At 38.9% G+C, this 72,089-nt stretch overlaps 5 protein-coding genes and 1 non-coding gene across 6 annotated transcripts; 5 read left to right on the forward strand and 1 right to left on the reverse strand.

Moving 5' to 3' along the window:
* The first annotated feature begins 35,895 nt into the window (after positions 1 to 35,895).
* Positions 35,896 to 39,010, forward strand: LOC133791629 (homocysteine S-methyltransferase 2). The gene is made up of 7 exons (XM_062229549.1): positions 35,896 to 36,188; positions 36,800 to 36,856; positions 36,940 to 37,166; positions 37,282 to 37,411; positions 37,635 to 37,838; positions 38,312 to 38,383; positions 38,546 to 39,010. The coding sequence occupies exons 1-7, from the start codon at positions 36,030 to 36,032 to the stop codon at positions 38,717 to 38,719; spliced, it is 1,023 nt and encodes a 340-aa protein (XP_062085533.1). The 5' UTR covers positions 35,896 to 36,029; the 3' UTR covers positions 38,720 to 39,010.
* A 469-nt stretch (positions 39,011 to 39,479) lies between these two features.
* Positions 39,480 to 40,840, forward strand: LOC133791634 (CST complex subunit STN1). The gene has a single exon (XM_062229556.1). It carries the CDS (start codon positions 40,349 to 40,351, stop codon positions 40,826 to 40,828), a length of 480 nt encoding a protein of 159 aa, XP_062085540.1. The 5' UTR covers positions 39,480 to 40,348; the 3' UTR covers positions 40,829 to 40,840.
* LOC133813756 (uncharacterized) lies at positions 39,586 to 39,897 on the forward strand. Its single transcript, XM_062246879.1, has one exon. It carries the CDS (start codon positions 39,586 to 39,588, stop codon positions 39,895 to 39,897), a length of 312 nt encoding a protein of 103 aa, XP_062102863.1.
* A 4,072-nt stretch (positions 40,841 to 44,912) lies between the features above and the next one.
* On the forward strand, positions 44,913 to 45,561 carry LOC133813773 (uncharacterized). The gene is made up of 2 exons (XM_062246880.1): positions 44,913 to 44,924; positions 45,103 to 45,561. The coding sequence occupies exons 1-2, from the start codon at positions 44,913 to 44,915 to the stop codon at positions 45,559 to 45,561; spliced, it is 471 nt and encodes a 156-aa protein (XP_062102864.1).
* Positions 45,562 to 63,535: 17,974 nt separating this feature from the next.
* Positions 63,536 to 65,122, reverse strand: LOC133813804 (uncharacterized). The gene is made up of 3 exons (XM_062246881.1): positions 64,373 to 65,122; positions 63,855 to 64,249; positions 63,536 to 63,749 (listed from the first exon to the last, which is right to left on the reverse strand). The coding sequence occupies exons 1-3, from the start codon at positions 65,120 to 65,122 to the stop codon at positions 63,536 to 63,538; spliced, it is 1,359 nt and encodes a 452-aa protein (XP_062102865.1).
* Positions 64,482 to 64,588, forward strand: LOC133813317 (small nucleolar RNA R71). Its single transcript, XR_009884341.1, has one exon. It is a non-coding gene; the product is annotated as a small nucleolar RNA R71 (small nucleolar RNA).
* Positions 65,123 to 72,089: the final 6,967 nt, after the last annotated feature.

A 72,089-nucleotide genomic window follows, 5' to 3' on the forward strand; every position in this document is an offset into this window, starting at 1 on the left:
TCAGATCCATATAGCCATCTAAGCACGTTCAACACTATTATGCGAGCCATCAATGTGGGTTATAAGCTCAGATGTATGATGTTCCCAGCCACACTTACAGGACCAGCAAAAAACTGGTTTGAGATGTGTCTTGGGATCAATTGTCTAGGGACTTTAATAAACAATTTAAGGCTATGGTTGGCGTTAGGCCCGAGGCCTCAACCTTAACCAATGTCTGACAACAACAAAACGAGTCACTAAAAAGTTACCTCACGAGGTTTAACTTAGAAGTGGCCTGAGCTCAAGATGTCGACGACAGTGGTCACCTGATGGTGGTTAGAGCAGGCGTAATGCCAGGAAGTCCCCTTTGGGAAGACTTACAAAGGAAACCTGTCAGGTCTTTAACCGAGTTCAATCGAAGGGCCTAGAGGTTTGTCAATGTAGAAGAGGCGAGGTCAGCTCTGAACATGACCTCTCAGCCCGTAACTGCAACAACAAACGTGAACTCTGCTTCGACCTCGGCAGACCCCTCAACTTCGAAACCCCATGGGGATAACCCTTCTAAAAGGAAGGAAAACAAAGGGAATAACCCCGAGGTAGATGGGGGAAAGAAGAAGAAAGGGGAAAGATACTTCCGTATACAAAGTGTATACCGAGCTCAACGAGTCTCGGGAGAATATCTACCTTGCTAATGAAAACCAGGTTCCATTTAGATGATTTGGCCCCATGAGGAACCAAAAAGCAAAGACAGATTATAATAAATACTGTATATTTCACCGAGATATCGGACATACAACCGATGAGTGTCGGTAGTTGAAAGACGAGATCGAAGGTTTGATCTCAGGGGTTATTTCGGACAATACGTTAGAAACCGAAACCCCAATCAAGCTTCCACCAGCCAAAGGGCAGCAGCTGTAGCACCTACCTAAAATAATAACTCTCGAGCTCGGGAGGATTTGCAATCCCCTCAAATTGATGGAGAAGATGTAATAACCATCTCGAGGGACCTCATCTCGCATGATCGGGCAGGAATGCCCAAAAGAGATATGTAAACGAGCTTAAGATAGGTGCCGGTTCTCCCTACGAACCTGAACCACGAGCTCCAATATAACAAAGGGTTGAAACTCAACCCATAACCTTTACTGAAGAGGACACATCACACGTCCAATTTCCCCATAATGACCCCCTGGTCATAACCCTCCAGCTTGCGAACAAGAGGGTACGCCGAGTCCTGATTGATAATGGGAGCTTGGTGAATACCTTCTATAAATCCACCCTAGAAAAGATTGGACTCGCGCTTCGCGACCTAAAAGCATGTGAAACCACACTGTACGGTTTTTTAGGAGAAAGGATTGCATGTATGGGATCCATTGAACTCCCTATGACCTTGGGAGACTATCCAATTTCTATAACCAAGATGATGGAGTTTGTCATAGTGGATCTCCCATCAGCCTACAATGTACTAATCGGGAGACCCTCCCTAATTGGGCTTGGGGCAGTATCATCTATTAGGCACTTGGCCATCAAGTTCCCGACTTCTAGTGGCATCGGGACGCTGAAAGGGGACCAGCTTGCGGGGAGGGAATGCTATAGCATCTCCGTTAGAGGAAATAAGCAAATAAGAGCACAGTCACTTGGAATAATACAGAACAAGGATGGGACGATCTTTGAGATAGATGAAGAGATCGACCTCAGAATAGAAGAAAGGGCTGACCTAGAACCTCTAGAAGAACTCGAGGAGGTCAAGCTCGAAGAACCCACAAAGATGGTAAAGGTGGGTAAGAATCTTTCTGAAGAAGCGAAATAACAATTAATTCACTTCTTAAAAGAAAACCAGGATGTATTCGCATGGTCGTATTCAAACATGGTGGGAATCAGTCCAAATGTCATGAGTCATGCACTTAACATCGATAAAAGCTTCCCCCTGAAGCAGCAAAAGCGAAGACTCCTGAACGACGATAGAAAGAAGGCCAGAAAGGAGGAATTTGACAGGTTAAAGGCAAATCGATTCATACAAGATGCCTTCTATCCAGATTGGATTGCCAATCCAGTGTTGGTTCCGAAGCCCAACGGCACGTGGTGAACCTGCATCGACTATTCCGATCTTAAAAAGGCATGCCCTAAAGTTTGTTTTCCCTTACCTTGGATTGATCAGCTCGTAGATGCCACAGTAGGTCATGGCCTCATGTCGTTCATGGATGCTTATTTTGAATATAACTAGATCGCCGTGCACGCACCGGACCAAGAGCATACGACCTTTGTAACCGATAAAGGGCTATACCGCTACAATGTCATGCCTTTTGGGCTCAAAAACGCTGGAGCAACGAACCAAAGACTGGTGAATAGAATGTTCTCTGAGCAGATAGGTAATAACATGGAAGTTAATGTTGACGACATGCTAGTCAAGTCTAAACATAATGATAACCATGTGGATGATCTCCCAGAATGTTTCACCATATTACGGAAATATAACATGAAAATCAACCCACAAAAATGCTATTTCGGAGTATCTTCAGGAAAGTTTCTAGGGTTCATAGTGAATGCGCGAAGGATAGAGGTTAATCCTGACAAGATCAAGGCATTGATTGATATGCCCTCACCTCGAAAGCATAAGGATGTCTAGAGTTTAAATAGACGAATGATGACACTAAGCAAGTTTGTTTCAAAGTCTACAAGCCATTGTCTTCCTTTTTTCAACCTTTTGAGAAGGGGTAAAAAGTTCGAGTGGTCAGAGGAATGCGAGCTTGCAATCAAGTATTTAAAGAAACATTTCGCTGAACCTCCGATCTTGTCAAAGCCTATCACATGAGAAGTCTTATACTTGTATCTTGCCACCACCGAGCACGCCATTAGTGCTGTGCTTGTCCGAGAAGACAAGAAGGTACAAAAACCAGTGTACTATGTCGGCAAAAGGTTATTGGGGGTAGAATCGAGATACCCTTTAATGGAAAAACTTGTTCTCAGCTTGATCCACTCATCTCGAAAGCTCCGGCCTTATTTCCAAGCACATCCTATTCATGTGTTAACTGATCAACCACAGTGACAAGTTTTATCTAAACCAGAAGCCTGTGGAAGATTTTAAAAGTGGGCGATCGAAGTCGAACAGTTCGAGATCACATATCACCCGAGAACGACTATAAAGGGACAAGCCCTGGCGGATTTCATCGTAGAATGTACTGGAGTGTCTAGTGATGAGGTTATAACCCCAGCCCGCGAGCTGTGGAACTTTATGTTGATGGATCTTGGGAACGAAAATGAATCGAGGGCAGGAATCATACTGATCATTCCAGCAGGAAGTCGTTTCCATTCCGCTTTAAGGTTCAACTTCGAAGTGTCAAATAACGAAGCTGAATACGAAGCATTATTGGTAGGACTTCGAATAGCTAAGGAACTCAAAGCAAAGGCTATACACTGCTATAGTGATTCACAGTTAGTGGTCAACCAAATTTTAGGGGAATATCAAGCTCGTGGCGTAAAGATGGTTGTGTATTTAGAGAAAGCCAAGGCTGCGCTCGGACATTTCGAGTTCCACACTATAGAGAAAGTTCCCCGAGAACAAAATTCTAATGCGGACGCCTTGGCTAGGCTCGCTGCGACCAGCGAGGCCGACACATTGAATGTGTTCCCAATAGATTTTTTATCGATCCCGAGTATCAACGAGCTTGACGAAGAAGATGTATGCATGATTGACTCCCAACCGACCTGGATGACCCTAATAGTCGATTACCTCGATACCGACATTCTCCCAGCAGAATGGAACAAGGCTCAAAAAATGATGTATCAGATCCCGAGATACACTATTGTGGATTCTATGCCACTACTCCGATGTGTAACTCCACCCGAGGCAAAGAAAATTTTGGAAGAAATTCATGAAGGATTTTGTGGAGATCATACTGGGGGGCATAGTCTATCTAAAAAGGTGATAATACAAGGATATTTCTAGCCAACTATAAAGGCAGATGCGTTCGAGTATGTCAAGAGATGTGATAAGTGGCAGTGTTTTGCTTCGATTCCACAAGCTCCACCTACCGAGCTAACCATGCTGACCCCCACCCCCCACCCCCCATGGCCATTTGCGGTGTGGGGAATCGATCTTATAGGTTCACTACCAACAGGTAAAGGTGGAGTAAAGTATGATGTGGTCGCGGTCGATTATTTCACAAAATGGACCGAGGTCGAACCCCTGGCAAAAATTACCTCAAAAAAAGTTTTAGAATTTGTGGTAAAAACATCATCTTCCGATACGAAATGCCCAGAAAGATAGTGTTAGACAATGGTACCCAGTTCGACAGTGATTTATTTACCCATTTTTACAAAAATGGGATAATAAAAAGCTTTTCCTTTGTCGCCCATCCCTAATCAAACGGCCAGGTCGAAGCAGTCAACAAAACCCTTAAAAGCTCCATGAAGAAAAAGTTGGAGGAGGCTAAAGGAAGATGGCCCGAGGAGTTACCCCAAGTTTTGTGGGCTTATAGAACCACAGCTCAAACTTCAACAGGACATACTCCCTTCTCCCTAACATATGGATGCGAGACCATGTTGCCAATTGAGGTCGAAATACCCACAATTCGGACCCATGCCTATGATCAGGTCTCAAACGAATCCCAGCTCAAAGAAAGTCTAGACCTTTTTGAAGAAAGACGGGATGAAGCTCAACTGAGAAATGTCGTATATCAGCAACGAGCTACCCGATATTTCAACCAAAAGGTTCAAAATAGAGAATTCGGATTGGGAGACTTGGTATTAAGACGTGTGTTCCTGGCCACAAGGGACTCGTCTGCTGGAGTACTCGGACCTAACTGGGAAGGACCTAACCAGATCAAGTTTATTATTCGACCTGGAGTATATAAATTGGCAAGATTGAATGGAGAATTAGTACTGCGAGCTTGGAATGGCGAACATCTACGACCTTACTATTAGTAGTGAAGGAATGATGTGTTATTGTAACCAGGCTTGTTTATTTTTCAGACTTTTTGTTAATAAAGTGTTCAACTTTGTTCAAAACTTATTTTCTTTACTGAATGTTGTATTTTTTGCAAACTCTCTTAATTTAACAACCTATGGTCACACTCATAGGATATTGAGGGAGCATCAGTGGTATACAATAATACCATAAGTTTGAAAAAAAACAAATAACATAGAACAAAAATGTCTGGATTATTAACCCAGACATAGAAATTAAAAGTGTCTGGATTTAACCAAATGCGTGAGCTAGAATGATCTGGACATAACCAGATCACCAAAATTACAAGTGTCTGGATATAACTAGATGCGCGAACTAGAATGATCTGGACATAACCAGATCATCAAAATTATAAGTCTGGACAACTACATTACAAACCAGACATGAGCTAAATAAGTTTGGAACAAACAAGCTAAAACTAATCGAAAGAAAGTTGGAATATAAATAAACCTACTTCGAGCTAAGTTGAGATTGAGGCTGGAATATTTTGCAAAAAAAATAGTTTCGACCTCACAACCTTGGGGAGCTACTCGAGGAAGATGAAAAGTGACTAGAAAAGCAAGATATAACTAACCTACCTGTCTTACATGCCATATAAGTACTTTTAAGTGCATGGTATAAGTAAGGTCCGACCTTGATAAATAACGAGATCGGACATGGATACATCGAGTGAACTGTGCACGAATGCATTGAAAATCGAGCTTAAATCCAACAGATGTGTTTGTACGAATAAACAAACATAAAATCAAACCTTTAATATCAGATGCTCAAAATATTTTGACCAAGAAATGTAAAGAAAAAATGTCAAAGTAAAAGCTAAATGTAACATTAAGTGTGCAAAGGTTTTCGAGCAAAGAAAATCATACATTAAAGTGAGTTTAAACAAATACAAAAAAAAAAAAACATATAACAGCCCTTAAAGTCAGCTATCAATTGTCTTTGACCCAAGGGCATGAATAAAAAAAACAATAATCAATATTATTACAAAAATATTAATGGGATGCAGCCCATGACCTCGCTTCTATGAAGCAGGTGCACCCCCTTCGGCAGCATCGGGCTTCTTCGCCAACTTTTCTGCCTCCTCCTCGGCGTCCTCTGCTTCAAGTCGAGCTTGTCACCTTGCCAGGAACTCATCTTCGAGAGTGTCCAAGAAGCTAGTTTCGAGGTCAGTGTTGTTGGCCCAAATTCGGTACATGGCCATATCAACCGCATGATCCTTCTTTTTCTTGAACTCCTCGAGAAGACGAGCTTTTTCACCATCAATTATGTCAAAGGTGGCTTTCTTCTCCTCCTCGAGCTTAGCATTCAGATCTTCAAGCTCCTTGATTCTTGATTCCCTCTCCATGATCTCGGAATCTTTAGCTTCCAGCTTGGACTCGAACTTAGACTTGGTGGCCTTAAGTTCATCTGCAAGCTTGATCTGGAGATTCTTCGACTCCTAAGCATAGGACATGCTCGAGTGCGCTTCGTTGTTCAGCTTGTAATTAAGCTGAGCAAACGCAGCAAGGCCCTGTACATAAAAAAAATGGGTTAGAGCATATACAAAATAAACTCAAACAGACAACATGACAGAATAAAGAGAATTGTTGAGGAGATGAGCTCGCTACCCTTGTCATAAAGGGTGTTGGTGTCTCGGTAGGAGGTTAGGAATTGCAATTGAGGGGCCCCGAGATTACTGAAAATCTGGCCAACTCGAGACAGTGCATCCGAGCCAAGGGAGGCTCCATGTTTCTTGCGGCGTTGTCAATCACGTACTCAGTGGAATGAGTCAAAATCGGCAACAGGCGTTCTCGAGCGGGAACCAGCTTCTTTAGGGCCGACGCTGTCTTCTAAGAGGCTCTAATGGTAGGAGGTGGGGGGAGTGTGACTTCGGCAGATACCCTGACCTCGGGTTCTGCAGCAGCAGCTTGGCTCAGGCCCTAGGAGTCCGAGGGAGGAGTCTCCTCGGTTCTTTTTGGGACCTTAGTGTTAGGAAAAAATGTTTTGCCTCAATGGAAATTGATAATAATATTACAACTCTATGCAATATATTACAAATAATAATTGATTAAAAGGAGTTACAACTCTATAACTGAAAATTACAAAGAAACAAAGGAAATGAAGAAGATGATGAAGAAGAAGAGAATAGTTAAATACAACTCTAAGCAAAAGGTTACAAATAAAGTAAAGTGTTTGAAACAAAAGAAAAGAAAAGATTACAACTCTTGAACAAGAAATACAAGTAAAAAGAACAAGAGAATAAGAAGAAAACAACACAATAAAAAGAAGAACAGAAATACAAGAAACTCTCACTTACACAACCTAAGTGAAGAGGGTTGGGGATCACCAACTTGAACAAGGTTTAAAACCTTTGTCCAAAAGCTTATTTCCCCCTAACTCAAGCACTAAGGGATCTCTCTCAGATATTGGAAAAGCTTTTTGGAATTATCAAGCCTCAAGGTGTTTCTAGCCAAGTGCTCTAATGGATAGAAATGTTGTCTTACAAGTGAGCTATAGGCTCCTATTTATAGAGTTTAGAGACACCCTTTGAATTTCAAATTCCACTAACCCCCATGGTTGTTACCAATGTTTAATTGGATTAATATGGAATTAAAAATGAGATTTGGGAGTTATTTGAGTTTTTTGAGCCGTTCAACAATGATTGAAAAAACTAAAAAATTGGTCAGTTTTGGCCTGTGCCGCGGCCAGAGACATTAGTGGCCGCGGCCTCCAAACGGTTCCAAACCCTCCCAAATTATTTTGTAACTCCCAAAACACATTATTGGGGTTAAAATCATATCTCTAACAGCTATATCACATATGGCTTTATGAAATTCATCTTTATATTGTGTAACAACAATTTTACACAATAAAGGGTAATATTTGGAAGTTACAAATTTGTAACACCAAATATGTTACATTATTTGGATATATCTCATATATCTAAATATTGTAACTCTCTATTATATGTTACAATATGTGACACACTTTGTCACATTTATTTAATCTAAAACATTATATTATAATATAATATAATATTATATTATATTATAAAATAATATAACACTTAGAAGGGCGACCCGCCCTTTACAAAGCCCTCGGACATTTGCTTTGTTTTTCTCCTGAGCGGCGGTTGAGCACGTTGTTAAGATCAGACTCCATGTCACCTGCATACACAAGTCACACATTAGCTAACAAGCTTAAAATACAACAAGAAACAAAGGTTAAAGTAAAAAGAAACCTTACTGGAACTCTCCCCGGAGCTTGTGCTCAGTGACCATGTAATCCCCCTATCTTCAGAGGAGGCTGGGGGAGTCCCTTCCCTATATGAGGGTGATAGCCTCGAAAGGTCCCTATAGTCATTGGTACTGTACTGAACGACGATCCCATCCCAAACTTCATTTGAACTATACATAGTCTGGAATTTTCCTAACCAACTATTGAACCTATGAACCCTCTCATCTACCCAAGACCATACATGGAAATTATCCCTGGAATCCAAGAATAGGATCAGGGTATCGGGCTTATGCTTTAGCAAAGAGGGGGACCACATAGCCGAGCTGAGAATGACTTTACCTCCACTGCTCGAGCTCAACGCCTCGTCATTTGCTTTGTTTCCTGAGCACGGGCGTTCATGATGGCGAGCCACTGGGGAGTGGGCCCATGAGCTCGTTGACCTCTTCCTTGGAGGAAGCTTATCAGTGGGAAGGGGTACATGCTCCCACTCAATATATTTACAGTGAGTGAAATCATCTATCGACTAGTCCTGCTCTAGGAGGCTGCTGGCTCGAAGTTTATATTCATGTAGAAGATAAGACAGGGAGCGCCTACCGTAAGGAAACTGGAGCAGTGCCTTCTTGTCCCCCCCATTGAGCCCGAGGGTGTGGGACGGTGATAATTGGCTGAAGAAATGGATACGTGTCATTAGTTCGAGCCTAATCATTAATCGATCAAAAAAGACATAAGTATGCGTACTTAAGAATTCGTTGGAATGAATAGAATTTTGAGGGAGCAAGGTCGTCCATCCAGAAGAAGGCTAGTAGAAGCCATCTCCTCCTCAAGCTCGAGAGGGGTTGCTTTTCAAGCAAAAGAGATAGAGAATCTTTTGTGGATGTCAAAAATCCACCAAGAAAAAAATCCCTAGTACATGGTGAAAATACAAGGCTAAAGGTCACTTAGTCGCATTATCAGGCTCAGACCTATAAGTCTTGTTGTGGACGCTCAATGTTCCGCGCCCATATAAGATCCCGTGAAGGCCCATCATCCTTTGATGGCAACTTCGGAACAACTCGCGATGTGTGAGGTCCCAGCCCCGACACCATAGCCACGCTCGGCCATGCCCCAGGCGCGAGGCCCTCCTCGCGCGCGCACCCCCTGGCGTCGCTCGGCCACAGCGAGCGCGTCTCCCTGGCGTCGCTCAGCCACCGCGCGCGCATCTCCATGTCGTCGCTCGGCCACCGCGCGCGTATCTTCCTAGCGTTGTTTGGCCACCTCGCGCGCATCTCCAAGGGCCCGAGTGGCCTCGCCCGTGGCCCCAAAGTGGCCTCGCCACATAGGTCCGAATGGCCTCGCCCATGGCCCCAAGGTGGCCTCACCGATGGCCCCAATGTGGCCTCGCCACATAGACCCGAATGGCCTCGCCCATGGCCCCAAGGTGGCCTCGCCACTTAGGCCCAAAGTGGCCTCGCCCGTGGCCCCAATGTGGCCTCGCCACATAGGCCCAAATGGCCTCGCCCATGGCCCCAAGGTGGCCTTACCGAATAGGCCCAAAGTGGCCTCGCTCGTGGCCCCAATGTGGCCTCGCCACATAGGACCGAATGGCCTCGCCCATGGCCCCAAGGTGGCCTCGCCGAATAGGCCCCATGGTGGCGGCCTCGCACATAGTCTCATGGGGGTCACATCCACAACACATTCGGCCCCGTGAACAGCCAAGAGAGCCGCGCCACCAATAAACCTTCCGAGGGGGACTCGTGAAGGAATGAAAGCTACGTCACCTAGTGGCCTCATGAGTAGAGCCATGCACCAAGGGTCCCATTCCTTACACCTAGAGACCCCTATGCTCAGAGGCTCCAGTACGAGTCGAATGGGACATACTTGTACGACCTAGTATTGAGTACGGATACCCGTACCAGTGGAACTGCTGGGATAAGAGTTATGGCCCGTACGTCTACGACCAAGGGTCAGAGTCGACACCACTACCACCTGCGCCACTACGCCTGCCGCCACTCATCAGACATGGGTACAGACAAGTAGTGGAGACATCCTCCTGACACCAGCTCCTGTACTGACGTACGACCACAACCTATGAAGCCACTCCCTTGACATAGTACTTATGTACCCCTTGGTCTCCTAGACCACTATGTACCTAAGGCCATTAGAGCCTACTATAAAATGAACTCTAACACCACCTGAAAGGGGGTTGGAAAATTCATTGTATGCAGAGGCTATTGAGAAATATACTAAGGCTTGCTCCATTGTTTATCTATGTTTACTTTTCCTTAAAGTTTATTCTCAGTTCTTATATAAACTTCGCCTGACTTTCCTTTGAGTTTTCCGATCTAATTTCGTTGACGAGATTTCACCATCAACATCTTTCTTGGTGAAGGTCCTTCCCACTTTAGCTCGTGGTATAGCGATCTGAGGGCAGAAAAAACCCTATAGGAGTTGGTCTGAAGTTGGAATGGCGCGAGCCTGACAAAGTCCAAGAAATCCTTAAAAAAGGATTTCAGGGGCAGTAAAGCTCCTGCCTTCATATGCTTGTGACTCCAGGTCGCAAGCTTAATCTTATTATCGGGTCGACCATCACCTGAGGCATAGCAGCTCTACTCGTTTGAAGTTACAGCTCGACACATCAATGTGCTGAATAGTCTGAAGCCGTGGTGAGCTAGGATGTCATAAATCTGTCCTGTCGAAGCCACCGAGCTCGAATAATGCTCGGCTTTGAAGAATTCCTCCCTGGAGGTAGGAATGGCAGCAGCTTGCTAGGTTGAGGGACGACTTGAAGAGTCCTCCATCAGAGAAAAGGAAAGTACACTAAGCTCGAAAGCAACGGTGACTTTGAGCTTGGGATCGAGGGGGATAAGTCTGAGCTCGGGGTCAGGATCTAGGTAAATCGCGATCCAAAGTTTCTTCCTTTTTCTTTCTTCGACCTTGTCGATCTGACGTTGGAAGTGGGCTCAAATATCTTCTTCCTCGCACCTCACTTTGTGCTCGTATATTAGTCGTTGGTTCTGAGTGAATGGAGATTCTGGACTGGGAGTTGATGGAGAATAAGGGATTGCGAGTACTGACCCCCACCGATTCTCAAAATTCTGCAACATCTAGCAAGAAAGAAAAGGGTGAGGGCCAGGCATACAAGAAATCAGAGTATGATTTTTAGTGATTCGAGCTCAAAGGCTCGAAATCACAAGTAGGCTCAATCGAGACTGAGGTCTCGAAAGGACAAGACGAGTTTAAGGAAGAACCTCGTACTATTATAAAGTATGAGCTTCGAGTGTGTATCTGACACGAGAGTGGGAAAGTGTGGGTTCATTTTAAGAATCTCAGATTGTTAGGGGAAAAGTTGACAGTTACTCAAAAAGGTGATAATTTTGGGATTCGTGCAATTTAAAACCCTAATTCAAAATCCCATTTCTTGGTCTACACGATATGTTACCCATAGTTTAAAAATTAAAAAACCTACATTTGCATTTTTTGCACTAAATTTGGGTTTGAAACCCATGATTTCAAAAGAAATTTTTTTTGAATCCAAAGTTTATATAGTATCAACTAAACTATATTGCCAAGGCTACAAACTAGTGAATACATTCATAAGGAAAGGAAGTCCGTAAAAATGCATGAAAAAAAAAAGTAAAGAATGAAAAATCAAGAAATGGAACTTACACACAAAAGTAGCTTGTGGGTACAGTGAGATCGACGACTGAAGAAGTGGTGTTAAAGAAGCTCTCACAGAATCGAAAATGCCAAGAATGTTTCACCTCTTCGGTTTGGAAAACATGCAAAGATGAAACCAACTTTTTAAGCTCTAATTTTTCTTTCTTTCTCTCTGAAAACTCAAGACACAAAAGTAAAACAAAGAAGACAATATAGGCATATTTATAAGCCCCATGGAATGTCAAGGGTAGAATTGATCTGGACCATTGGCCAAATTCGGCATCTGATCGAATGGTTGGGTGCAAAAATGGCAATGGCGGCAAAAGGTTGGTAGGCGAATATACATGGGTATGGTGAATAAGCACTCAAGTACTCTGATTGAGCAACCCGTGGTTGACGCGTGTCCAAACTCGAGTATATTAAGTGGCTCAGCTATTCAAAAATTTCCTTATCATAGGATTCGAACTGATACTTTTGAGGGGGCAAAATGTTACACCCAGATTTTGAGAATGGGAATTTTTGACTTCAAAATTCAGGCTCGTAAGGCGTATGCTCAAAATTAGCACAGTCGTCATGTGACCCACAAGTCAGAGACAGTCTCGCTAAAGCAGTAAGGACAACCTCGGATTGGTGAGCTCAAAAACTACATTGTCTCGGAGGTGCTTCGAGGTTATAAGTTAGGCTCGTAACTCACAATAGCAATGGTTCAATAATTGTATAAAGTTATTGATTTATTTCCTGCCCTCAAACAAGACAGTTCGAGCTCGAGAGGTGTAAGCTCAAAGAGGATGGTTTCGTCAATAATTACTTGTTGGGAGCATAGGCAAACCAAGATGACAAGCTCGCAATAGGCAAACGATCTCGAAGGCACGTGAATCTAGCGTCCAAGCTCGTCAGTTGGGTGTGAATGTGTTTATTGTTGTAAAATCCCTATGTTTAAGGGATCTGATGTAATTTGTTATTAAATCCCAAATATCATGGGATATTACCGCGTACATGATAACAGTATGCATTTAATGTAATTGTTTTATTTGATTTGTAGAATAACTTCCCGAAATCTGTGGGAAGAGATTCAGAAAACCCCTCTATAAATTGAGTGGGATAATTCATTTGTAGAGACCAAGAGATTGCTATTGGAAAAACTCTGTAGAATTGCTTCTGGAAAGCTATCAGAGAATCCCAAGAAGTTAATAACACAGACGCATGGACTAGGCAGATTTTAACTGCTGAACCACGTAAAAGATCCTGTCTACACTTTTGATTTCCTCTCGTATATTTTTGTTTAATTTCTCTTCTTCTTTAAGTTGACAAAAAACGGCGTCAACAGTCGTTAATGAATTTTTGTCGCTTGAATTTTTAGTACTAATTGTCGTTAATGAATAAAACTCGATGCATGCTCGATGTCGTTAATGATTTGGATGCTTGAATCTTGGATTTTTACTGCTAATTGTCGTTAATGATTTGCATGCTCGATACACAATTGTATTTTAATAACTTAATTTTAAGCAAAGAAATATAACAAGAAGAGAATGTTCAATGCCTAACATTCTGATACAATAAGTCAACTGTCCATTTATTTCTGAACAACTCCATGTTGTCATCGCAGATCGTGTGAAGTGGTAGCCTACCTGTTGACGCCCTTTTTCGTCAACTTAAAACGTAGAGAAATTAAACAATATGAGCTATGGTGCGAATGAATAATATGGTGGAACAACAAGGTTTTTACGTGGTTCAGCAGTTAAATCTGCCTTGTCCACGAGTCTATGTTATTAAGGCTTGGAGTTTTCTGGAAATCCTTCAAAGATGAATTACCCAGAGTTTTCTCTCAAGATATCAAAAGACCCCCCCCCCCCCTTTTACAAGTGTTCATGACCTCTCTATTTATAGAGAGTTTTCAGAGTTCATTCCCACATATTTCGGGAAGATACTTCTGCACATTAATTGATGCAATTATATTAAATGCAGTAACTCCTATTTACAAGGAAACGTCCCCTGAAGACCCAGAAACGGATAACAGACTTGTTAATATCCCTTCAATGTTGGGATGTTACAACAATAAATATCTTTAGACGTACAGAATGTGTTACATCAAATGACTCATCAAATCTCCAAAGTCAGCAACCAGCATCGTGTCAGTCAAGGTTTACGGACAGGTTACGAACTGGCCGTCTTATTCCAAGACCTGCTCGAAGCAGATAAATTCTATCGAGGCTGTCATGATTCGAGCATGCACTCTTTAAGCTCGGACTATTCGATCTGAAGGCACTCGGTAACTGATGTATCCCGATGCTATGCCTTTCGATCCTGGAAAGAATCTCGACGTTACATGTCTTCGAGATTGCCATCTTGCCTCAGAGGTTTAACAACTGGACCTTAAACATGTGTTTTATATATCTCGAGCTCATACTTGATGAGTCCAGCTTTCGAGGTCATAATTTCTGGTCTCAAAAACTAGGTGTAACATTTTGCCCCCTCAAAAGTATTTGTTCGAATCCTATGAGAAGGAAACTTTTGAACTACTTCCATTGGGAACCATACCATCAAATATACACGAGTGTGGACACGTGTCAGCTAGGTATTGATCACTCAAAGTACTTGAGTACCTTGGAAACCTGCCCACGCCTATTCGTCTGCCATCCTTTGTGGTACCATCGAATTAATTGTCCCTGACCGTTGGATCAGATACGAAATATGGCCAACGACTCAGATCAATTTGGCCTTTGATATTTTCAGGGACCTATATATACGTCCCCATCGTCTTCCCCACTCTTCTTTCATTTGTGTTTTTAGAGAAAAAAGAAGAAAAAACCAGAGTTCGATTTGTCCTGGTTCTTGCATGTTCTCCAAACCAAGAAAACAAAATAACGTTGGCTTGTTCGACTCCGTGAGATCGTTCTTGCAACCACTCCTTCGGTCTTCGATTTCTCAGTACCCGCCAGCTTCATTGTGTAAGTATCTGTTCTTAACTTCTTATATCCGCATTCATACTATATCTTTGCATGCACGTTTATGCTTCTGTTGCACTTTAGCACTAGGATATTGTTGGTCCATTCATTAGTTTAATAGACTAGAATGTTTTGGCTGATAACCCATAGATTCAAGTTCTAGCATTATCGATCCCAAACCCAGTTTATGGGCAAAAGACCAAAATATGGATCTTTCTTTGGGTTTTTGAATTTCGAAGGACATATCTTGCATAACAAGATATTGGGTACAAAATCAGAGTTTTTTTTAAAGAATGCACGATTCCCAAAAATATCACTTTTTGAATAACCACCACCTTTTTTCCTGATATATCGGGATTTCCAATAACATGTCCACCTTTTCTTTCGGTGGACTACACGCTCTGAGATTGGCCTCATCCTTTGGATCGAGCTTGCCTTGTAGCCTCGATCATTCGAGCTTAGGTCTTCTATTTATCTCATTATTTCCTGTTTGCTTGGCCCTCACCCTTTTGCTTTCTTGTTAGATGCCGCAGAACTCGGGAAAGTGGTGGGGGTCTAAGCTTGAGATTCCTTATTCATCCGCAACTCTGAGCCCAGAATCTCCTTTCACTCAGAACCAGCGCTTGATCCAGGAGCACAAATTGAGGTGTGAGCAAGAGGACATCAGGGATCATTTTTGACGTCAGATAGACGAGGTCGAGGAAGGAAAAAGGAAAAAACTAAGGGTCGCCCTCTACCCAGATTCAGACACCGAGCCTAGACCGATTCCTCTCGACCCCACGCTTAAAGTGACAGTCGCATTCAAGCCGGGAGATCTTCGATTCTCATTGATGGGAGAACCTTCTACCTCACAGTCGAGGAGGGAATTTTTCGAGGCCGAACACTATTGGAGCTCGATCACATTGCTGGGACAAATAACTGACATTCTGGCCTTTCATGGCATAAGACTGTTGGGCTCGCTGAGGTGCCGAGCTCCGACCTCCCAGGAGCGAAGTTGCCACGCTCCGGGAGATGGGAATCTTGACAGTAAGCTGAGGTATGCAGCTTGGAGCCAAGAGCACATGAAGGTGGGAGCTCTTATACCTTTGAAGTCCTTTTTGAAAGGATTCTTGAATTTTGTTGGACTGGCTCTCTTCCAGCTCAACACCAAATCTTACAGGGTTCTGTCCGCCCTGAGGTCGCTATACCACAAGATGAAGTGGGAAGGACCTTCACCTGAAGAGATCTTATATCTATTTTGTCTGAAAAGCAATCCCTCCCGAGCTCGGGGAGGGGACAACTTCTATTACCTTTCGAGCTATCCCAAGGAGCCGAAGATCTTCGGGGATTTACCCAATCATCCACCAGACTTCAAGAATGCCTTCTTCTAGATGGATGGCCTAGCTCCATCCCGGTACTATTCGTTCAGGAGAATTCATAAGCATCCTAAACTTCTTTCTTTTTTGTGCTCAAATTTTGTTTAGGCTCGTGCTTAGTTAAGATGTGTTTATTCCTCCAGCCAACTTCCACCGTCCTACTCCCACCAAGGAGATGAGAGAGCACAAGGAGGCTCTGCTCCAACTCCCTTATGGCAGGAGGTCCCTCTCTTATCTTCTGCATGAAGACAAACTCCGAGCATGCGGCCTCCTGGAGAAGGATCAGTCTACATCTGACTGGTCCAATAAGAAGTATGACTAGTGGGATCTCGTGCCTCTACCAACCGGCAACCTTCCTCCGAGGAGAAATTCAAGGCCTCCATCTCTAGCTCAGTGTCGTGGGGGTCCGCAATTGGGGAATGAGGTCAACGATGAGGCCTCGAGCTCGGGCTCGGATAAAAGAGGCACATTCATCCTTAGCTCAGATTTGTGGTCCCCCTCACTACTAAAGCATAAACCCGATAGATTAATATTATGTGAGGACGATAGGAACCATTTCTATGTATGGTCTTGGGTAGATGAGAGGGTACATAGGTTCAATAGCTGGCTCGGGAAATATGACACCATGTATAGCCTGAACGAGGTATGGAACAGAATAGTCATTCAATATGGGACTAATGACTATAGGGACCTTTTGAGGTTGACTTCCACCTATAGGGAAGGTACTCCCCCGCCTCTTCTGAAGATGGAGGAATTACTTGGTCGCCGAGCACGAGCTCGGGGGAGAGTTCCAGTTAGGTTTCTCTCCACTTGTCTTTTCATTCCTTGATTGATTGCATCATGCTAACTTATTTTGTTTTGGGATATCTCATAATGCGATGTGAATGTGAAGGTGATGTGGACTCCGACCTTAATAGCATACTGGTCAGCGGCGGAGCTCAAAGGAGTAAGCGCCTGAGGGGGTTGCGAAAAATAGACCGACCTGCTAAGGTCCTTAAGAGGACCGAGAAAATGCCTCCTCCCTCGGCTCCGGTCGCTCCGAGCATAGTTTTGAGTCCACCTGATTAGGCTGAGACATACTCCTTAACCTCCTACTCCTTCTGCAACCCAGGTCAATCCCACACTTGGACCACCTCCGAAGAAACCCTCGGCCTCAAGAACACCGCTGGTTTCGATTTCTACTCATGTCAATGAGTATGTGATCAACAATGCAGCTGAACCCCACTGGGTTACGCTAGGCTCGGACGTTCTGTCTCGGGTGGGCCAGAGTTTTGGTAGCTTCGACGCCCCTCACTAGCAGTTCTTGAGCAATGTCCGAGATTGCAACACTCTTTATGAGAAGAGCATCGAGCTCACTGCTGTGGTAATCTTTCTTCTCTCGCTACTGGCTATATTTATACTTGGTCCATGTGCTAATTTGATTTCTTTGTATGCCAGACTCTTGCTGTCTATGCTCAGCTTAACTATAAGTTGAACAACGAGGTCCACTCGAGTATGTCTCTTGCTCAGGAGGCGAAGGATCTCCAACTCAAGCTGAGTGACAAGCTTAAGGCCACAAAGGCAAAGGTGGAGGCAGGAGCTGAGCAACTAAAGGCCAAGACAGCCGAGCTTGAAAAACTGAATGCCCAGCTCGCGGAGCTTGAGAAGGTGAATGCTCGGGCCGCGGAGCTCGAGAAGATCAATGCCAATCTTGAAGAAGAGAAGGCTGTCACTTTCGAGATCATGGAGGGTGAAAAGACTCGTCTTCTTGAAGAGTTTAAGGAGAAGAAGGATCGGGCAGTCGACCTGGCCATGTACAGAATCTGGGCCAACAACGTCGACCTTGACACCAGCTTCTTAGGCCCTCTTGAAGCAAAGCTCGTGGCTAAATGGCAAGCTTGACTTGATGAGGAGGAAGCTGCTCGGGATGAGGCAGAGGGAACTAGGGATGATGCTGAGAAGGCCAAGGAGAATGCTCCTTCTTCTTAAATCTGGCCTCGGGGCTGCGTCCCTCTGAATATCTTGTAAGAGTCTTTGTGTTTGATTTTTTACTTTTTATGCCCCTGGGGCTAAGATAATTATGTAGCTCGTGGAAGAGCTTATGATATATGAAATACCATTCTTCACTTTATTTTAATATATTCGCTTTACATTTCTTGGGTCGAAATATTTCGTGCATTTTATATTAAAGTGTCATATATGCATGTTTATTCATACAAACATATGGTGGATTTAAGCTTGAGGTTCAATGCATTTATGCACAATTTGCTCAAAATATCCGTATCTGACCTCGTTATTTATCAAGGTCGGAGATTACTTTTACCATGCACCCGAAAATACTTGTATGTTGTGTAATGCAAATGGTTTAGTTATATCTTACTTTTTTTAGTTACTTTTTCTCATCCTCAGGTAGCTCCTCGTGGTTATGAGGTCGAAACTATCGTTTTGCAAGATACTCCAGCCTTGATCTCGACTTAACGTGAAGTGGGTTTATGTTCCAACTTACTGTCAATTAGTTTTAGCTGGTTTGTTCCAAATCTATTAAGGTCGTGTTTGGTTTGTAATCCATACACTTATATTTTTAATCTAGTTTGCATATTTGGTTACTTCCAAACATTTTTATCTTTTGATAATTTGGTTATGTCCAAACTTTCTTAGCTCGTGCATTTAGTTACATCCAAACACTTATATGTTTTTGATAGTTTGGTTATATCCAAACTATCTTAGCTCACGCATTTGGCTATATCCAAACACTTATATGTTTTTGATAGTTTGGTTATATCCAAACTATCTTAGCTCGAGCATTTGGTTATATCCAAACACTTGTATGCTTTTCGTATATGCTATTTTATTTTTTCAAGCTGATGGTATATGTACCACTAATGTCCCCTTAATATCCTATGAGTGTGACCATAGGTAATTTAATTAAGAGAGATTGCAAAAAATACAGCATATTAAAACGAAATCAAACTTTATTCGAATAATTCAATAATAGGAAAATAGTACAGACAAACAACCATGGTTATAGGCGACATCATTCCTACACTATTAATAGTAAGGTCGTAGATGTTCGCCATTCCATGCTCGTGGTACCAAACTTCCATTCAATCTTGCCAACTTGTATACGCCGGGTCAGATGACTGATTCTATCTGGTAAGGTCCTTCCCAATTTGGCCCGAACACGCCAGCTGTTGGATCCCGTGTCGCCAAGAATACACGCCTCAGCACCAAATCTCCTACGCCGAATTTTCTATCTCGAACTCTTTTATTGAAGTACCGGGTAGCTCGTTGTTGGTATGCAACATTTCTTAGCTGAGCTTCGTTCCTTCTCTCCTCAATCAGGTCCAGACTTTCTTCGAGCTGGGATTGGTTCGAGGCTTGGTCATAAGCGAAGGCTTGAATTGTGGGAATTTCGACCTCGATTGGTAACATAGCCTTGCAACCGTATGCCAGAGAAAATGGGGTGTGCCCTGTTGAAGTACGGGCCGTGGTTCTATATGCCCATAGAACTTGAGGCAATTTTTCAAGCCATTTTCCTTTAGCTTCTTCCAACTTTTTCTTTAACAAACTCTTTAGGGTTTTATTTACAGCTTTAACCTGGCCATTCGCCTGGGGATGGGCCACAGATGAGAAGCTCTTTATTATCCCATTTTTTTTCGCAAAAGTTGGTAAACAGATTGCTGTCGAATTGAGTACCATTATCGAACACAATCTTCCTTGGCATCCCATATCGGCATATGATGTTCTTCACTACGAAGTTGATGAATTTCTTCGAGGTGATTGTCACCAAAGGTTCGGCTTCAGTCCACTTCGTGAAGTAATCTACGGCGACTACTGCGTATTTCACTCCGCCTTTGCCAGTCGGCAATGAGCCTATGAGGTCGATTCCCCAGACTGCAAATGGCCACGGGGAGGTCATCATAGTTAACTCGGAGGGTGGAGTTCGAGGAATTGTGGCATACCATTGGCACTTATCACACTTCTTGATGTAGTCGAACGAATCTGTTTTGATGGTAGGCCAGAAGTATCCCTGGCGCATGATCTTCTTGGACAGACTATGCCCCCCAGTATGGTCTCCACAGAATCCTTCATGAATTTCTTCTAGGATTTTCTTAGCCTCGGGTGGGGTCACACATCGGAGTAGCGGCATGGAATATCCTCTTCTATATAGCCTTCCATATATAATGGTATACCTTGGGATTTGATACATCAGTTTTCGAGCCGTGGTCCGTTCTTCTGGGAGAGTGCCAGTCTCAAGGTATTCAACTATCGGAGTCATCCAGGTTGGCTCAGAATTGATCATGCAAACATCTTCCTGCTCAGGCTCGATAATACTAGGCTTCATGAGATGTTCGATTGGCACGACATTCAGTTCGTCCGCCTCGGTAGAGGTAGCAAGCATGGCTAAGGCATCTGTGTTCAAGTTCTGTTCCCTGGGGACCTGTTCTATCGCATAGAACTCAAAATGCTCCAGTGTTGATTTTGCCTTTTCTAAATATGCAGCCATTCTCGTACCACGAGCCTGGTATTCTCCTAAAATTTGATTAACCACTAGCTGGGAGTCACTATAGCAATGTATCGCTTTGGCTTTGAGTTCCTTGGCTATACGGAGCCCTACCAATAAGCCTCGTATTCTGCTTCGTTATTCGACGCAACGAAGTCAAATCTCAAGGCAGAGTGAAATTGACTTCCTGTTGGGGTGATCAGAATTACACCTGCTCCTGATCCATTCTCATTGGAAGACCCGTCAACGTAAAGTTTCCACAGCTCACGGGCTAGGCTTATAACTTCATCATTGGTCACTCCGGTGCATTACACTATGAAGTCTGCCAAGGCCTAACCTCTTATGGTCGTCCTCGGATGATAAGTGATCTCGAACTGTCTGAGTTCAACGACCCATTTCAGTAATCTACCTGAGGCTTCTGGCTTGGACAAGACTTGTCTTAATGGTTGATCGGTCAGTACATGGATGGGGTGTGCCTGGAAATAACGTCGGAGCTTTCGAGATGAGTGGATTAGGCTGAGAGATAACTTATCCATCAAGGGATATCTCGATTCTACCCCCAGTAACCTTTTACTGACATAATACACAGGCCTTTGAACTTTCTGTTCTTCTCATACGAGTATTGCGCTAATGGCGTGCTCGGTCGTAGCAAGGTATAAGTATAGAACTTCTCCCGTGATGGGTTTTGACAAGATGGGGGGTTCTGCGAGATGCTTCTTGAGCTCCTAAAAAGCCAAGTTGCATTCCTCCGTCCATTCGAACTTCTTGACTCCCCTCAAAAGGTTGAAAAATGGAAGGCAACGGTCTGTAGATTTCAAGATAAATCCACTTAGCGTCACCATCCTGCCAGTCAAACTTTGGACATCCTTATGCTTCCGAGGTGAGGGCATATCAATTAGAGCCTGGATCTTGTTTGGATCTGCTTCTATTCCCCGGGCATTTACAATGAAGCCTAGGAATTTTTCTGAAGATACTCCGAAAGAGCACTTCTGAGGGTTGAGTTTCATGTTATACCTCCGTAACACGGGGAAGCATTCTTCGAGGTCATCAACATGGTTATTGTTATGTTGAGATTTAACTAACATATGGTCAACATAAACTTCCATGTTATTACCTATCTGTTCGGAGAACATCATGTTCACGATTCGCTGGTAAGTGGCTCCAGCATTCTTGAGCCCGAATGGCATGACGTTGTAGCAATACAGCCCTTGTCTGTTATAAAACTCGTATGCTCTTGGTCAGGGGCATGCATGGCAATCTGGTTATATCCAGAATAGGCTTCCATGAATGACATAAGTCCATGCCCTGCCGTGGCATCCACGAGCTGGTCGATCCGAGGTAAAGGGAAACAGTCCTTGGGATAGGCCTTATTGAGGTTCAAGTAATCAATACAGGTCTGCCATGTCCCGTTAGGCTTCGGGACCAGAACAGGGTTGGCCACCCAATCCGGGTAAAAAGCGTCCCTGATGAACCGGTTTGCTTTAAACTTGTCGACTTCCTCTTTAAGGGTCATTTTCATGTCGTCATCCTATAGTCTTCGCTTTTGCTGCTTCGGAGGGAAGCTTTTGTCGATTCAATGTATGGCTCACCACATTCGGAATTATCCCTATCATGTCCGAATGTAACCATGCTAAGACATCCTGGTTCTTTTTAAAAAGCGAATTAATTGCTATTTCGTTTCTTCGGGGAGGTTTTTCCCTACCTTTACTGTTTTCGGGGGGTCTGCTTCTTCGAGCATGACCTCTTCGAGCTCCTCCAATGGCTCGAGGTCAGCTCTATCCTCTATTCTTGAATCGATTTCTTCGTCTATTTTGAAGACTATCTCGTCCTTATTCTGAACAATGACGAGCGTTTGAGCGTTCGTCTGCTTCTTTCCTCTAATGGAAATCCTATAGCATTCCCTCCCAGCTAGCTGGTCTCCCTTCAGTGTCCCGATGCCACTAGAAGTCGGGAACTTGATGGCCAAATGCCTCACAGACGAAACTGCCCCCAGCCCTATTAGGGCGGGTCTCCCGAGTAGCACGTTGTAGGCTGATGGCAGGTCCACTACTACGAATTCCATCATCTTGGTTGTTGAGACTGGGAAGTCTCCCAAGGTCACAGGGAGTTCGATGGACCCCATACAGGCAATCCCTTCTCCTAAAAAACCGTACAATGTCGTTGCACATGCCTTTAGGTCACGAAGCACGAGTCCCATCTTTTCTAAGGTGGCCTCATAGAGAATGTTCACTGAGCTCCCATTATCAATAAGAACTCAGTGAACCCTCTTGTTCGCGAGCGGAAGAATGATGACCAGTGGGTCGTTGTGAGGAAATTGGACATGGGACGCATCATCCTCAGTAAAGGTTATAGGTTGATATTCAACCCTTTGGTATTTCGGAGCTCTGGGTTTGGGTTCATAAGGGGAGCCGTCGCCAGTTCTTAGCTCATTCACGTATCTCTTTTGGGCATTTTTGCCCGATCCTGCGAGATGAGGCCCGCCCGAGATGGTTACAACATCTTCTCCATCAATCGGAGGGGGTCTCTCGTCTTCCCTTGCTCGGGGATTGCTGTTTTGGACAGGCGGCAGTGCAGTTGTCCTCTGGCTGGTAAAAGCCTGATTATTGTTCTGGTTCCTGACATACTACCTAAAGTATCCTCTCGAGATCAGACCTTCGATCTCGTCCTTCAGTTGCCTGCACTCATCAGTAGTGTGTCCAGTATCTCTGTGAAATCTGCAGTATTTACTAGAGTCTCTCTTGGATTTTTGGTTTCTCATGGGGTCTGGACGTCTGAAAGGGACTTGGTTTTCATTATCCAGGTAAATATTCTCCCGAGACTCATTGAGCTCGGTGTACACTTTGTACACGGAGAAATATCTTTCCCCTTTCTTCTTCTTTCCCCCTTCTGCCTCGGGGTTACTTCCTTCATTCTTTTTTCTTTTGGAAGGGTTTTCTGCAGGGGGTTTCGAGGCTGATGGGTCCGCCGAGGTCAAGGTAGAGTTTACGTTTGTTGTTGTAGTTATGGGCTGAGAGGTCATATTCAACGTTGACCTCGCCTCTTCTACATTGACAAACCTCTGAGCTTGCCGATTAAACTCGATTATGGACCTCACAGGCTTCCTCGGCATATCTTCCCAAAGGGGACTTCCTAGCAATACCCTAGCTCGAACGACCATTAGATGACCGCTGTCGTCTACATCACGAGCTCGGGCGACTTCTAGATTGAATCTTGTAAGGCAGCTCTTCAATGTTTCATTTGGTTGTTGCCAGACATTGGTCAGAGTCGATGCCTCGGGACTTATTCTGATCATGGCTCTAAATTGCTTCTTGAAATCTCTCGACAACTGATCGCAAGAAGTAATTGAATGCCTCTTATATTTTCCGAACCAGTTTTTTGCTGGTCCTGTAAGCGAAGCTGGAAATAGCATGCATCTAAGCTCGTAACCCACATTACTTGCTCTCATAATAGTGTTAAACGTACTTAAGTGACTGTACGGGTCGGATTTCCCTTCAAAAGGTGGGACATGAGGAATCTGAAACACCTGAGGAAACGGAGTGCTAGAAATGTGGGGAGCAAATGGCTCGAACTCCTCATCAGACTCTTCGTCCCAATCCCGACCTTGCTCATTCTATAAATGCTCTTTCTAGTTGTTCAATCCTCTCCTGGACTGGATCCACGGGGGGTCTTACCTGAAATTGGCTATCGTTGATCACAATTCCAGGTTCACGCCTTCGCATGGGATCCTTCCGCCCATTTAGGCGATCCCTCAGGTCTGGGTTCGAGGGGTTACCGCTACCCCGAATTTGATTCAGGTGTTTCCGTAAGTGAGGGTGGTCCCTTTGGTTCCCAGTATTTCTGCGTCATTGATCATACATACTGACTGATCTAATGTCTCCTGAGCCTTCGCTGGCGAGGCTCGCTGCATGGTTGTTTCGAGACGGATCCTTTTCAGGTTGTCTCGTCTCTATAGTGTGAGACCGAGACATTTGGCTTCTCGCAGGCTGGGCGCCTCTCCGTTCTCTGGTAGTTTCTCCATTCCCCTGCTTCCGTCCAGCCCGCCTTTCCCTATCACCCTGAGTCAGTTGTGTGTTTCTCCGAGGCGGTGAGGGATATCTTATTTGCAATGGAGGGTGTCGTATGGGTGATGGTGGCTGCCACCCATTTCGAGGTCTGGAAGGTCCCAAGTTTGCCTGTGTTGGCTCGGGAACGTTCTGCACGTTACCAGGATTCTGAGTCCGAGCCGCTGGGGGGGCTCGGTTATTCCCAGTTTCAGCTGGTAACTCGATAGTCGAATTAACAGGAGATCTAGCCCGGGTGTTCCTTCGGGGCCTTGTGGGAGCAAGTTGTTCTGCCGATGGTGGAGGTTGCTTTGTTCTCCTTGTGGCAGCATTTTTGCAAGGTCGCCCACGAGGCCTGCGGAGAGGAACATGAACGTCCCACGGAGGTTGGGGCTGAGATGCATGTGCCTCCGTAGCCAATCTAGCTAGCTCCTCGTTACGCTTCTTGGGCTCCGCCAACTGCTTTCTTAACTATCAGTTTTCGAGTTCCATAGTGGGGACATATCGCTCAGGATTATAGAACATGTCCTCATAGGCTTCTTCGAATGACTAGACTCAGATTCGTACTGCTTAATCCTCTCAATGAAAGCACCAAACTGTTGACGCTGTTTTTCATCAACAAGGTTTTTACGTGGTTCAACAGTTAAATCTACCTAGTCCACGAGTCTATGTTATTAAGGCTTGGAGTTTTCTGGAAATCCTTCAAAGATGAATTACCCAGAGTTTTCTCTCAAGATATCAAAAGACACCCCCCCCCCCCCCCCTCTTTACAAGTGTTCATTCCCACATATTTCGGGAAGATTTCATTCCCACATATTTCTGGAAGATATTTCTGCACATTAATTTAAGCAATTATATTAAATGTTGTATCTCCTATTTACAAGGAAACGTCCCCTGAAGACCCGGAAACGAATAACAGACTTGTTAATATCCCTTCAATGTTGGGATGTTACAATAATAAATATCTTTAGACGTACAGAATGTGTTACATCAGATGACTCATCAAATCTCCGAAGTCAGCAACCAGCATCGTGTCAGTCAAGGTTTACAGACAGGTTACGAACTTGCCGTCTTATTCCAAAACCTGCTCGGAGCAGATAAATTCTATCGAGGCTGTCATGATTCGAGCCTGCACTCTTTAAGCTCGGACTATTCAATCTGAAGGCACTCGGTAACGGATGTATCCTGATGCTATGCCTTTCGATCCTGGAAAGAATCTTGTGGTTACATGTCTTCGAGATTGCCATCTTGCCTTGGAGGTTTGACAACTGGACATTAAACATGTGTTTTATATATCTCGAGCTCATACTTGACGAGTCCAGCTTTCGAGGTCATAATTTCTAGTCTCGAAAACTGGGTGTAACACTACCCTATAAGTGTTCGATGTGCTTGATGGCGTACACACCACAATCTCCACTGTGAACGAAACATAAACTGCATTAGTAACAAAATTAACATAGAATTTAATTTAAAAAACTTGAATAATAACTAGAATTTTGATTACCTGACTTTGGTTTAGGGTACTGAGTCAACTGGCATGCGGTTCACCTTGAACTCTTTGTATCTTTTAGCTCCAGGTGGAATCGTCAACCGAGGGTTGTCCTTGAAAAGATGTGATTGCAATAACAGTGATGGGAACAAAGTAGACCGTGCCTTCATAAATGATTGCGGTTGTTTATCACTTATCACCGTCACATCTGAATCATAAACAGTTAGAGTCCAAGTAGAAATGGATGCTTCAACTGCAAACCAATGCACATGAAGGTAGTTATGGCACCAATATATAGTGTCTACTCCCTTCCACGATGCCAGAAATTGATTGTCAATGCCCGTAATCATTGACATCATATCCGAATCCCACAAAAACCTTTTCTTATCCTCTTCCTTGGCATTTGGATATGCATCATAACGGGCCGATACCACTTGTGATAACATAATATTCATCACAACAGCATCTTTCTGATACGCCCCGGGATAGAACTGGCGACACCTACATAGCATATGCTTGGCCGCATCAATATGCTGCAAAAATAATAGGAAAGCAATTGTTAAAACATATGCCTCTACCCATCGAACCCCTATCAAACCCAATTTGATGCTACTAGGACCAAACCATCTACCTCTACCCATCGAACCAACATTGAACCCTATCGAACCCAATTTGATGCTACTAGGACCAAACCATCTGCCTCTACCCATCGAACCAACATCAAACCCAATTTGATGCTAATAGGACCAAACCATCTGCCTCTACCCATCAAACCAACATCGAACCCCTATCGAATCCAATTTGATGCTACTAGGACCAAACCATCTGCCTCTACCCATCGAACCAACATCGAACCCTATCGAACCCAATTTGATGCTACTAGGATCAAACCATCTGCCTCTACCCATCGAACCAACATCGAACCCTATTGAACCCCTATCGAACCATTGTTTGGAAATACATACCAGATAAAAAATATTAAAAAAAATTACTTACCCCATCCTCGATCCAAAATTATGGTGTCTTCAGCGTCAGAAACCAACTTAGACTATGCACACCAGTTTGGACATCCCTCTTCGTCTTGTTCGGAATATCTCCAAGCAACCACTTGCCGACCATCCTGTACTATGTAACAAATGGCTTCTTCAGAGGGTCGAGGACTAATGGCACATCATTAATCACATCCACACGAGTTTTCTTCCTGGTTGGGTCAGTGTAGTCTTCAAATTGCTTAGGTTTGCGTCTTGCATCTTTTCCTCTTGGCCAATTCAAACTCTACCCCAGCAACATCCCCAAGTTCTATAATAGCAACACCTGGATCTTAGGATCTGTTGTGAGTACTATTGGGGGAGGAGTGCCTATGTCATGTACGACAAAATCATCTAGGAGGTCAAGTGAGTCGGATTCAGAATCATTCTCTATCATGTCTCTGCGAAGATCTTGTACAAATGTCAAGATCTTATTGACAACATCCATGATGACCGCCTGGTTCTGTAGGACGGTATCCTGACGACTCTCGACTCGCTCCAACCTCTCCAACACCTCATGTAAATCAGGTTGATCAGGACTGGGGTGTACCGATGGGGTCGGGGTCGAGGTGTGGGGTCGATGGGGACTGGGGTATCCTCATCATCAGGGCCAGCATAACCAAAAATATTGGCTGCCTTCGCAACCTCAATTGCTATCTCCGCCGCCTTCTCAAAATCAATGGGAGTTTCTGCCTCTTCTTCTTAGCCCAACCCAGGATACAAGGGAGCATCACCCTCAGCCAGAGCGCTATAATAATCTATCTCTGAAGGTCGGGGCTTCAACATGGACAACACAATCAACTACATCAAACACAAAGTATTAAGTTAGTTTGAAACCACCAAAGAATAATGTATTTTGACATAATATAGAAGAACTTACACTCATCTTCTTGAACATCGGTGCAAGGTCGGCATTAGAAATAGGACGCTCCTTATTGCTCGACCAACTAAGCATCCTCGGAAACCAGTTTCCATGGTTAATACCATACTCACGTGCAAACTGCTGGATGGCCTCGTATGCCCAATACTGCAATGCAGGGACATAACCATACAAACTGTATTTTGCTTCTTTTTGTTTCCCCTTAACTTCCTTCTTCTTCTCATAGTTCCTCTTCTAATGATGCATGTCTTTTTTACATGCATCCATAAGCTTGTTAAAAGACACCTTCCCCCATGGGTAAGTAAAGAAGTACTCAGTGTCCTCCACCATCTTCAGCGAATCTATCTAGACATTTAACTTGCCCTCTCGTGCAAGTAAAACCCCATCAACAACGAAACATAGGCCCAACTTGTAGGCATCTTCAACTACAGTGCAATTTTTTAAAGCAGCCTCCAAATGCATTATCTTCACCGTTTCTTCATCATTAAAGTACTCATTGATTAAGCGGTCACTAGTCAAGTGTTTCTTCAAATTAGTCTCAGATGGCCCGGCACTTAAGTTCAACCCTGTAACCAAAGCAAACTCCCCTCTACCAAATCTACAGGGTCTAGATCCCAAATGGAAATGCAACTCATCCTCTTTGTTGCACTGGATCTTGCGCAACATTAATTGATGTATGAGAGATGCAAAGAAGTCCAACTTCTCAACCACGAAAAACAGTTTGAAAGGGGATTCCTTCACCCTTTCTATCAACCTAAGCTCCTCAAACTTGTCCTTGATTGTTTTAAAGTAACCATTACCCCTGTATGTGAATCGACTGGGAAAGTGATCTGTTAAGGGAAAAAGAAACTTCAGCATCTGCAGAAAAAATATATAATACAGTTAAACAGAATCACATGAAAAATCCATCAATAACATAAATGAAACCATCAAACCCCTATCGAGTACCCATCGTACCGAAAAACTAGACATTTCCATAAAAAAATACCCCATCGAACCACTACAATATTACGTTGTACCCCAAATGGCCTACCCTATTGAACCCAAACAATACCCCCATCGAAGACCCATCGAGTATGCATCGAACCCCCTAAATGCCTACCCGATCGAGCCTATATTGAGAATGCATGGAACCCCCACCGACCATGCACCAGGAACCCCTAAGCCCCACCTTATCAATCCAACCTCGAGCATGCATCGAACCCGCTCCTGGAACCCCTACGACCCACCCTATCGAACCCAACAAAATACCCAACCCATCAAGCAAGCATCGAATCCCCATCGAGCATGCATCAAATCCCTCAATCTTAAACCTGGAACCCCTAATAGGCCTACCCTATGGAACCCAACCGAGCATGCATCAAACCCCCATCGAACATGCATCAAACCCACATAAACATAAACCTCGAACCCCAAATGACCTAACCTATTGAACCCAATCAAGCATGCATCGAACCCTATCGAGCCTAAACCTGGAACCCTTAACGGCTTAACCTATCGAGCTTATTGAGCATGCATCGAACCACCATCGAAACCCCATCGAACCACCATCGAGAAACCTTACCCGAACAACAAAAATACCCAGACTTCACTCTCAACATACCCACACTAATCCATATATTAACCAACCAGATTCAAACCCGAAACCAGACACAAACACACAAACAATCCTAAAATCTAACACTACAAACACAAATTGAATGTAATAAAAAAAATAAGAGGTTACCTTTTTAATGTTAAACGAGAGGGACGATATGAGCTCGCGGAGAAGGAGAAACTCGAACCTCTATCGAACATGGGTTCTGGTATAGATTGAGAGTCGCGAGAGGGGGACGAGTCGTGATGAGGGGGAATTACTCATGGGTTTTTTATGTGAGATTGAGAGACGAGGGACGAGAGGGCTGGCGAGAGGGAGAAATGGAGGCTTCGACGGAGGTGACACGACGGTGAGACGGAGGCTTCGACGGCTTAGACGGCGATGGCGTTTTTGGCTGCTTTTAGGTGAGTCGGGAGGGGGAGATGAACCAAGAGAGTGAGAGAGAGAAAGGAGCAATCAAAATTGGGGGGAATTTTGTCAGGGGTATTTTGGGAATCTTCTAAAGAATTTGCATTATTTTGAAATGATAAAAATGTCTGACATTATTTTTAATTACAGCCCCCCATTAGGCATAAAAACTCAAATTTCCCTCTTAGATTCTCATATTCTCCCCACAAGCCAAAACACCACCAAATTCCTTTGTCAATTAATTCTCTTCTCCATACAAAAATACTTGTAGAACCTACTTTAGCCTAGAGCACATCTTTGTTCGATCAGATAGTAGCTAGCTTTAAGAATTCAACTAACTAAATAAGAAAACGTTCTTATTAATCTCCAAATTTACTTACTAAGAAATGCCTTATTAAACATCTTGATATCTCTAAAGCCAAAATCACCTTTTGATTTTGGTGCACAGAGACTTTCCACTAACAGGAATGTAACATTTTTTTTCTTCAAATGAACCCACCAAAATTTAGTTGACAAACTATGAAGATCTTTAATAAGATTCTTTGGAAAGAGAAAACATCCCGTGGTATAAGTTGGAATTGCCTACATTATGAATTTTATCAATTTTGTTAATGGTCACATTTTTCCTACAATAATTAGGGTGTGTTTGGAAAGTCATTTTGTAATTGGAATTGGTTGTAATTCAGAGTGATTAATCAATTTACGTGTTTGTTTGAAAATGTAATTACACAATAACTATGTAATTTGAAGTAACTAAAATGTCACAATTACACTATCTAATTCTCATAGCCCCAATGAGAATTGAGTGTAATTACTAAGAGATTTTTTCAAAAATATTTTTTTTTGTGTTTTTTTTTACTTTTTTACGGTCCCTGCTTTTTTTTTTAAAAAAATACTACCTTGGGTCTGATTGGTTTGTGATTGAAAAACAGTAATTTTGAAAATCATGATTCTGAAATGAAAATCTGAATTCAATTACTGAAAATATATTTATGAAAATGTGATTGATTCATTTTCTGTAAACTGTTTTTTAATTTAAAAAAATTGAATATGTGATTGGTAGAATATCTGAAAATATAACAGTATCAAAATATGTGATTGATTAAGTTGAATCTCAAAACTATTTTATAACATTTTTAAACAAATATTGAATAATATTAAATTTTAATTTATAAAAATAACTACATTCAAAATAAATTATAAAATTAGTACACCTATTAAATTCTTAATAATAGTAAATATTGTATAAGTTTGTATCTATTTTAATTAAAATTTCTTAAAATATTATAATATATAGTGTGCAATTTTGTTTTCAAACATTTAATTTAGTAAGTCAAACACTTGATGTGTCTTGTACACAATTTTGGTGGATCAATATCTATATAAATATATATATATGTTTCTATACATATATTACACAAACATATTAAGTAAACCCCACTAAAAAAATAGTTTGTTCATTGATGCATGGTTATTGATAATTACAATGCTCCAGACTTAAATATGTCTAAACCTAATTATAAACTCTAAACTGGTGGTCATAGGTTGTCTAAGTTGCAAATGAAAACCATTGAAGTTTCAAATGCAAATGCAAGAGCTTAAGCTAAGAACTAGTGACTATACATACACCATCCTTTTCAAGCTTAGTCAATTCATCAACATTAAAAGAAGACTTGTTTGGAATAGCATAAATGCATCTTTGCACGTTCTTGACCACCACACAACCACTATGATATGCAGTATCCACTTTGAGATATATTGAAGCAAATGATGTAATTTTTGTTTTCTTTCTCAGCTTTTGTTCGAAGAGGCCACAGTTAGCAAATTCTCAACTATATGGGGCATTATAACAACTCAAAATATTAATGCATCACATCTAATATGAGAATGGGAATTACTTCTGATACAAAATAAAAACCAGAGACTGGAAAAGAAGAAAACACTTTCTAATTAGGTTTCAGAAGATTACAATCTGATTCTTATATACAAAAAGAGAGCAGATAAATCTCAACAAGAAAATGACAGCAATAAGGTCCTAACAAAACATGAGGTAGTGCCACCACTACTAACAACTAGTAGCCATGCAGTACAAGGGAAAGCAGATAACAAAATAGGGAAATAAAATAAGATAACAGTTATATAATTAATAAAACTTAAAAAGAAAGAAGATAAATCAATCATTTACCTCATAAGATGTATCCAGAAGCTAGAGTTTTTCTTGACTTCTTGTAACTAAATATAGGATAACCACTCTTGAAAAAAAAAAAAACATATGCAGTATAATCATAGTTATAAAAAGACAATTGCAGCTGAAAATAGCCTAATGAAAGCTATAGAATGTCACATGTACTTGAATTTGGTATAATCAAAGCCATATAATGGCAATAATACCTTAACATAACAAAACTACCGCTATAAATGGGCACCAATAACTGATATAAATTGTATAAATAATCAATATTATCCACTTGAGGGAGAACGATTATAGCCGGTGGCTTAAAGAATTAAATAACTAAAAATAATACTAAAACAACAATAGAAATGGAACACCCTTCCATGCTTCATACCCAAAAGAGATGTCCTTCTGGTAAGAAGGGTGCAAAGGGAGATGAGATAGGATTTGTATTACATCCAATAATAGAGAGTATCAAATAGGCAGCAACTATGCATGAAAAGTACGAAAATTATAACTTATTAAAACAAAAATAATATAGAACAAGAATGTCCCCAAATATCATACCCAACATAGTTCGAGAAAAGAGAAACATGTTTTACAAATTAGATACAAAGAAACAATAATCTTGGCACCAAAAAATCTTTGAAACTATCTAGAACAATGAGACTAAATTCCTATGGTGTCATTTTACAATATATAATTTCCTAGCTATAACACATTAATAGACCAAAGCCAGCAAGCCTAATGTGTGTAAATATATATATACACAATTATATCAGATGTAGAAAGTGAAGAAAAAGAAAAATATGAAGAGAGTCTCTTATTATTCTCTTCCACAATTAATGACAGAGGAACAATATAATCACATGTAACTAGGCTTGAGAGTGCAATATGCATTTAGATAATACTGTGTAGATCTTCACTTAAAGATCTGGAGCCACTTAATTTCCTCTCTTTTTTTTAATACAAACAATTAATTTGAAACGAAATTTGTAGTATAAGTGATGCACTTGAGCTAATCTCCTAATTAATTAAGGGATGCACTTGCAACATACTATTGCAAGGAGATAGACAAAAAAAAAAAAAACAAGCCCAAGTACAATCATCCACATCAACATCCCAGCCAACTCACCACACGGAGATGATCAATATCCCCTTCCATTAAACCCAGAAGCCAACCACCCAAACAAGTTAGAGGCAAAGCATATTTTACATATATATATATATATATATATCTATATATATTTAGAATAAATAGTGATACCTCATATGTGGGTGTGGCTAATGGCAAATAAGATGATTTGATCAGGCGTGCAGGTGAGGCAACAAGTCGGTGTGCAGTTAGTCAACCATTCACCGTCAATGAGGAGGAAGCTCAGTCCAAATGTGGAGAGGAGGAGAGCAGAGAGGGAATGAGAGAAAGGATTTGATTTTAGAGTTTTGGAAAGTAATTTCCCAAACTGCAGAAAACGTGATTTATGCGTTTTATTTTTTACAATAAAAAATCTGGATATAGATCAGGATTTAATTTTTAAAAACACCCAACCAATCAAACTATTATCATGAGTCCCACAGATTTTAAATTTTCAAAAACATAAAATTGGATCCGGGTAGGATACCAATCAGCCCCTTAAGTTTTCAGAAAATACATTTTTAAAGTTTTATATTTACAAAAATACGGTGTCAATAAAATAACTAAGAAATAACTAAAAAACAACAATAAGACAACAATGAAACATTAACCCTATTTTTTTAAAAATCAAAATATATATGCAAACAACTAAACAACAAAAAGACAACAGAACAACTATAAATAAATTTAAACAAGTAAAAACCAACATGAAAACAACTATACATAAAATCTAAACAGCACAAAAACAACAATAAGACAACAACTAAACATTAACTCACTGCATACTACACACATTTAAAAACAACAAATGAAGAACAACTAGAAGTCAACCCATTGCATACTAACATGTTTTTTTCATAAAAAAAAAATCAAAATATATCTGAAACAAATAAACAACAATTAGACATCAACACAACAACAGAACAGCTATATATAAACTTAAAACAACTAAAATCAACGTGAAAACAACTATACATAAATCTAAACAACTAAAAAACAATATGAAAACAACTATACAGAAATATAAACAACTAAAAAAACAACCCAACAAATATTAAATATAAACTAAAATAAAAGAATTGGGCATAAATAAAAGAGTTTTAAAAACTGATTAAAAGTTGAACAAAAAAAATGGGTACTCTGTTTCCTAATTGAAATTGGTACAAGTAGCCCAAAATTGGCCCAAATTATGTACAGATCTCAAAATGTAGGCCCAAAATAGATCTTCCGCCCACCTAGAATTGAACAAACAATATTTATTTCTTAAATTTCAAGTCTCTCCCTCTCTCTCAACTCTGACTTCTCTCTCTCTACACTTTGAATTTTGTGGAAATTAGATCTTGTACCCATTTTAAATAATACACTTTAATTTTTACCCACTATTTTTAATTTTTATTTTAGTACCCAAATTTTCAATTGATGTACCCATTATACCCCTTCAATTACATGTTTTTTTTTTTCTCCTTAAACACACTACAATTAGAATGTATTTCCAATTTAACTATAATATGACACATATAATACACATTACAACAACACTTAGAATCATGTGCTCAAATAAGGGTAATTTGGGAAATCTCATTATAATAATGGGTAAACTTCAACTAAATATATTTAGTGTCTAGTTTTAGTTAACTACTCCTAAAAATGGGTAGTTCTCAACTTTTCCCTTGAATTTTCAAAGCCAAAGGTCTTTCTCTCCTCCCTTTCTCCGTCTCACTGGTTCAGAAACGCGATGGTGTTCTACTTCAAAGCCAGACCAGAGGCCGACGACTATACAATTTTCATGGGTCTCAATAAGTACGAGAACGAAGAGCTCATCAAGTACGATTTCCCCTAAGACATTTGGTAAAATTTCCTTCTTCTATTTCACAGTTTTTTCTTTTGCCTTTGCAACTCGTATAGGTTATGCCTTCTTCATTTGCCAATGACAAGGAAGTTTCCCAGTGACGACAGCCCAAGGATCGTCTTCTTCAGTTCAGGGACCGTTGCCTTTCGACAGCCCAGGATCGTCCTTTTTGCCTTCGGTTCTATTCGAGTCAATGCTAAGCCAAGTTGTGGGATTCGAGTGGCCTTGGACGGTGATGCTTCTGGGTTTGGTCAACTCTGATGTTGGCACAAAAGAGCAGAAAGCAATATGAGTCGTAAAATTTACACTTTCATCGTATAAAAGTAATTTTTTCTGTGTCACCGTCTATAAGTAATGTTTTTATTAAAATTAACATTTTGTGTAAAATTTCCACCTACTAATTATTATTAATTTTAAATAGTATTTATTACATAATATTATTTTTCTCTATAATTACTAATTATTTTGTTAAACATGATAATAAGAGTTCCTAAGTAATTAACCATTGACATCCAAACACACATTGTATATAAAATACAATTTAATTACTCACATTACTAACCTAATAATTACACAATTATTTCCAAATAGGGACTAAATAGTAAATATTAACTTATGTACGAGGCATTTCGGTTATTTATCAAAGTTGATGGGCCAATTCAATTTAGGAATTTTCATAAAGAAAAACTCCATACTGAGACTGTATTTAAAGTTGAAATTAAGGCAGGCCAAGACAAGCCAGGCCAGCGAGAGTTGTTTCTTGCAGCCTCTCTTCTCTTTCGTATAAGATTGATCAAATTGAGTTGCTCAGATCGTAAGTGTGCCAGGTTTTTTGGACTAACAAGTGTCTGCAATGGATACAGCTCTCATGACGGAGTTTCTCAGGAAGTCCGGGGGTGCTGCCGTTATCGACGGCGGACTCGCCACAGAGCTCGAACGCCATGGCGCGGACCTCAACGATCCTCTCTGGAGCGCCAAATGCCTTCTCACTTCCCCTCACCTTATTCGCGGGGTACCCTTTCTCTCTTTTATTTTTCTTTCCTTTCCTTTCCTTTCATTTCCTTGCCTGTGTCTGTGTTTGTCTGTTTTTTCTTTCTTCATGTGTTATAAATTATGTTTATTCATAAGCTTGGACCCAAAAATTAAGGATTAGTGAATTTCGATAACTGGGTTATTGTTGAAATTTCCCATTAGGAATTATCTAAATGGGATTTTTAATGTGCCAAAGTGAGTTCAACTGTTTCACATGGCATTTTAGGGAGTTTCTCTGTCTTCTAGCTGGTTTAGTGAGTGTACCTGTGAACAACGGCTGCAAATTCTGCAGTGAACTTATGAACTCAATATAAAATTATATGGATATACATGGACCACTAAGTGGGATGCTTTTTTGTCTTGTTCGGCATTATATATTTGAACTTGTTTCTTTTAGAGGTTTCATCATTTAATTTGGACCACCATATGGGCATGCTTCTGACACATAGCTACACTGTTATGGTATCACAATCACAAATTAAAATTTTAGAACAAAGGTCTAAACCAATTTGTTGCTATGTAGAAATTTGTCAGTGGTGCAAACTAATTACTGCTGTTTAGATGTAAAAATAATGGTTGCTTGATTGGCAGGTTCACCTTGACTATCTAGAAGCTGGCGCAGATATTATAATCACAGCATCTTATCAGGTAAGCTCCTTTAACCAGATATATTCGCTTGTTTCATACTCCCTGGTACTTTTGCATCAAATTACATATGCACATGCACACAGGCCACAATTCAGGGTTTTAAAGCCAGGGGCTATTCGAAGGAAGAAGGCGAAACCCTGCTCAAGAAAAGTGTTGAAATTGCCCTTGAGGCTCGTGATATCTATAATGAAAAGTGTGCAAGCTGTCCTGGTGACATTGTAGACAATATAATTCTCAAGCATCGGCCAATCTTAGTTGCAGCATCTGTTGGAAGCTATGGTGCTTACTTGGCCGATGGGTCTGAGTACAGGTATGTGAAGTTGCTTCTTAAACTCAATGCATCAAGTGTTTTCTGCATGAGATTGGAAATGTTTGAATTGCAACAAATAACACTTTTTTTCCTTGTGTTGTGCGCCCCTTTACAGTGGAAATTATGGTGATGCTATTACGCTAAAAGTTCTGAAAGATTTTCACCGAAGGAGGGTCCAAGTCTTAGCTGAAGCATGTCCTGACCTGATTGCTTTTGAAACAATTCCAAATAAATTAGAAGCTCAGGTGTTGATCGAGAGCCTATTTGAAATTCATTAATATTTTAGTTTGAGGAACTTAATGGTTTTATGGAAGGCCTAAACTTTGATCATGATGGTTTATGTGGTTCTTGATTTTCTGATGATGCAACCAAGTGCCAAATATTTTGGCTAGGAATGATGAAAGGAAGTAAATATATGATCATTAGCTGTGAAGGAATGTTCTCATTTACCTGCTTGACTTTGTGTAGGCTTTTGCTGAACTCATGGAGGAAGAGAACATTAGAATTCCTGCATGGTTTTCCTTCAACTCTAAAGATGGTGTCAATGTGGTTAGTGGTGACTCATTTGTAGAATGTGCGTCAATTGCTGAATCATGCAGTAAAGTTGTTGCCATTGGAATCAACTGTACTCCTCCAAGATTTATTCATGGACTGATATCATCTATTACTAAGGTATAATCTTCAGGGCACAATTAATTTTTTGAATAAATTGTAAAGTTAATATCTACTTGTCAGAGTGTGGCTACTCCCAATCAGGATGAAGAGAACAAAATAGTGATAGCTTTTCTCTCATACCTCAACTGATGTACACACTTAATTTCATCATAAGAAAAGTTATTTCAATTAATTAGCTGTCATCATCACCGTTTCCATTGTCTTTTTTTGTTTATCTTAAGAAGGATCTTAATACAGCATGGATAAATCCCCTTGAATCATGGGAATCAGTAAAAATTGTGTTGCTTATGCAATCTTTGGACTCATATGTTCTTCAGCGGAAAAAAGTTATAATTATGGATTTCATGATGATATCTTTTCAAGTCCTTTTATTTCCAACAAATTAACAATGTCTTTTCTTGATTACTTTGTCATACTTAACATTGGCCTCTGGATTTCGTACTTATGTAGTTTTCGTATAATTACATCAGGTGACTACAAAGCCAATACTTGTATATCCAAATAGTGGTGAAAGTTATGATCCAATTATAAAGGAGTGGGTGGTAAGTTCATTTCCTTTCTGGTGGCATGGTTACTACATGGAAGCTTACAGATTGTTTTCCTGTAAAATTTGTCACCATAAATTTGGGCACCAACAATTGCAAGTAACAAGTATTTTCTTTGCAAAACCAATCCATAAAAATAGCATGATTTTTCTGTTGCAGCAAAATACAGGAGTTTCCGACGACGATTTTGTTTCATATGTAAACAAATGGATCGATGTAGGAGCTTCTCTTGTGGGAGGCTGTTGCAGAACAACTCCAGAGACTATCCGCGGGATCTACCGATCTTTTTCTAGTAAACGAGGGCTTAAACAGAGCGACACCATTTCAACTTGAAGAAGTAGAGACGAGCGGCAAGGACTTTCTGCTGGAAGCAAAGCTGTTGAGAAGTAAAAAATGTCCTGTTTGGGTTGGAAGTTGTGGCAGGAAACATGATAGAAGAAGCTGAGGTATTAATGAATCTGCCATAAGCAAATGGGCATTACCCGCTTGTATCAAATTTTGAAGCCAACGCAATATGAATTGGATACATTTTGTTTCCTTTCTAAGTCTTTATTACTGTTGTAACCAATAACAATATTATCTAAATTTTCTTAAATTGTTATATCATATGACTATAATTTATCACGGCTCATAGCTTCACATAGTTTGTTCTTTCTAATTCTTGACCTACTCTTGCCACCTTAACCTAAAAATAAAATACAAAAATACATACATACATACATACATACATTATCATATGGTACAAGAAGCAACATCAAAGTCGGAGTAAATTTAGAATGTGTGGTTCGGCGATTAAAATTTCGGTGAATGCAAAATGCATATATGTCAAAAACATTACACTTTTCTGAGCCTAATATCCAAGTTCACCGAGCCCAATTTTATCTCAACTTAAGGCTCGGCCACCATCCACACTCACTGCGGCAGCCTCAATCTCTCTCTTCATCCTTCTCATAACTCAATCTATTCTATCAGGTCAGCCGCCTCAGTCTATTCCTCTGCCTCCTCCTCCGCGGCTGCGCCCCACGACCACGAAGTGAAACATGTACTTTTTAATCTCTTTTCTTTTATTTCACGCGTTGTTAAAATGTTCATTACTAATATTTTCTTTTAGTAAGTTTGCATTGGTTTCAATTCTTATAGACCGCTTGTTTTACTTCTGTTAATTTTTTTTAGGTATATTGTTAGGAAGCTGTGAAGTCATGAATGATTTTAGTGTTGAGATTAGCAGTGACCTGGTTAATAGCCTTGCTGACAATGACGATAAGTTGAAGAAGAACATTAAAAGAACTAGAACTATGTCACCATGGGTGCCTCAACAACCTCATACCAAAACAAACCAGAAGCAGGTTTCTGATGGTTTTGAAACACACAAGGGATCTAGTGCTACAAGATGGCCACTTCAGCCTCTGATGTTCTTGCCGGTAGCCCCTCCTGCGCAATCTACGCGTGCAGAGATGGATGCAATTCGATCAGTCCTTCAAGAGAGCGAGCGGGTTGTGGAGAGGTTGTAGAAGTAACACAAAGAGCAAAGGGTCTCTGTGATAAAGAGAGTTCAAGCTACCCTACCACAGCCATTGCCTTGTGTTGCTGAGAATGAAACTTGCTTGGTTTGCTACAAAGATCATCTCAAAGAACCTCTGATATGCCCTAATCTTGTTCAGTTAGTATTTCAAAATATTAACACATTAGATGTGAAGCTTTCCCCTAGGAAATTTGAAAGTACGCACTACCACTAGTGTTAGTGTACCAGCCCCAATTTCAATACTTAATATTGCAATTTCTAAGTCAAATGAAAACAAAACTTGGTCCTTTATCGTCAACTAACCACTTTTATAAAATATCATGTTTCTCTTAATCAACCGAACCTTGAACTTGTGATCTGAGTTTGTGCCATTATTTATGAGTTTGAAGTTTAATGTATTTATCCAATAAATTGTAGATCCATTCTATTCGAATCCCCTAATGGATCTCTCATTACACAATACGCATGTGAAGCTACTAGCTTTTGACCTCATCTCTCTCACCCGAATCTCCTCAGACTCAACTTCTTTCTCTCGCCATGGGTTCCTCCCCTCGCGCGTTGAGACCCTTGGCGTCGTAACATTTTGTGACCTCAAACCAGGAAAATTTCTCAAATTCATTATCGATGACGGTACTGGTTGTGTCGATTGCGTCCTTTGGCTAAACCATCTGACCTCTCCTTACTTCGCTCGTCAAAATCCTTCAAATGTTCAACAAATTGCTGACTCGGCTAGCCATTTTGCATCGGAGGTGCGACTCGGTGCCGTCGCTAGAGTTCGTGGGAAAATCACCAAGTATCGAGGTTTGGTTCAGATCACTGTCTCAGACATCGTCGTTGAGAGGGATCCTAATGCCGAGATCTTGCACTGGTTGGATTGCATGAGGTTGGCGCGCGAATGTTATGATTTTTCTAGCAAGTGAGTAGATTTTAATTTGATGATGAAAAATTATAGTTATTGTTATTGTGGATTGAGTTCGAATCCGATTTGGGTTTCACATACATCTTTTTTATAAACCTGAATACAATTTGCACCACTTCGTGTTATTCTTTCCTAAATTAGTTTCTCCTATATTATATGTTTCTTTAATTAATTTCATAAATTATAGGTAACTGCTATGGTGGTGCACATTTTTTTCCACTACTATAGTGAATTTACATTCTTATATATATATATAATATATATATAAATTATGACTCAATTATTTTACATTATGATATTCATTAAACGTTTGCTAAGTTTTCGGAGTATTTTGAATAATTTAAGATACCAAAAATAAAAATAGATTTCAAACTTCTACTTCCACCCTTACCACTCCCAGAATTTACTGAAAAAGTACAAAAGAATTGTGGTAACAACAATAAATTCGGTCGTGTAAAAAAACTAAGTAATAACTTGTCTACTTGTGTAAACTAGAGTATGTGCACTACAATGTTGATTCACCACCACAACTTTTCCCAAAAATTATGTCATATAAATAATTCTTTCTCCCCTTTCGCAATCATCTCACTATTATTTTTGGGAAATTTTTAAAAAAAATATGGCTTTTTAGCCATTTTTGTGCAAAAATATAGAAATTAATCTTTTTATAATATGTATGGAAGAATTTAATTAAGAAAAACTTAATTTATGGGAAAAATTAGTGCATAGGACAATTGAAATTTAAACAAAAATACATCGGCACAATTAGGGGTACAAATGTAATTAACAATACAATAGTCCATATTATGCTCAAGCCTGAAACACGATCAAAAGCTTTTTCCAAAAACAGGAAACTCTCTGCAATTGCTTCCATCTCCGCACTCCCTTCTCCGGCGACAACTCCTGTCTTCGGCGACTTCCACAACATTCGATCAATCCAGGAAAACGTTCGACCTCGGCTTCTGCAAAAAAATTTAACAAAAATATGATCACTTTGACAACTAAAGTACTGATCATTTTCTACAAAATCAAATAAATTCGAACATTCTTCCAATCATACGAGCTGCAATCTTCTAAAATTCCGGCGAGCTGCATATCCACTGCACTATCAAGAAACAAGGTTTGCAAGAAATCGCCTCCTCTGTCAACTCAATTGTATTATCATTTTCTTTTATTTGGAAACTATCTTAAATCTTCTACATAGAACTATAATATTGGCATACAAAATCAAAATTATACATGAACTATTATATTGATTGTAATGATAATGATCATGATCATAATGTGCTTGCTGAAAAACACAAAATTTATAACTAAAAAATTGAAAAAAAATTATTCAAACCCACTGGTTTGGGTACATTGATTAACCAAAAAATAGACAAGAAACAAGAACTCTCAAAATTTTACATCCTAATTTGTCATTATAATAACAAGGATAATTTGATATTAGTGTGAATTTTAACTGCCAAAACATTTAGTAACTTTAGGATAACCAGTTACTTGAAAAAATAATCAATATATTAAACTAAATGTTTCAGTAGAGTATGGGACTACAGATTAAGGAAACCAGTTACCTTGCCACTGGTTTGTGTACATTGATTAACCAAAAAATACACAAGAAACAAAGACTCTAAAAATTATACATTCTAATTTTTCTTTACAATTAAAAAAAATTATTTGATGTAGGTGTGTATTTTTACTACAAAAACAATCAGTAACAATAGGGCAACCAGTTACCCTGAAAAACAGCCAATATATAAAACTAAGTAAAAATTACAACTATATAAAACTAAATGTAAAAACAGTCAATATATGATTAAAAGATTAAAGAAACTTGTTACCCTGCAAAAAAGTCAATATATAAAATTAAGTGTAACCAGTTACCTGCAAAAAAACAATCAATATATAAAACTAAGGGGAAAAACAGTCAATATATAAAAGTAAGTGTAACCAGTTACCCTACAAAAAGCTAAATGTTTCAGAAGAATATGTTATTAAAGATTAAGTTAACCAGTTACCTAGCCCATTTAGAACCAACTAACTGCTTAAAAATTGCCAAATTTTACAGATATGGACAATATTACTTCTTTGGTTCAATATGGAGGCAAGTGGAATGAAAACAACGAGTACCAAGGGTACACAATGACTGTGATACTAATACCACCAAATTGTTCTCTTGACAACTTGGTGAATTTGATAAGAAAGGAGATAAAGGAAAAAACAGCAACTATTGAAGTTTCTTATCAAGTAGAAAAAGGAACACCACCAATGAAGGTTGTAACAGACAATTCAGTGTTGTTCTTTCTGGAAATAAAGAAAAAAGTTGCTACAAAAATAACAGACTTACCATTGTGTGTCACTATAGTTCAAGAATCAAGCAATGAAAATGACATTCTTCTACTAGCAAATCAGAAAGCTACAACAGAAGAAATGGAGGTGGGGACATTATTAATGCAAGCAAATCAAGCTTCCATCAATGAACAAATGTTACTAGAAGAATGAATGTCAAGCACAACAAACGAGGGCATAAATGAGTCATACATACCTCATTTTGCTGAAGAAGTAGCTGATTTCATAAAGAAAAAAGAAGTTGGAGGAAATCCAACTAGTAATATTTGATTACAGAGTCAACACACTAGAGCAAGGGAAAATTTACAAGGATAAGAACACAATCAAATCAGCTCTTAGCTACTATGCAATGCTACATGACTTCCAGTTCAAAACAAAAAGATCAGAACATAGAAAGTACCTAGTTACGTGCGCAGATGAAACATGCAACTGGTTGGTGAGAGCATCTAAGTACAGAAATCAAGATTTATTCAAGGTACAGAAATGCAATCCAAATCACACTTGCTCTGTTGAAATTGTTTTGGAAGACCATAGGCAAGCAAAAAGCATCGTAGTTGGGGAATTAATAAAGAATAAGTACAAGTCAATCAAGAGAAATTACACTCCAAATGACATCATGAATGATATGAATGATGACTTTAGAGTAACTATGGGATACACAAAAGCATGGAGATCAAGAGAGAAAGCTTTGCGTCTAGTAAGAGAGAACCCCGATGATTCATATCAAAAGTTGCCAATATATCTTTATATGTTGAAGCAAGCAAATCCAAGAACAATAACACACCTACTCACAGACAAGGAAGATAGATTCAAATACCTATACATAGCTTTCTCTAACTCAATCAAGGGTTGGGGATACTTGAGGCCTATAATTGTTGTTGATGGAACTTTCTTGAAAAATGCACATGGTGGTACCCTATTTTCAGCATCAACGTTAGATTCAAACAACAACATTTTCATGTTGGCTTTTGGAATAGCAGACTCTGAAAATGATAACTCATGGCTTTGGTTCTTCTCCAAACTGAGAGACACTTATGGAGAACCCGAAGGTATGATAGCTTCAACGATATATTCTTGTTTACAAACACATAGGAACATTTTACCAAAACAAATACACAAATACATGCTATTTCTTTTAGAATCTGAATAAAGTAACTGGTTGCCTTCACCAAATTTTTTTTTTTTTTTTGAAAAATACTTAATTTTTGTTTTCTATTTTAAAATAGTTATACTCAACAGGATTGGCTATAGTTTCTGACATACATAAGAGCATAGACAATGCAGTACATATGGTGTACCCAAATGCTTTCCATGGAACTTGCATGTTTCACTTGCTCAATAATTTGAAAAGCAAGTATGGGAGCCATGGAGAAGAGCTACAAATGAAATTCATTGCAGCAGCAAAAGCATACACAAAAACAGAATGTAAACACTACATGAGAGGCCTTGATAGAATTGATAGATGCATTAGGCCCTATTTAGAAAAAGCCAAGTATGAAACTTGGGCAAGATCATACTCGCCAACAAAAAGATACACCATGATGACATCCAACATCGCAGAATTACTCAACATTGCACTAAAAGCTACAAGAAATCCCCCCATTGATATCTTGGTTGAATGCCTTAGAAGTTTGGTTCAAAAGTGGGTTTGGAACAACTCAAATAATGCAAACGGAACATTCACAAAAGTCTCTACAGCAACAGAGAATGAATTGAGATATGACATTGTTTCATAAATGAAGTATGAGGTATGCAACTAAACTTATTCTTACTATTCTTTATTTTGTCAATAGATGGTAACCAGTTACCTTCCATAAGAACAGGAAAAAAAAAAGTTTACACAGAAGCATAACTAGTTACTTTCAATCTTAAGTCTAGTTAAAATGTTTATTATCTGATTGTATTTCATGACAAAACTATTTTTAGGTCTTGCCTTTCAACACAATAGAATACCAAGTTCGTGATCAAAAGGGGATAAATTTCACAATAAATATACATAATAGAACATGTACTTGCAATAGGTTCCAAGAAGATGAAATGCCTTGTGGCCATGCAGTAGCTGTCATTGCAAAGAGAAACTTGAGCGTGTATGATTATTGTGCAAAGTTCTACATAATAGAAACGTTGAAAGCATTGTATCAAGAAAATGTTCATCCTTTGCCCCATAAAGATGAATGGAATCTCCCACAACACTTGGACATAATAGTGCTGCCTCCAAATGCAACAATCCCTGCAGGAAGACCAAGAAAGAAAAGAATAAGATCAAGAGGGGAACATAAAGTAATAATCAACTGTGGGAAATGTGGGCAACCAGGACATAACAGGAAGACTTGCAGGAATCCTCCAATTGAGAGGCCAAACAAACAGAAAAAGCCAAAGACATAGATTCATATTTTATAGCAAAACAAGCATTTCATAGCTTTATTCATTGAAAGAGTGACTTTCATATTCATCAAGTATCATTCAATATTTTAATAAGATTGTTTCAAAATTAAACATATTGATTGATTATGCAAACTTATAAAATTCTTTCAAAATAATTTATTGGATTTGTTTGCTTCTTATTTTGAATGCTACCATCAGTATAAATAAACCATAATGAAAAAAAAAACATGAACGTACCCTATTACCAAAAATTAACAACAAAACAACGATATAAGTAACTGGTTACCCTGAAGTTATAATACAAGATAAATTACCCCACTATAACAATCTAAAAGCAAAAAAAAAAAAAAAGAATTAAAACCTTTACTTTCTTCTTTCACAAACTCCTCTATATATAATATTAAAGTTACTTTAATATTAACTTAATAAATTGGTTGCATAACTATAATAAGACAAGCTTAGTGGAAAAATCTAAAAAAAACACTTAAGTAACCAGTTACCCTCGGTATATTAGGAAAGAAACTGCCTGAGTACCTGGTTACCCTCAAAATCATTCTTGCTCTAATAGCACCAATAAAACTAGTTAAACAACCCAACTGGGAACTAGTTTCCCTCAAATTATTCCATAAAACATTGTAAAAGAATATGAAAACAAACAAAAAACTAACTACCTGCTTTAAAGTGTTATCTAAACTATATATTAATAATTGCAATTAACAACAACAAACCAATGGGAAAAAAATAAAAAATAAACACTTAAGTAACCAGTTACCCTCAGTATGTTAGCAAAGAAACAACCTGGATACCTGGTTACCCTCTAAATCATTCTTCCCACTGCTTACAACAAAAGAATTAACAAAACGATATACTAATATGTATATATAAAATGACCTTAAGAATCCCAATGTTTTACATAAGCAGAAATTTAAAAAGCTAATTGTTAAACTAGAAATTGATTCATCATTTAATTACTGTTGTAGCAAAAATAAAAAAGCAAAATAAACATAATATCACTAAAAGCCTATGCAGCAATTTTCATTCTCTTCTATCTCCTCTCCAAAAGCTTTTCATTGAACTCATCACTAGTTAAGTATCCCTCAAGTTCTTTGTTCTTTCCATGATAGTACAAGCTGACATCAATGTCTTTGCGAAGGAGACGAACATCAATATGTTTAGGCATCTCATTCTCCTTCCCAAGAATTATTTGCTCAGCAAAATAAGTAGAAAACACCCCACAATCGCTGCATAAAGGAAACAAGTAAAAAAAACAACTAAGAACATATAAACAAAAAAAAAACACAAATAAAAAAAAACTAAATCAAATAAACAAACTAACCAATCAATTTGTTGAGGAATGCCTGTAGCAATGCTCAACTTCAAAGCCTCATTCTCTGCCACATCATACGGACTAACATCAATATTAATATCTTGACAATCTTAAAAACCAATATTCTCCAATAGAAGAGGAATCAAAATAGCAAATGCCTCAACGACAGGTAAAGTCTGATTTTCATGCTTTGCACCAGACATTGAATCATACACCGTAAGTGATCTCTGCTGTATATTAAACTGCAACAAAATCCAGTGCATAAGAGCCTTCACATTAACAGGCATGACAACATCATCAAGCAAATTCCAATGAGTTGCACAAAACATGGATTCCTCCTTCATTATCTTCAAAGCAACACAACTCTCATCTATTTTAAATGCACTACTACCTTTTTTCTTAAAATCTTCATACATAAACACCATGTTTTGCCCAAAACAAGTGTCAGTCGTAGATACTCTCCTCTTCAAATCTTTAGAAAATTTAATCTTTCTCCATAAATAATACATCATCACATCAATATGTTGCATAATAAAAAAATACATGATTATAAAATGATATGTGTAGAAACCAATCTACTATGACAGTCAATAAAACTTTATTACACAATGGTAACTGGTACAAGGTTTGGGTAACCAGTTACCCAATGAACTACAACAAAGCAAACAGTAAGGGAACTGGTTACCCAATAACATCATAATATATAGCATAAATAGATCACTAGACTTATTACCTTTTTTAAAAAAAAAAACTCCAACGTGAAAAAACAGATAAATAAAAGGAAGAATCTCACTGATGAATCAACGAATTGCCCAGAGAAATAAAGGCTATGAAACCAAGTCTTCTCAGAAATATGGACAAAAGTGAAGTTAATTGGTGGGTCCACGGAATTATCATCATATTTTTTGAACCTGAACAATACATTAAAAAACAAAATAAAAAGTTAACAAATTAATCAGACATATTACGCATATAACAAACTTAAAAACAATTAATGTTTGTACATACTTGTTCCTTTTCTTCAAATCATGATTAATCCAGGAGTCAAACTCAGACAGTTGTTCTTTAGTGTGATTATCACCAAGTTCATTGGAAAATGGACAAATATTATCCAATATCGTCCTCTTTCTTTTTTGTTTCACTCCAACTTCAGAAGATCCAAAATTTGTTAAGAAACGAGACTTTACAACAGCGCTCGGCTTTGCTTGCTTTTTCTTTCCCAAAATCAGTCCATTATCAACTGCTTGTGCATCATCATACAACACAATTGACCACTTACTTTTATCCTCCAAATAACTACTCTCTTTAAGTGGCCTCTCAACCGAATCATTAATAACTCTCCATATTACATTAGAGACATGAAATGTGGGAGATCGAGGACTTGAGCATACACTTGAGTCAGCTTTAATTGGCTCCTAAAAAAGAAATAAATATATACAACCAATACTTCATTACAAATAAGAAAACAAGGGGGAAATAAACCAATTGCTTAAACAAATAAAAGGAAAATAAAATCTTACTTTATCAGTAGTAAAAAATTGTGAAGCAATCTGAACGGAATGCTCCAAATCAACCCCCAACTCCTCACCAATATCAACATTTTGGTAACCTCCAGAAGAATGGCCATAAAAAAAATCCTAAAAATACAAAAACCAGCAATTTTTAAACAAATTATAACCAAATTAGACATCATAAAAGGGAAACACACAAACAATAGTAACCAGTTACCTCAGAAGAAGCCTCAGCATGGATAGGATCTTCAAAATCTCCACCAACATTATGATTACCAGCTGCCATAGATGCCACCCAACAAAGATATAACAGAAGCAAAATCAGATGCAAAAGATTCCTTCAATTCAGAAATTGCAAGCAATATACACTTCTGGGAATCTTGCACTTCAACTAATTTTGATTGAATGGCAATAAGATCCTGATGCATATCTGATGGACTAGCAGCATCATCATCAGGTGGATCTGTTGGCAAAAACTTGCTCTCAAAAGACAACCCTCTCAGTATAGGCAGTCTCATTTCTTCATTGGTAGGGATTATGACATTAACATCATACTGCAAGAATCAATTTTTTTTTAAACAAATGACAAAAAATAACTATAATAAGTAACTAGTTACCCAAATATAAAACAAACATAATAAAAAATAGAAGTGAATGACAAAAAAAAAACAAAATCATTACCTCTTCCTCCAAGAGAACTTTATCAACCAAATACTGATATGACACACTTCCCCTGCTTGTCCAATTCAGAATCCTTGGAAACAAACAATTAACCCTTCTACACAACGCTTGAGAACAAGAATGAACTGTCTCATATATCCATATAAGGAAAGCAATAGGGAAACCATAACACTTATAACTATAGTTATCCAATGACCCATCTGCTTTCCTAGGAACATAATCATACATGGCGTTCTTATCTTTCAATATTGCTCGCATCACACACCTAGTTCTTTGCCACAACACTTTCCCAAAAGCAAACTTCTTCATCTCAATGAAATTAGTATCAACCATGTCAAAAAAGGAGTTGTCAACACGAGTCTCAGTTTGTATCCCAAACAAAAAATTGGCTAACAAATGAACAATAGGCAACTTAACGACAACCTCATCACCTTTCTTCTTCAAATTTTTATCATTAAACGCACATGCAACCTCCTCTTTCCTAAGTTTTTCTTCCTTCCTGGGTTTACCTTCGTACAACGGAAAAAGAGATTTCCTAAGCCCTAAATCAGCCTCTTTGAACATGCCAAAGTCAACACTGCCCACACATTTCAAACCAGTAATGAGGGCAAACTCACTGATTGAGAACCTAACTAATTTGCTACCCAATTTAAACCAAAACTCGAAATCTTCATTTTTTGATGAACCTCCCTAAGCAAAACACTATGAAATAACTGTGCCTGAAATGTAATATCAGGCATATCCAAAAAGTGACTGAATGGGGTTCTTCGAAACATCGCTTTTTGTTTCGAACTTAAAACTGCCTTAATCTCACTAATAACAGAAGGCTTATTCCACTGTTGGACTTTACTACCAAAATGCCTATCAGGTTTAATTATGAAATGCGCATCCTAAAAAAAAACATAGGAAGCAATTACACACTGGTTACATAACACTAAACATAATAAAGAAACTGTTTTTAATATAAAGGGAAATAAAAACAAAGTAACTAGGTACCTATTATAAAACAATAAACATAAACAACTAACTCAGTACCTATAAATCCAAAAGAATTATAAAAAAAATAAAAAGAAAAGTGGAAAACATACAGAACAAAGAAAGTTAACATTAAAATAACAAAAAATTATAAAAGAAAATCAACCCAAAAGTAACTAGGGACCACATGATAACACATTACAAAACACTAAACTTAATAAACATAATAATACGTTTAAACCATATAAAGTAAACAAGTACCACAAAAGAAAAGCAATGCCAAACACGTATAAACTATGAGCTTTAAAAAAAAACACTAAACATCAACACCTAACTCGGAACCTATAAAAGCCAAAAAAATTATAAAAAAAGAAAAAGAAAAGTGGATAACATACAGAACAGGGTAACTTAACATTAAAATAACAACAAATGATAAAAGTAAATCAATTGAAAAGTAACTAGGGACCACATGAGAACACATTACAAAAAACTAAACATAATAAACATAATCTTACACTTAAACCATATAAAGAAACAAGGAACCACAAAAGAAAACAATACCAGTAGTATGTACTTTGAACTTTGTTTATATGTATGTTTTCCTAGTTACCTAGTTACTTTGAGCTTTGTTAAGTGTAGTACTGTGTATGTGTGTAACCAATAGTATATGTCAAGGTGTATGAGCAAGTTTTATCATTATTTCATTGACAAAACCACACACACACATTTATATATTTTTGTGTATATATATAAATACATGCTCTAAACTTGCAGTTGCAGCAAGCCAGAGCCAGTTTCATCCTATATATATATATCATATATGAGTGAAATACATTAAGAAGACATATTTCCGGGCAGAAGAAGAACGAGATAGAATATAAGAGTAATCTGAGATCAAGATGAAGGCATAGGATATTAATCATATATGTGGGAATTACATATATCATATAAGTTTTCTCCTCAAGGTAAAGATGCAGCAAAAGGTAAAAACATACATATAAACATGGAAAACAAAATCAAAGTAACTAGGTACCTTAACTCTACTATGACGATCTTTCTTTGTCCCAGCAGCAGTTCTCTTGATCCTTGATGAATCTTTAACTTGAGGGGAATGAACGCAAACCGCCATCAAAACTTGTTGATGAAGAACCAACATTACCTCCCTTAAAAAAAATAAACATAAAATATAAAAAATGAAAACAACATACAAAAAAATATACGAGACCAACTCAAATGAACAAAAAACATACTAATAACTAAACCAAAACACTAAAAAAATAAAAATCAAAATAAAACCCAAACAAAAGAAAGAAACTCAAATACCTTAATGTTAGGTCCTGCATTGTCGGCAGGAACTGTCGGAGTTCGAGGAGAAGGATGCATACCGATGGCCTTCACGACCGTTAGCCAAAACTTCCGAAAATTCCAGTCGTCCACAACTTCTATTCAACAACTCAAATGACCGAAAACAACTCCGATCACCCCAAATTCTATTCAACAACGCTGATCACCAAACCCAAATGCATGCAAAAACAAAGAGAAGAAGACGAAGATTCGGGAAATAAACAAAAAAAAATGAACGGAATGGTAAAGTAAAGTAAACATGAAAAAGTAATATAAAAACTACCTTTGTAAAATTTTAAAAAATAAAATAAAATAAAATTACATAACTACTTTTGGATTTAAAAAAAAAAATCAGTAGAAACAAACATATGGCATAATAAGACATTTTAACAAAAATATGGGAAAAAAACCATAAAAATGATAAAAAGGTATAAAAAGCCATAAAAAAGTTAAGTTGAAAAAAAAGCCATATTTTTTAAAGCATCAATTAAAAGTTCATATAAAATGTAATTTTCATTAATTTAGTTAATAATATATACTTATACACCCCATTCCATATGTAAGAAAAAAATATATTTATCTTATACTCCATATATTTCATATATTAAGTTTTGATTTGTACATTTTTTAAAATAAATAAATTGTGTATCTTATTTAATAATTATTTTAATAATAAATTTGAAATTTTATTTCATAAAATAAATAATTAAATGAAAATGATAAATTTCTAATACAATCTCTAATTATGACAAATATTTAAAAAAAAAAAGATAGGATAAACTTAATTTTATATTATATGATTTTTTTCAATTAATTTTTTTTTATTATTATGTTGTCATGACAATAAATATAATTATGGATAAATGATCTGTTCATTCCTTAAAAAAAATATCAATAAATATAATTTTAAAAAACAAATCGACTCATTCCTTTAAAAAAACAAATCGACAATAAAAAATTAAATTTATATAATTACCAATTAGGCAAATTTAATTTAATATCATATTTTCATAATTTAAACAACATATCCACATATTGTAAGATATAAGTTGGGATAGGTGAAATTTGTCCTAATCTTTGTTTGCACAATTTTCAAAGTTTAATGGGATAGTTTAAGAGAAGTTTACGTAAATATGGGAAAAATAAATTGAATTTCTATATTTATGGGGGAAAAAATAATTGTACAAAATATGATAATAAGACGAAAATAAATAAATAAATATGGAAGGTCCATAAAGTTAGAAATTACCATAATGTTTCAAAAATTCATGCAAAAGTATCATCTCTGAGCTCTTAATGTCGTTTTTCTTCTTCTACAATGGTGGTTTGCCAGCTCCTCTCCCAGTCACAGGATATCATTGTCATTTTTCTTTTTTCTTCTTCTACAGTGGATAGATCTTGTTTTCTTTTTAGATTTGATTTTTTTTGTTTGTTTGATTTCTTTTGATAACTAGTTAGCATTGTCTTCTTCTTCTTCTGCAATGGTCATATTTAGTTTTGTTTTCAGATCTAGTTTTGTTTTCAGATAAGTGTTTCTTTTAGACTTAGCTGTAACTAGTTACCATCACGATGGATTTAGGTTTTTTTTGTTTAGGTTTATTTTAAATTTATAGACTTGAATAAGTAACCAGTTACATTCTTCGATTTTCTTTCTTTCTTCTTCTTCTTCATAGATGTTGTTTTCACATTGGATTGTTTTTTTTTAGATCTGGTTTTTTTTCCCAGATATAGTAAGTAACCAGTTACCTTCTTCATGCTTGTTTTAAATCTGATTTTGTTTTTTTATAACTAATTTTCTCTTTAGATGTAATATATGGCAAAGTAACCAATTACCATTCAGTTGTTATTTTGATAGGGATAACCGGTTACCACATTCTTCTTATTCTACTTCTCATTTCTATTTTTTATTTTTTAGATTGATTTTTTTTCTCGGTCTAACTTAATAATCAATTATAAATCAAGTGTTATTTTGATAGGGTAACTAGTTACTACCTTCTTCTTCTTGCTTCCTTCTTCTTCTTTAGTGGTTATATTTTGATTTGTTTTTCTTTTTTCAAATGTGACAGTAACCAGTTACAATTCACTCAAGTACTTGCACAACAGACACGAAGAATCACTATCCTCATATTTTTAATATATATATATATAAAGAAAAAAAACTTTTTGTAAAACATGAATAATAGAAAATATTATATTTATATTAAAAGTATATAATATAAAAAAAAGCGTTGTATAAAATTTGTTTAATAAAATAAAACAAAGTTATAATCAAACTTACTATAATATCCTCACAAAATTTCCAAAACTAGTTACTAAAATTTCATACAATAAAATATGGTATTAATACTAAATTATTACAAAAATTTAGAAAACAAACCCATAAAAATGTAAAAAAAAAAATAGAAAATGCCATATAAAATACACAATATTTAAAATGCCATATTTATTAAACTTTTGTAAAAATTCTTACACATAGGTTAATTATGTCCAAAACTTTAAATTAGTCCAATAACTTTAAATTACTACTAGGCATGCTTATTATGATTATGTGATATGCTACTAACTACTTATGAGTATGTTTAAGTTTTCGTGCTGAGCCTTGGCTCATGGGTGCAATGTGGTGTAGGTAAGGGGAAAGGGAAGCTGGACTAGCCATGAGTTGGAAAGCTTCGATAGTGACGTGTACATATGCGGCTGCTCGACCACCACGGCTGGGGTTTTTCAGAGGAACTAGGGTCAAACCCTATATTGCCGCTTAGGTCGATTGTTTGTAACTTTTGAGTGGTAATTACCCTTTTGGAACTGTAAACGACTTTGTAAATGTTTATTTTGGGAACCCATGTACGATCTTAACGTTTTAATGAAATGACTATTCCTTTCGTCCAATTTTTTAACCCTAACCTGTTAATTACGTTTAGCTACACGATTATAACCAAATGACTCGTTTAGTGAGTCTAGCACTATTTAAATACACAGTGTAACGGTCTTGGCTATCCAGGGCGTTAGAAGCCAAAAACCCACATCCAATCATCGTCGGTAACCACCTCTAGTCCAAATATACTGTTGCCATTCGCTAGCAATCAAAGATTGAGGTACTATCAAGATTTAAAACTTATTCAGTCATTTAAGGGCTTTTTATTTGAAAATTCTGACGAGTGTTTCCTTTCACTTTGTGTCATCGTCTTTGTTGGGATTATCTTTAATCACTATCTATAGGTACTTTTAATATTTTTGGTACATGGATAAGTTGTGTTGACCCGCGATTTGGCCAACGACACAGAGTCAAATATACGACAGAAAATGAGACGACAATTAAGAGTTTAATCTAATGGAAAAGAAGAAAACACCAATGATTTATAGTGGTTCAGCCCCAAAGAATGGTAATGACCTACGTCCATGTTGCGAATTTTTACTACTGTGCAAGTATACGCAATCGAATAAACAAGTAATAGTAGTGGAAATATATTATCGTTCCGACAGGGAATTGATCTAATAATTACCAATAGCAAACTTTTATTTCTATTTGACTAATAAAATTTTAATGACAATTAACAATGAATAATAAACTAAGACAGCACAATTTAATTAACGAAATTTAATATAAGCGAAAGATTAGAGTATTCTAATTTCATCAACCTTCAATTCTATTCAATCAATAATACAGCTAATATGTTTCTTTGATCTATGGTTATAGCAAGTTTACTATTGACAATTCTATTCTTTCTCAAGATATAAAATATTCAGTTTACCTGTGAATTTTCTACATGTCTGTGATAAATTCTACACATAAACCGCATTAAGAACAAAAACCTAATTGCTACACAAACCAATTTGATACTTTCGTTCTAAATTGAAATCTATGTCTATTGTCTAGAGCTATTCCAATTCTCACTTTTCAGATATTGAATTAAAACCAATAATCATGCAACAGATGGCCAATCAATCACAAGCATTAAACATAAGAACAATAGATAACCATAAATTCAAAGATTCATAGAAATTGCATTAAAGACGAAAAGAATATCCAGTGACTACATTAAAATACTCAAAATAAAAATTTAGTTCATAATATTAAACTTCATCACACAATCTAAAATTCAAAAGCATAAATAAACACAAACAAAATAAACGTGGATTCTTCTCTGTTTCTTTCCCTTTGCCGTCAGAATGCTTCCTCCTTTTCTGTCCCTTTCGATCTTCTTTTTATTCTTTTTACAAAAATCCCAAAACCTACGAATTTCCATGAAAATTTCCAAAAATGCCCTTGTGCCAATATATCGCCTATGATGCTGCGATATATCGCATGGCGAATGTTCTCGATAAAAACGCGAGTTTCTGATGTCGTTCTGCTTAAGCCGAAATTTGGAATTCCACAAGCGGCGATATATCGCCCAAGACAGGCGATATATCGCCTGTACCATATTTCCAAATATTAGCCAATTTTCGGCTACTAAAACAAACATTTATCCAAATTCTCGAACAAATCAGAATTATAACGACCAACTGCACAAGTTCACCAAACAGATTAAATAGAAACTTCCTCTTGAGAAAAACAACCAAATCAATCTGAAAATGTTATAAATAAGCGTATATTTTGTACGCTTATCACACCCCCAAACTTGACTGCTTGCTTGTCCTCAAGCAAACAAAAGAACGAACAAAGAAACAATCCAAAACTAAAAAAAACTATTGGATGACTTAACTTCACAGAAAAATTTAAACTTGGACTGGGGCATAAATTTTCTCAAAAATTCCAATTCTTCTTCAATCGCTCAACCAATGCTTCAGATCATGTGACTAGAATTTCAACATATCAATAATTTCTCCAAATACTATCATTCATGCAAACACACATTTCATTTAACAAATACCGTACAAAACATAATTTTACAAGTATCAACATTCATTCATACCACAAACCCATCAAAATTCACCATAAGCTTGCTCAATTAACTTGTCTCCACTAATATAAAATCTGTATCAAGTAGATCAAAATGACTTTTATAGGCTCATAACATTAGGCTTAGGTAAAGGTAGATAAATAGTCATTTAGGCTCGAAATTAACATAAGCATATAAACCTTGAAACCAACAAACTTTCTCTTCACCACACCAAAAATCACCCTTTTATACAATTAGAGAGAGATTACATACTTTCATCATTTTCTTCTTTTCCTTTTTTTTTTTTGTATCATTTTTTTTCTAGACTTGATCACTTTTTTTTTTTTCAAATCACACTCCCAAACTTAATATTTTCTATATATAATCAAGGAGTGTGACAAAGTGATTTTTTTCTATTTTCTCAAAAACTTCTCTCTCTCTTCTTTTTGTACAATCATACTACATTCAAATCATACCAATACCTCACTATTTTCCATTCTACTTTCCCACAAATTATATGCTTATGATAACAAAGGAAAAGGAAAAATAATGAAGTTAGGAAATTTAGGCTCAATAGTATAATCAAGAACAAAAACCAAAGCTTTAGGCTCAAAAGGGTAACTAAGGATAACTTTTTTATGGGTTAGCTGGAAAGGCTCAAACGTTTACCAAAGAAAATTGCCTAAATCATCTCTACTTAATAATTCATTTAGCATTTCGTCTCAACAAATCAACTGAGCAAGTTCTAGCTTATTTCAACATCCACCAAACATACCAATTCCCACAATACTTATAAACTTATATCATGTAAAGCATAAATTAAATAAAACACATATAATACACAAATGACAATACTCCGATCAATTAACAACAGGTTAAGCACACAGTCTACATATCCAAAGCATCAGTCTAACAACATCAAGGAATTAGCATAAATCATCATTGAAGCCCACCTGTCTTAGTTAATAATAGTTTCGTACAGTCATCCAACATTAAAATTAAAAATAAAAAAATCAAAAGAAAAGTAAATAGTCCCCTAAACTTAAAATAAACAGTGCCCTCACTGTTTCACAAAATCCAAAGGACCTGAACTAAAAGAAAAAAAATAAAAAAATAAAATAAAATAACTAGAAAAAACCTGACAACCGAACAGTTACTCTTCATCGTCAGAATCTGGAGGCGGCTGATTTGGCTGGCGCAATTCTGGAGGACATTGAGGAAAATCATTGAATCCTGTATAGCGCGCAAATGCCCCACAAAAATCAGCCATGTAATTCGTCACGTGGAATTGACGATCTCGAATATCCGCCTGACCATGCAACAACAGCTGATGTTGTCTCTTCAACTCTTCAATGTCTTGTTGCATGGTACTATACTGCCGAGAACTAGAGCCTTCAGTAGCTCTAGAAGTAGATGGTTTTCGCCCCTTTCTCTTCGGCCTTGAGGTCTCAGGCTGTTCATCGGTCGGTGGCAAGGACAGCAGACTCGGATCAACAGGCTCATATCCCAAACCAGTGGGTCGAGGAACACCCCCATAATTCTCATCCTGATGCAACACTGATTGATGACTAATTACTGGAGACTGTTCACAAACTTCATTAACGTTCATTGGCACGCCTTGATCCTTACATAGACTGGTAATTAATGAAGCATGTCCATGACCACCAGATGTGGCCCCTCGCGCAATGTAACTGATACTCTCTGCAATGAGCCTCCCAACATTGATAGACTTGCCCGAACAAATACAATAGAGCAAGTAGAGACGTTCAGTAGTTACTTCCATTTGTTGAGTGGAAGGCATGAGAGTACTAATGACGAACCTATTCCACAGCCTCCCATATGGACTCAAACATGTAGCCCTGATTGATCTTGGAGTAACCATGTCACTCCCCATTTTGTAAGTAGAACCGGGCTTCGTCATTTCCCTTAGGAGCAAATCATAGTCCTTTTCTGCGGCCCCTGCGCGATAATCGTCATCCCATGGATCATTTAGGCCGTAGAAACTGTTGATTACTTGCGGAGAATAGCAAACCTTCTTACCCCGAACTAACATTGTGTGATCATCTCGCTCGACAAAAGCGTTGGCATAAAACTCCCTTACCAAACTGATATTAGCCAAAAGTTTTGGCTCACACAACTGCTTCCAATTCCTATTTATAATCATCTGTGGGAGTATGCCTTCCAATTCACTCGGCCTAAAGTGAGACTCCACAATCAATGTCTTATTTTTAACTATCCATTCCTCAAATTTATTTTGTGCAGCGGGGCTTACGAAGGTATGGGCAATAGTTACATTGGCTCTTTGGACGGTGGACATGGTTTTTGCTTTCTTTGGAGCCATGGAGTAGTTGAATCACAAAAACACAAGGAATAGTCTCTGAACACACTTAGAACCCAAAATCAACTCAGAAACACACAAGAATGTCCAAAATATTCCAAAACCAGTCACTGAGTAATTTTATCGAACACCTAGTGTGCAATCAAGAAAAAGTGGCCAACAATACTCAAACAACCCACAATCTTCCCCAACTGTATAGAATATGCTCCCACGATAATAAAAACAGTAAACAAAAGCCAATCTCACAATAATTTCCACAAATCCGTCCAATGCCCAACACAAAATCTAAGTTCTCAAATTCCTCAATATATCTTTAAACACATAAAAACTCAGCAAAGTACCTTGAAAACTTGAAAATGATGAGGAGATTGGTGGTGAAGCACAGCAATAGTCGGCCCCTTGAGTGCTTAATGAAGATGATTGAGAGAAGTTTTGCTTGAGAGGAAAATAGGGAAAGTTAGGAAGAGGGTTTCGGTTCTGTAAGATGAGGTCGAATGGGGGTTTATTGTTGATATAAACTGAGATAAATGGGTCATGTGCTCCCCACGTGCCTTTTTTTATTTTCAAAAAATTCAACCAGGCGATATATCTCCTATAAGTGGCGATATATCGCCACTTGCTGTATAGCCGAACCATGCCTCTGACTTGCGTGTCGATATTTCGCCTTGACCATCCCCGATATAGCGCAGCCCAATTTCCTTTAGCCGATATATCGCATATATAAGGCGATATATCGCCATAGGCTGTTTACCAAAACGGCGTCTCTGACTTCCTCAGCGATATTTCGCCACTTGTACCGCCGATATATCGCCTTCTCATTCACTGATGCCGATATATCGCCATTGGTAGGCAATATATCTCCTGAGACCGAAAAAAAATTCCAACTTAAAACCAAAAATCCCCTGCAAATCGGTTGTCCAGGCGATATATCGCCTAAACACTGTTCCAAATTATCAACTTTTTTCAAAAAAAAAATTTCACGTTTTTCACAGTTCTACTATACTAAAAGAAATAAAAATATAATGATGTCAAACGAAAACAAAAACAAAAATAAATTACAAAATAATGAGGTGCCTCTCAAGAGCGTTGTCGTTAACGTCATTTAGCCGGACGCTGCTTTTTTTGCCTTCAAGAATCCACCAGAGTAATATTGACCTTCGTCTCAATTTCGCCTCCATAGTAATGCTTCACCCGCTGTCCATTAACTTTAAACGGCGAAGAATCACCTTGTTGAATCTCCAAAGCCCCGTATGGAAACACTTTTGTAACAATGAATGGCCCCGACCAGCGAGACTTTAATTTTCCCGGAAATAACTTGAGACGGGAATTGAATAGTAGCACCTTATCGCCCACTTGAAAAGTCTGATTGACAATATTATTGTCATGCCATTTCTTTGTCTTCTCTTTGTAGATTCTTGCATTCTCATAGGAATCATGACGCAATTCATCTAACTCGTTCAGTTGAGCTAGCCTTAAAGCTTTCGAAGCGGCCGGATTGAAATTCAACTTCTTTAACGCCCACTGTGCCCTATGCTCCAGTTCAAATGGCAAGTGACAAGCTTTACCATATACAAGACGGTAGGGAGAAGTACCAATTGGCGTTTTAAAAGCTGTCCGATAAGCCCACAACGCATCATCAAGCTTATTCGACCAATCCTTTCTATTAACTTGCACCGTCTTCTCTAAAATCAGCTTAATCTCACGATTTTACACTTCCGCTTGCCCATTTGACTGCGGATGATATCCCAATGCCATCTTGTGTTTAATTCCATACTTCTCCATTAAAGAATCAAAAATCTTATTGGCGAAATGAGTCCCTTCATCACTTATAATCGCTCGAGGTGTGCCAAAACGAGAGAAAATATTCTTTTTCAGAAACTTGACTACCACCTGAGCATCATTAGTTGAAGTAGCAACTGCTTCAACCCACTTACTTACATAATCCACCGCCAATAAAATATACAAATTACCGAACGACGGTGGATAGGGTCCCATAAAGTCAATACCCCAAACATCGAATAATTCAACCTCCAATATATTAGTGAGAGGCATTCCATGACGTCTTGAGATATTACCTACCCTTTGACAACGATCACACCGTTTCACAAAGTCATAGCTGTCTTTATACAGAGTAGGCCAATAAAATCCACATTCAAGGACCTTTGCAGCAGTCCTCGCTCCCCCAAAATGTCCACCAGTCGGCGATGCATGGCAATGAAACAAGATGTCCTTCATTTCTCTTTCAGGCACACATCTTCTGATAATTAAATCCGGACATTGTTTGAATAAAAACGGATCATCCTAGTAGTAGTTCTTCACATCATGATAAAACTTTTTCAGTCTCTACCCAACAAATTCCGGTGGCACTACGTTGGCTGCCAAATAATTCACATAATCTGCAATCCATGGCACCAACTCATCCTCCACTGCAAATAATTGTTCATCTGGGAAACTCATTAATCTCTCCTGCAACAAATTCTGACTTATCCCCCAACTCAAGTCTTGATAAGTGATCCGCCACCAAATTCTCTGTACCCTTCTTATCCCGAACCTCCATATCAAACTCTTGTAAAAGAAGTACCCAACGAATAAGTCTAGGTTTAGCATCTTTCTTAGCAATAAGATGCCTGATTGCTGAGTGATCAGTATACACAATAACTTTGTTCCCCATCAAATACAACCTGAATTTATCGAATGCATATACAATGGCAAGAAGTTCCTTCTCAGTGGTGACATAATTCAACTGAGCGCCATTTAGTGTTCTGCTGGCATAATAAATAGTACGAAATACTTTGTCAACACGCTGCCCCAGAACCGCACCCACTGCAAAATCACTTGCGTCGCACATTAACTCAAATGGCTGGTCCCAATCTGGTGAAATTACTATAGGTGCCGACACCAACTTCTGCTTTAGTATCCTGAAAGCTTCAAGACACTTCTCATCAAACTCAAATGGCACCCCATTCATCAACAAAGCCGAGAGTGGCTTAGAAATCCTGGAGAAGTCCTTTATAAATCTTCTGTAAAACCCCGCATGACCAAGGAAACTTCTCACTCCCTTAACTGAAACTGGAGGCGGCAAATTCTCAATAGTAGCAATCTTAGCCCTATCAACCTCAATACCATTCTTAGACACCTTGTGCCCAAGTACTATGCCTTCATTTACCATGAAATGGCATTTTTCCCAATTCAAGACTAGATTCGCCTCTTCACATCTTCTCAGCACAGCCTCCAAATTCCTTAGACAATCATCAAAAGAAGACCCCATCACATAGAAATCATCCATAAAGATCTCAATGCTCCGTTCCACCATATCAGAGAAAATAGCCATCATACACCGTTGAAAAGTAACAGGGGCATTGCACAGACCAAACGGCATACGACGGAATGCAAAAGTACCATATGGGCAGGTGAAAGTCGTCTTTTCTTGATCCTCAGGTGCAATGGATATTTGATGGTACCCTGAATAGCCATCCAGAAAACAGTAATACTGATGTCCAGCCAATCTATCTAACATCTGATCAAGGAAAGGCAGTGGAAAGTGATCTTTTCTGGTTGCTTTGTTCAGTTTACGATAATCTATACAAATCCTCCAACCAGTTACGGTACGCGTTGGGATAAGTTCGTTATTGTCATTTTTCACCACTGTAATCCCTCCTTTCTTAGGGACTACCTGAACTGGACTCACCCAACTACTGTCTGAAATAGGATAGATCACCCCAGCATCTAACCACTTCAAGATCTCCTTCCTTACCACCTTTTTCATTGCTGGATTCAATCAACGTTGTGCTTCAATAGAGGGCTTACTGTCATCTTCCATCAAGATCTTGTGCATAACTGTGGATGGACTTATTCCCTGAATATCTGCCAACGTCCATCCAATTGCCAACTTATGGGTTCTCAACACCCTTAATAATTTTTCCATCTCCTCATTAGAAAGAGAAGAAGACACAATAACTGGTAAAGTCTCCTTCTCACCCAGAAAAGCATATCGAAGATGTACAGGCAATGATTTCAATTCTAACTCTGGAGGTTTATGAACTGATGGTAATGGTCTTTCAGGTCCTTGGCCCAAATCTTCATATTTTCGATTATAAATTGGCCCTTTAGAATTCAACCACTGTACACACTCTTGGACCTCACTGTCTAACTCAGCATCTATATCCCCAATTGTCAAGCTCTTCTGAAGTGAATCCTCCGTGAGATTGATTTCTGCCACCGCTTTCTCTACCATGTCAACTTTGAAACAGCTGTCATTGACGTTTGCAAACTTTAAAGCCTTAAACACGTTGAATACCACTTCTTCACCCTGAACTCGCAGTGTCAGCTCACCTTTCTGAACATCAATCAAAGCCTGCCCAGTAGCTAAAAATGGCCTACCCAGAATGATTGGTACATCCATATCCTCCTCCATATCCAGAACGATAAAATCAGCAGGAAAAATAAACTTATCCACCTTCACAAGAACATCTTCAATAATTCCCCGTGGATGTTTTACCGATCGATCTGCTAGTTGTAGAGTGACGATTGTCGGTCTTGCCTCACCCAAACCCAGTCGTCTGAACACAGTTAAGGGCATCAGATTAATACTTGCCCCCAGATCACATAAAGCGTGCTTACATTCAAATTTGCCAATGGTGCAAGGTATGGTAAATCTCCCCGGATCTCTCAACTTTTGGGGCAACTTCCTCTGCAATATCGCACTGCACTCTTCAGTGAGTGCCACCATCTCATACTCCTCCATCTTTCTTTTCTTTGACAGAATCTCTTTCATAAATTTGACATAACTAGGCATCTACTCTAATGCCTCAACAAATGGAATATTGATGTGCAGCTTTTTGAATACCTCTAAAAACTTAGAAAACTGTTTATCCAGTGTAGTTTTTCTAAGCCTCTAAGGATATGGAACTTGAACTGGCTAACTATCAACAACGGGAGGACACTTGTTTGAACCCTGGTGGTCTTCAGTAACCCCATTCGCTTTTGTATCTGATTTCTCACCCATCTCTTCATTCTGAACCACTGAGTTTTGTACACTGGGCTGCTCCACTTTCTTACCATTCCTCAATGAAATTGCTTGACAGTTCTCTTTAGGATTTACCACGGTATTACTAGGTAAATTCCCTTGCGGTCTGTTATTAAGCATGTTGGCCAACTGACCCACTTATGTCTCAAGGTTTCGAATAGAGGATCTGGTCTCAGTCATGAATTGAGTCTGAGTATTAGTGAAGGTCAACAAGGCTGCTTGCAATTCATTAGGCTTCTCTGGTTGATCTTGCGGTCTAGGCTGGTGTGACGATGAGGCTTGATTCATAGGCTGTTGTGACATGTGTTGCTGGTATGGCCCTTGAAACTGTGACTGTTGGCCCTGATTGTTTCTCCATGAGAAATTTGGGTGATTTCTCCACCCAGGATTATAAGTATTGGAGAACGGATTCTGATAAGGCCTCTGAAAATTACCAACTGCCTGTACCTGAGCCTGATTAACTGGCATATTACCATACATGTTGGCCGCTGTACACTGTTCATACAAATGAGGCCCTCCACATATTTCACACCCTGATTGCATCTGTATAGCCTGGGCTTGAGCTGAGATCTTGTTTTGTTGCAACTGCTTTGTCAGTGAAGCAACCTGAGCAGTTAAAGCAGTGATAGCATCTAATTCATGTACCCCAGCTACTTTTCTCTGTGAAGTATCTCGTTCGGCAGGCCACTAATAATTGTTCATAGCCATCTCCTCTAACAATTCATATGCCTCATCAGCCCCTTTACTCATGAAAGCACCACCTGCTGCTGCATCTATTATAGTGCAAGTAGTACCGCAAAGCCCATTATAAAAATTGTGGACTAACATCCACTTCTCTATACCGTGATAAGGGCATTTCCTGAGCAGTTCTTTGAATCTTTCCCATGCATCGTACAATGACTCTCCCTCATTCTGATAGAAGTTATTGATTTCTCCCCTCAACTTAGCAGCTTTTGCAGGAGGAAAGAACTTTGAGAGAAACTTCTGAGCTAGTTCCTCCCATGTATTGATTGAGTTGGCCTGTAGAGAAATAAGCCAACTTTTTGCCCTGTCCCTTAGTGAAAAAGGGAACAATCTCAGCCTTATTGCATCATCGCTCACCCCATTAAACTTAAGCGTTGCACACAGCTCAAGGAAATTCACTATGTGCAAGTTAGGATCCTCATTCGGGAGACCACCAAACTGGACAGAAGTCTGGACCATTTGTATCATCGCCGGCTTAATCTCAAAGTTATTGGAAGTAACAGTCGGCGGCCTAATGCACGAGTGCACTCCTGTGACAGCAGGGAGCACATAATCTCTTAATGCTCGCACATTTTGGTCCTGAGCGATGTGATTTTGACCATCATTATTGTTAACCCCGTCTCTTTGGTTGGCAGCCATTGATGCTTCCAACCTCTTTTTCCTTCTGTTTTGTCTGCAGGATCTTTCGATTTTAGGATTAACAGGCACTAGATTTGCAGATCCTTCACGTCGCATACAAAAGATTCACCTATTAAAACAAAATGCGACAACTTGGATTAGTTCAAATAATAAAAACAGCCAAATTAGAATAAAAATTAACTATTTTGATATTAATAGAATATCAATTCCCCGGCAACGGCGCCAAAAACTTGTTGCGAATTTTTTCTATTGCGCAAGTATACGCAATCGAATAAACAAGTAATAGTAGTGGAAATATATTATCGTTCCGACAGGGAATTGATTTAATAATTACCAATAGCAAACTTTTATTTCTATTTGACTAATAAAATTTTAATGACAATTAACAATGAATAATAAACTAAGACAGCACAATTTAATTAACGAAATTTAATATAAGCGAAAGATTAGAGTATTCTAATTTCATCAACCTTCAGTTCTATTCAATCAATAATACAGCTAATATGTTTCTTTGATCTATGGTTATAGCAAGTTTACTATTGACAATTCTATTCTTTCTCAAGATATAAAATATTTAGTTTACCTGTGAATTTTCTACATGTCTGTGATAAATTCTACACATAAACCGCATTAAGAACAAAAACCTAATTGCTACACAAACCAATTTGATACTTTCGTTCTAAATTGAAATCTATGTCTATTGTCTAGAGCTATTCCAATTCTCACTTTTCAGATATTGAATTAAAACCAATAATCATGCAACAGATGGCCAATCAATTACAAGCATTAAACATAAGAACAATAGATAACCATAAATTCAAAGATTCATAGAAATTGCATTAAAGACGAAAAGAATATCCAGTGACTACATTAAAATACTCAAAATAAAAATTTAGTTCATAATATTAAACTTCATCACACAATCTAAAATTCAAAAGCATAAATAAACACAAACAAAATAAACGTGGATTCTTCTCTGTTTCTTTCCCTTTGCCGTCAGAATGCTTCCTCCTTTTTTGTCCCTTTCGATCTTCTTTTTATTCTTTTTACAAAAATCCCAAAACCTACGAATTTCCATGAAAATTTCCAAAATTGCCCTTGTGCCGATATATCGCCTATGATGCTGCGATATATCGCATGGCGAATGTTCTCGATAAAAACGCGAGTTTCTGATGTCGTTCTGTTTAAGCCGAAATTTGGAATTCCACAAGCGGCGATATATCACCCAAGACAGGTGATATATCTCCTGTACCATATTTCCAAATATTAGCCAATTTTTGGCTACTAAAACAAACATTTATCCAAATTCTCGAACAAATCAGAATTATAACGACCAACTGCACAAGTTCACCAAACAGATTAAATAGAAACTTCCTCTTGAGAAAAACAACCAAATCAATCTGAAAATGTTATAAATAAGCGTATATTTTGTACGCTTATCAGTCCACTTAGTGCTATTATTAATATTGAGTCTCAAAGCCGTGATCAAAGAACTAGGGTTCTATAGTTTCAACAACTTTGGGAGAATTACAATAAAATGATGGATAATCGCACTATAGCTCTCTCTCTCTCAATATTCAGGGAAAAGATTCAAAGATCAAAAGTCCCCTCCTTGAGCTATTTCATGCATATTTATAGGCTCAAGGGGGGTTACATGGGTCATTGGGCCTTAATTCCCATTAATATCTGTGTATCACGGCAATAAAGAGGAAATATTCAATGTAATTATTATAAGATTACAATCTTAGAAGGAAATAAACCGAATCATACGACTAGCCTGGTCGTACCTTATAGTCAGAGTTAATGAAGCAATGCGCATCTGGTCGATAACCGAACAACACCTTTTCACTTCAATTCTGCCACATGTCAACCACGTGTGAGAAATCCTTGTCACGTCATCAATAGCCATTTTTGGGTAAACATTTGTCCCCCAAGTTTACTTTGTTGCGACCAGCATAAAGTAAACTTAGGAAATTGACCTTTCGTATGCCCCATAAAACCTATCAGAGTCGTCATGCCTCTTCGAAAAAAGTAACCAATCATGTCCAATCAGGCATTTTCATCTTTCCAATAACTTGTCTGGCGGCTATTTCAATCCCCCATGTTTTGAAAAAGGTAATTCAGGATTACTCCTTTTTTCGTGTCGCAATCACTATAAATAATACCCCAAACTCATGTTTTAACTTTTTACCTTTCACTTGTCATCTCCTTCTCAAGAACTCCAAAGAAATTCAACTTTCAGAGCCTAGAAATCCCAGGTGCTTTCATCGCTGACCTAAGGAATCTCCGTTCAGACGTTCAAAGCTTTCATTTTTCACACTCCATCTTTCATCCAAGTAAGTTTTACGGACCTTTCAGTTGTTTGAGCTGTCATGCAAAGTTGTTTTTTATTCGTTTCGTAGTTGAGTTCTTGACTGTTCTTGACCGAAACTGTCTTGGGGAAATGGGTATGTTCGATGCGCGATAAGGTAGTGAAATAACACTTCATAGGAATTAGGAGTCAGTTTGGTAGTCGAGATTGTAGATTTAGGGCGTAAAATCAAAGTAAAAATTCGATTTTTATGCTAGTTGAAAAACTGGGTTTTTCTTGCCCTCTCGGAGTCGAAAAAGTTTTCCTTGAAAAACTTTTTACTTCCGCTTTTTAATCTATTTCTCAAACTACTCGTAAGAAACTTCATGTTTTTTCCAGAATGTTGTTGGTTGTATAAAAGCTTAACTTTTATACGCGAGCAACGTTATTCCTACATTCAACACAAGTCTTTAGACTAAGTTCTCATCTCCCCTTTTCTGTTCGCAGATTTTGATGCAAGATCCATGGGGAGATGAGAGACCAATTGACGACGACCTGCTCGCTCAACTGCTCGCGGATGCAGAACAGCCGTCGTGACTTATTCTGGACATCCTTTTTTCTCGAACATCACCCAACAGACCTCAGTCAAACCTTTCAGCCATGGGTAGAGTAAAATCCACTGCCCAGAAAAAGAAAAATAAACCTTCTGAACACCAGCCTGCTCCACATGCAGAAATTCCCTCGACTAGCGGTAGAGCTGAGAGTACTCCCGAGCCAGGAATCCAAACTCACGCCCAACTTCGAAGTGCCACTCGACCAGATGTCAAATGGTACGTCACCCCTCCTAGTTGAGTAATGATTAGGATGATCGCCAATTATATCAAGAAGTATGGGCTCCCTGGGGTGACCCTAGTCCAACCCACGAGAGACCAAAGGGAGAATCTGCCGAGAGGTGCGTATAGCGCCTGGTCGAGATACCACATCGAGGCAAGAACGATCCTACCTCTCCATCCTTTTTTCTAAGGAGTGGCCAATTACTTTGGGGTCGCTCCTTTTGAAATCACCCCAAACGGATATATAATGCTCTTTGCACTCTATATCCTCTATAGCCATAAGAAGTGGTCGGTCCCCACACCACACGAGGTCAACTACTTGTTCGACCTAAAATCCAACCCCAACCAAGACAACACGGGGTTCTTCCACTTCTGCCACCAAGAAACAGGTCGCACTTTCCTGACTGACACTACTTTTATCTCGAATGTGGGGATGTACCATCTGGAGTACTTTTTGACTGCTGACATGTTCGCGAACAACTTGGCCTTCACACAAGGAGGTAAAGTCTTTGCACCCTTGGTCGTATATTTTTCTTCTTTAAGTCTTCCTGCATTTCCCTTAGAAATTTAGTGCACTTTAGGCCCTGGTTGCGACCAGACCCTACTCCAGACATGGAGGTCTGATCAGCCTTCCTGGCCAGTATGACCGACATAGAGAAAAGTGTCAAACAGCTGGTCACCGAGGCCAATCTGAGACTGGTCGGCCTTCTGGCACCTCACCAGGATGTGAGGGAAACTACTGCGGAGAGTACCACCGGCACTGAGGTTCCCGAGCAGCAACAAGATGTGTCACAACCTCTTCCGAGGAGGGCAACTGGGGTGACCATCAATGAGCCAACTGGTGCCCCCCGACCTGCTGCTGCACCGGCCCCTCTAGGGAAGGGAAAGAAGAAGGCCACAGAGCCTATTCTTGAGTCATCGGACGAGAACGGTACTGATTTTATGCTTTTAGATAGTCTGCCTATCCCCTGTCACCTCTTCGACGGAGATGGCAACTTTAATTACCCTCCTGCTTTAAATTCCGGTTTCTTCAGGCCAGAGAGTGAGTGTAGCACTAGTAAAGTAAATAGTGTAGCGGCTAGTAATTGTAGCTCGGGTATTATACTTTTAATTTATCTGCCCTTGTTTCATAGACTTAGCAAGTTCCTTTTATTATATTGCTTGACTGTTCGCTTGTTTCTTTTTTGCAGACATGCCTGCCAAACGCACTTTTGATTTGTACACAAAATCAGTGAGCAAGAAAAAGTCCCACAAGCGCCAGTCTAGGGAGGGCTGCAACAATCACCTCGCGAAGAAGCCTCAAACAGACGACCCTCCTGCGCCTACTCCCACGATGGAGACAACTCCTCCACCAGCTCCCACTAGGGAGGCAACTCCAACAAACCCAGATCCTCCGCCTCTGGTCGAACAGACTCCTCCTCCAGCTCCAGTCGATCCCACGCCTCCAGCATCCACTGTCCAGCATTCGGCTGGTCGCCAGGAAGAGACCTCGGGAGATGACCTCACGGGCGTGGTGCTCAACTCAGCCAAAGATAGGCTGTCGAGAATAACAAAGCATCGACACAGTTGGGAGGCAATCCAAGAGATCGGCTCTATGGGGGTCGACCAAGTCCTCAGCCGCACACTGAATGAAGTGCTCACTGTAAGTTGTTTTCTTTATTATACTTTATGAATTTTCTTTTTAACTTGCTCTTATTTACAACCTTTTTTCTGATTTCAGGGGGTGCTTACCCTTACTTATGGTTGGAGGTTCTCGAGGACACAAAATGCTCAATTTGAGAAGAGACTTGGCGATCAGCTTAGTGCTGCTGAGGCTCGATATACCGAGCAACTCAAGACGGCAGAAGCTTCCTATGCCGAGCAGCTGAAGTCGGTCGAGGCGAAGCATTCTGATGCCCTTAGGGAGGCCGAGGCGAAGTATATGGAGGCCCTCAAGGAGGCTGAGGCAAAACACCTTGAGGCACTGCAGCTAACTGAGGCCAAGATCGCTTCTCTCGAAGAGGAGGTGAAGAGGAAGGATGCAAGTATTGCCAAGATCACTGCATCCAAGGAGCAGTACAAGGAGGTCTCGCTCATGAATTACTGGGAGGTCCACAAGCTTCAAGATGAGTTGGGGATAAGCCGCAATGAAGTTGCTGCACTGGAGTAATAGAATGCCTGGAACCTTGAAGTTTACGAAGGGGCGGCGTTTGAGAACTTTTACATGTTCTGGAAGAACAACCTCAATGCTAACTTCTCTTATCTCCCATACCATATCAGGGAGGTGGAGCTAGCCAGGTGCACTACTCGCTTGGAGGAAGAAACTATTCCAAGGTCTCCAGAGATTTCTTTAGTGACCGGGATCGAGGACACCCGGGAAGAAGCTGGAGATGCAGTCGATCAGCAGCAAAAATTGCCACAAGATCCCCTGGCTACTTCATAATTATCTTTTTATTTTTTGAACTACATGACCTACGGGCCATGATGTAAAAACAATTTCATTTATGTTTTAACTTTTATTGCTGCACGGGCATCTTTTCTCTTTTTATTGGACATTTACATCCGACCAGTAAGTGCTCGCGGTGTAAAAGGTTTCTTTTTGATATTACAATACCTGCATTTTATTAGAACATCTGTTCGCATGACCGAACTTAGCATAATACTTTGGATTAATTTAACAAAATAAAACATTTTGAAAAATACTCTAAGTACCTTAGCATGCTTTCACTTATTTTGCTCATGTATTTACATACCTTTCGATATGTGTTGCTTACTAGATGCCTTATATCCCCCCCAAGTGATTGAGGAGCTTTAGGTCCTTAGTCACTTGCCTTGACCAGAACCTGCTCGAACATTACTGCTCGGAATAAAGGAATTAAAACGATGATACAGCAAAACAACACACGTAATGAGCAAATACTTGTAATAAATACAATAATTGGCAAGAATGATTGGCTGTGCACAGTCCCTTATATTTCTCATAATAAATGGACAAACCGTGTCTGTACGAGTGATCAATAAGATCTTACACTTATAAGCGATAAGTCACGTAAAATGACCAACCCTTTTTCATAACTTGTAAAAAGTAAAATTGATACAAGCCAATTCTTTAAGAAGAATTGTTCCCTGATAGTACTTGCGTAGGTGTTCTCCATTCCAATAGCGAGGAATGAGATCTCCATTTAAGCGAGCAAGTTTGTAGGTGCATGGATGGAGGACTTCTTCAATCTGGTATGGCTCTTCCCAATTAGGTCCGAGTACTCTAGCAACCTGGTCGCGGGTGTTTAGGAAAACTCTTCGAAGTACCAGATCTCCGACATTAAATTGTCTTTCACGCACTTTAGAGTTGAAATACCGGGTGACTTTTTGCTGGTAAGCAGCTACTCGGAGTTGGGCTTGCTCACGTTTCTCATCGATCAAGTCCAGGGATTCCATCAATAGCTGGCTGTTAGAGCCTTGATCTTATGTTATTCTGCGATGCGAGGGTGGATCTAACTTAACGGGCAACATAGCCTCATACCCATAAGCCAAAGAGAATGGAGTATGGCCTGTTGTTGTTCGATGGGAAGTTTTGGATGACCAAAGGACTTCAGGCAATTGTTCTGGCCATGCCCCCTTAGCATCTTCTAGTCTTTTTCTCAGAGTATCCTTTAGCGTTTTATTGACTGCTTCGAATTGCCCATTTTCTTGGGGATGAGCGACTGAAGAAAAGCTTTTGATAATCCCATGCCCTTTGCAAAAGTCCGTGAATAGATCGCTATCAAATTGCGTTCCGTTGTCTGAGACGATTTTCCTCGGCAATCCATGTTGACACACGATGTTTTTTATCACAAAATCCAGCACTTTCTTGGTCGTTATTGTTGCAAGTGGCTCGGCTTCGACTCATTTAGTGAAATAGTCAACGGCAACAACAACATACTTGACGCCGCCCTTTCCTGTGGGTAAAGATCTGATTAAATCT

This window comes from Humulus lupulus, chromosome 1 (genome assembly GCF_963169125.1).
Source record: "Humulus lupulus chromosome 1, drHumLupu1.1, whole genome shotgun sequence".
Classification (NCBI taxonomy): Eukaryota; Viridiplantae; Streptophyta; class Magnoliopsida; order Rosales; family Cannabaceae; genus Humulus; species Humulus lupulus.

What these genes read in the sequence shown, in the direction of transcription:
- LOC133813804 (XM_062246881.1), bottom strand. Translation starts at nt 65,122, where the DNA reads ATGCGACGTGAAGGATCTGCAAATCTAGTGCCTGTTAATCCTAAAATC. An exon ending in TGAGTAAAGGGGCTGATGAG is followed by an intron (nt 64,250 to 64,372) that starts GCATATGAATTG and finishes TTAACTGCTCAG; the next exon opens with GTTGCTTCACTGACAAAGCA. An exon ending in AATGAATTGCAAGCAGCCTT is followed by an intron (nt 63,750 to 63,854) that starts GTTGACCTTCAC and finishes GCTTAATAACAG; the next exon opens with ACCGCAAGGGAATTTACCTA.
- LOC133791634 (XM_062229556.1), top strand. Translation starts at nt 40,349, where the DNA reads ATGGATCTCTCATTACACAATACGCATGTGAAGCTACTAGCTTTTGAC.
- LOC133813756 (XM_062246879.1), top strand. Translation starts at nt 39,586, where the DNA reads ATGAATGATTTTAGTGTTGAGATTAGCAGTGACCTGGTTAATAGCCTT.
- LOC133791629 (XM_062229549.1), top strand. Translation starts at nt 36,030, where the DNA reads ATGGATACAGCTCTCATGACGGAGTTTCTCAGGAAGTCCGGGGGTGCT. An exon ending in TAATCACAGCATCTTATCAG is followed by an intron (nt 36,857 to 36,939) that starts GTAAGCTCCTTT and finishes ACATGCACACAG; the next exon opens with GCCACAATTCAGGGTTTTAA. An exon ending in GCCGATGGGTCTGAGTACAG is followed by an intron (nt 37,167 to 37,281) that starts GTATGTGAAGTT and finishes GCCCCTTTACAG; the next exon opens with TGGAAATTATGGTGATGCTA.